Raw genomic sequence first — 72089 nt, 5'->3', positions numbered from 1 at the left:
AAATAAAGTAGGAAGAAACACAAATACAGTAAAAACAGATTAATAAATTGCAATTTTTTTTACTATAACAATAGAAAACGAGCAAACTGATTTAAACAAATTACCCAATTAACCAGTAAAAAAGCTCAAAACTGAGCCCGGTTCCAGCAGTCTTCAATCAGACAAGTTCTAACTGCACACTTTTGATGCTAGGGTGCTGGGGAACCTTCTCCAAAAGAGATGGCTTGGATTAGTGCTCAAATTACGCAAACAAAATTAGATTCAGGATACCTGAATCTAGTCTATGCTACAGCAACCAAAGTGCACCAATTACAGAAAGAAACAGTTCAAATAAGCAGGCACAATAAGCCTTTAACCAGAAATTTCCAGCTCAGAAGGGCAGAATCTAGTCTCTCCTCCCACAAGAGTGCAGACCACAAACCTTAATGAAAAATAACTCACTTGAAGCCCAACTGCTTTAACCAGAACTAATACACTTTTAGAATAACAGGCACTGAGCCTTCGGTCAGCAATTCCCAACTTAGAAGGATGTAAGCTACCTGTCCTGCCATAACAGTGTAGACCACAAACATTCTTATTGTAAAACAACTGGTCTGGAGCCCAAGTGCTTAAACCAAAATGCTTAGAATAACAGTTACAATTTAATCAGGCTATTAGCAAGCAGTAATAAATGGAGCAGAATAAATACAATTAAGTACTTTTAAGACAAGGCAAAAGCAAAATAAAGTGCAATTTTTTTTTAGTAAAATGCAAGGAGAGAGGAAGACCGAGCAGAAGAAAAAAATCAAGGTTAAGAACCTAAGTGGGTTGGCCTTCTCACATGTTCTCTCTGTATTAAGTAGAGTGAACACCAGACTGGGAGGGGTGTCCCAGATCAAATTTATAGTAGGGGCGGGCAACTGCAAAGGCACCAACTATAACACCACCACAAAAATAGGGTGGGGGGGTACAGTTTCAGGACAGATGAGAAACAGAAAACAATGCCAGAAAATATATAAAATAATTCAGTCAGGCAAAATTAAGACAATACAGAACTCTGAAAGGTTAAAATGCCAAGAAATATAGTTATCAGTCAGTGATATATTTCCAGATTGTTCAAGAATCACACTGCAGTCAGAACACTGGGAGTTTCCAAAAAAATTGCTTGAAATAAAAATGAAATCCAGGGATCCAGTGAAACCAAAAACCTTTACAAACTATACCAAGGTTAACCTATCTCTACTAAGTGAAACCTTGGCTAAATTTAAAGCCAACCCAGTAAACACCATAGCATATGCTGAGCTATTTATGAAATATCTGTACAGGCATATTGATAGCCATATTGGGTAAGCCCACTCAAATTAAGAATAAGACAAACTCAAAAAACAAGCCACTGTGGTGGACTCACAATTTCAATCAGTTTATTTTATTATTTTATTTGTATTTGTTTACTGGGAATGGTTGACTGGACTGTTGGCCCATTTTAGCAGAGTCCCAGGGAGAAATGCTCCACCACATACATACATACATACATACAAAAAATAAATAAATAATAATAAGACATATTACAATGTCAACAGTATAGTAGTGCACTTATATGAGGATTACAGTGATAGAAAAACTATATAATCTTTAAATATTAAACAACTGTGGCATAAACAAAAAGTTAAGTAACATGCGTTGTACAGAAACAGAGAAAGTGTACATCAGTTTGGTAGCATGTCATTTGGCGAACAAATTCAGAGCATCAGAGTGTTGCGTTTCTACAATATAGTATGTGTAGAGGTTGTTTAGTGATAGTCATATGGTATATTATGAAGTACAGCAGCAGGAATGAAGAAGAAAGGAAACCACTCAGAGGCTTGGGGAGAAAGGCAGGAAGGTTGGTGAAAGTAGGTAGCTTTAGAATGCAAAAATAGAAAGGAGTAGTTGGGAGAAAGTGCATGGATTTAGAGTACAGAGGTAGTTGGGATGCTGATGATATGGCAGGTATTGCTTGCTAAAGAGATAATGAGGGCTAGTGTGTTTATCCAGGTTTGGTGCAAGAGCAGAACCAGGTGATGGTTAAGTGTTCCCTAAGTAGTTGTTTGAATTTGGATATATTGGAGCTATTGAGTATATTCTGAGGCATAGAGTTCCAGGACATATATATTTTGCTGGAGTATAGAGAATCACCATAACTATTATTGAATTTAGTTACTTTCAGTATGGGTTTTTTGGAAGATCTTAGTGATTTGCAATTGGAGTGGGGCTGAATTGAGTCCCTGAGAGCTGGGGAATTGGCAGGATGGGTGGATTAGGGACTTCCAACCATTTTAGTTGCTGTAGTGCTGTGCAGTGGTGGGATCTAAAGGGGAGATTCAAGGCAAATCTGGATGTTTTATTATAGCAGGACTCCAGTTTCTTTAGGTCCATTTTTCTTAAATTTGTCAGTATTGGTGAGGCATATAGGAGGATTGAAAGTAGGTGTGTTCTAAAAATGGATTGCCTGGTAGTATCTGATAGATAGGGCTTAATTATAGAGAGTGAACCTAACTTGATTGATAGCTACTGCTAAGTGTTTGCCAAATTTAAGATTGTTGTCAATTGTGACCCCAAGGAGTTTAATGAATTGGACTGGCTCTATTACTGTTTTGTTTGATAAGTAGATGGTGACGGGGGGAAAGTGATCAGGTTTTTTGCCAGTGGTGAAGAGTATAAGCCTTGTTTTGTTTGGGGTGAGTACAAATTGGTAGTCTAAGAGGTATTGGAAGGATTGTTGTTTTTTTTGTTTGCAGGAGTTCTGGTAGAGAGGGAGCAGAGCAGATGAGGGAGGAGTCATATGCATAATAAACTATGGTTGCACATTGTGTAGCTGTGCAGAGTTTATTTGTAAAATTAGGGAAGAGAGTTCATTTTGCCACATAACTGCCTGATGATGGTTGGATAAGTAGCTGGTAAACCAGAAGTGGGCAGATAGGGATAGTTTTAGGTAGGCCAGCTTATTGAGAATTTTTTGATGGGATACTATGTCAAAAGCCTTTGACATATCAAGGAAAATGGAAGAGAGAAGTCAGCCATTGTTTCTGAGCTGGTTAACTGAATTAATGAAACTGACCAGAGCTGCAGTTTTACTATGTTTTGGCTGAAAACCATGTTGGGATGTGAATAGGAAGTTGTTGGTTAGCAGATGGTCAAGTAGTTGTGTATGTATGCATTTTTCAAGAATCTTAGCTGTGGGTGGGATGATAGCAATTGGCCTGTAATTTGTGAATTCAGTGGAACTGCCACCTTTGTTCAAATGGATGATGTAGGAGACTTTCCAGAGTTTAGGAATTTATTGTTCTGTTATGGTCCTTTTGATTAGGAAGGATATAGTGTAGCAGATGGTGTCTGCAGCTAGTTGGAGGAATTAATTTAGAAGTTGGTCAGCAGTGAGGGAAGAGAGTTTGAGTTTGGACAGAAGATTTTTAATGGTGCAAGTTTGCATTGGTTTTACTGAGAAGGATTTTTAGATAGGTTTCTAGTCCAGTAGGTGCAGATAGGGGAGTATTGTTGTATTTAACTAGGAATAGTGTAGAGTTGATAAAGTGTGTGTTAAACTGTGAGGCTATGCTTTCAGTGGAGTTTGTTGTGGTTGGAGATGGGTTTGTAGAATGTCTGGGTTTTAGCAATAGATTGATGGCTCCATTGCCTTTTGTCTAGTTGAATTAACTTTTTGGCTTGGTAGGCAGTTATGCAACAAAAAGAAAAAAGTCTTGGCTAAGCATATAAGGAACAAAGTCATACATACTGAAAGCCCCTAGATGCATCTAAAAAGGCAGCTAAGACGGTAAATTAATACTTCAAATGCTAAATTTGAAGAGAAAATTGCTTCTCTTGCAAAAGATAACCAGTAAGCTTTCTAAAACTATGTCTGTAACCTCAGGGGAAATACACAAAAATGTGCAGAACTTATTATAAACGGCAACACTAAACCGGAGACCATTTCCAACCTTTTGGCTGTCAGGTTCAGTTCAAATACCACCCCTCCGATAATCCAAAGGAAATACCATAAACCACAATCCCCCAGCCATTACTAGGAAGAGGTCATCAATGTACTTTCTAAAACCAAAAACACTGCATTGATGGACCCTGATAACATCTAGGGATGCTTAATAAATAGCATGGAACTTGACCTTTCTGATCCACTCAAATCCCTTTTCAACTGCAGGCTACCTTCAGGTTTTATGCCCATAGAATGGAAAATGGCTACAGCCATTCCCCTGCACAAAGGAAGTCCAACCACTGATCAGGGTAACTACAGACCCATAAGTCTGACCAGCCTCATATATAAGGCCATGGATAGAATCATCATGGACATGGTAAGTCAGAACATAGGTGACCAACAAATGATAGACCCATCACAGTTCATCTTTATTAAAGGAAGATAATGCTTATTAAATCTGGTGAACTTTTTTGAGAGGTTCACCAAAGCTTTAGATAAAAGCAAGACTGTACACACAGCTTACTTTGATCTGACCAAGGCTTTTGATACAATACCCCACTCATGCATTATAGTCAAGCTCACTAAATTAAGTATAAACCCTTTTATCACCCACTGGAGAGTGAACTGTCTCACTGATAAAACCCAGAAGGTCAACATAGTAGGTGAGGCCATCTCCACCAACAGGCCAGTCATTACTGGAGTCACACAGGGCTTGGTATTGGGCCCTCTCCTTTTTGGCATATATTTCTCTGAAATGGAACAAATGCTAAAGGTTTATGGCTAACTGAGTTTACAGGTGATTGCAAGCTTGGGATTATTATCAATTCCCTTGCAGAAACTAGCATTCTTCAAGAAGACCTATCTGTGACTAACGAATGGTGCAAAAGCCATGGTTTTAAACTCAGTGCTAAGAAATGCTTAACTGTACCCTTTGGGAAGTCAACCACCCTAGTTAATTATCATGTTGATAATATGCTCCTAATAATTGACCCCAGTGGTCAGAGATCTGGGTACACACATAGACAGTAGCCTTAGCTTTGATCACCACATGGCCACAGTGGTGAGAAAATCCTTTTATAGTGCACATCTTATAAGTAATGGCATTGCATCTAGGTCCAAAAAGGTCATTATCCCACTGTACTCCGCCCTTATCAGGCCAAACATAGAGTACAATGCTCCCCTTGGAATGTACCTGACCAGGTATATGCAGCAACTAGAATGACCTCAGAAGTTGCCTGCAAAAAGAATACAAGGTGTAACAAACCTGCCTTATGCAGAGTGCCTTAAAGCCCTTTCCCTTTACTCAGTTTCCTATAGATTGCTGAGGGGTGATCTATGCCTGGCTTACAAGGCATCCACAAACACCACACTTATGAATCTCCTGCATGTTCATAAATCAAGCAGTACAAAAGTGCAAGGTTTAGGAACCTGAGTTTTGTCTGTGACTTAAATAGAACTTGCTGGAGAGACAAATATGTGTCCCAGAGATTGTCCTTCCTATTGAACAAGCTTCCCATCCATGTGAAACAGAAATTGTCTCTTACCCTTTTTAAATGCAACTTAGACAAGTTTGGTACCCATGTCCCTTATGGACAGAGGTAGCTCATAAATACCTGGCCCTCAGTGTTCTGTTTGGACACAGGACATCATTATTCCTTTGGGAAAATGTAGCTAGGCTTTGAAAGGTACCCTGTAAAAGGTGCGGTACTTTGTTTCTGAGTCTTAGGATACACTGAACAAAACTGAAATTTCATGTTTTCAATAGCCATTGCTATTTTATTATCTGTAAGGAGCTGTAGTCTACTTTTTATAATATTCTGAAAATACAGTATGTCCCCTTTCTGAATTTTATTAGTTAAGACATTCAAGCAGTACTGTAAGTGATTTATTTATTGATCCCTATCTTACATTTTGTGATAATCTCCATATCTCATCTTAACATAAAAATAATAACTAATTAATTAAATAATGTGTCCCATATCATTTTATAGCTGAAGTCATTGTTCTAGTATGCATGTTCAAATTATGTGAGCTCTCCCATAAGCAAATGCACACAATCCTTTAGCAATACTTAGTATGACAATATTATCAGATGTCTGGTATATGGTTACACAATTTTAGCAAAAGCAAAAGAAAAAGATTACCAAACAGGTATAGACGTGTTAAGTTGATTAAGTTGGCATAATGACTGAGACATCTGCTAGTGCAATGCACTATCACTATTAACAGTGGCAGAATGCTAGTGCTCACTTTTTTGTGTACTTAATGCTGCTCCCCTGAGTTTCACACTGTTTAGACAAAGTTAAGAGCTTGACCTGTTTAACAATTGACAAGCCTTGTCTTCTTCAGATTTAAAGTTGAAGTCTATCAGTACTAATAGTTCCCGTTTTAAGTCTAATGTTTTGTTAAGTATGTGTCAAACTGCCTTTACCCCCTTGCACAGATATACATATTCACAATTGTTATTGTAGCAAACTTGTTATTGACCTGAATGTAGGAAGAAAAAAAGAAAAAAAATACTTCCAAGACTTATCTGTCTGGGTACAATTTCTGAAATTATAGCTTAACTTTTAATCAGCTTCACTTCACCTCTGTGTCTTCCAAAACCATATTATATCGGTAATGCTGACTTAAAGCCAGAACTGTTTAGATCAATGTACACCTTGACTAATATGCATTTCTTATTAGCATGCTATTTAAGCTTGGCATCTTTTAGATAAGTAAATAATCTTGATCACTTAACAGGTAAGTGCAAACAAATGACACAAAAAAGACTGGTTATGCTTTACAGATATATCAACAATCACTCTAATAAGTAATGAAATCTGGTATTCTTATAAAAAACAGTCAGTTATGTAAGACCATTTATTAGTGGTGGCTTTTATATTTTGCTATCATAAAAATGAAGGAATTCTGCAATTAATTTAAATCAAGACATAAAAAAGTATGCCTACATTGAAGATATCACAAGAGGTGCTAACTAAATAATGAATTATGTATAACGTTACTAGTTAAAAGTCATATCATAGTAAGTTATCTGTATGTGAAAATGTAATATTTTCTTAGGAGAACTAACTTCTGTTTTGCTCATAGATAAGTATAAGGCTAGATGCCCACATGGGCCATTTTAAGCCTTGTCAATTTCCATTTCACAGGTGAGAATCAAACCTTGTACATTCCCCTGGATTCTGCATGCCTTGCACGGCATGCAGGATTAATGCAGGAGCTCTAGCAGGCAATACATCTGCCGTGCGATCCAGGAGCAGCCTGCAGGGGCATGCACAAGTGCTCCTGCAGTAGTCCTGCATGGACTAAGCCCCTGTATGCAAATCACCCCATTTGCAGGAGAAATCAATGTGAATTAGTTGAATTTGCGATCCAGGAAGCTTGAAACCAGCCATGCAGGACTAGTGCAATCTGCAGAAATGTACTCTGTTAGTAACCAAGTACATTTCTGCAAAATCCAAAACGGAGCTGTGACATCTCCAAATAAAGGTTGAATATCAGTCAGAAAACATGCCGATGGCCAAGTATAAGGCCATTGGCATTGCAAACAGCCTAAAAAAGTAAAAAAAAACAACTTTTTTTTTTTTTTTTGCCGGTCTCGGCTGTTTAAGCGTAGGGCAGTGGCATGCAAATAGGATCTGGGGCAAAATAATAAAAATAAACCTAAAATAAGCATTCTAACAAAAATCACTATTCTGCCATGAAAGTCAATGGCAGGCAGAATACAACATGGCCAGTGGGTGAGGCTCAGTGTGAGACATGTAACTATGCATTAGCAGGCAATAATATGCAAATGAGGGGCATGTAGGTGAATCTCATTTTTCCCCAGCATGCTAGTCAGGTCCCAACAGTGTAAGAGTAGTAATAGCTTGGTGCAAGCCTAGGAGTTAGCTGACATCATGGGGGAGGGTGTTTGTCAAGCATACTATAAGCAGATTGGAATCCTGTGGCTCACGTTTGCTCCTAGCTAAGCACAGCTAAGCTAGGGGGTGTGTAAGAATCTGCCTAGCACTCTTTACATTGCCTAAGGGGTGTGCACGCCACGCACCAGGTTTTAAAGGAAGAAAAAAAAGTTAAGCCAGGAAATAGCAGCACTGTGCACATTTGAGCACTCTGTTTGTGCGGCACGTCCCTGGGCTTAAATAGGAAGACAATGGGAAGGGAAAACAGCAGTAGGAAGGTAATCAAGGAGAACTAGTATAGCTGGCAGGTAAAACGTATCATAATCAGCCAATTACACAGGCAGCAGACCAGCCCAGCCCAGAACATTACTATAAACTATGCAAAGACCTTCCCTTCTGGTTTTCCCATACTCTACATCACCGGTATATACAAGCAGGTACCTTTTAACAAACAAAACTACAAAATGAGAGGGGCTGCAGCAGGCAACATAGAACAACATGTGCAAGAGGCTGAGGGTGGTGAGGACGTGAATGCTGCTGATCAACTCACAGTGAGGAGACAGAGAAGAGTGTACAGACCCATGGTAATCTACCAGGGGCTACATGAGCTGGAAATATTGGAGCGCTACAGGGTGGACATGTACCTCCTACAGCATATTTTTGAGCTGTGCTGGCCATGCCTGACACACCAAACTGACCAAGGGGAACCCATCCCAGTGGATATCAAGGTATGTGTAGGCCTAGGAATACTAGCCATAGGTACCTCCCAAAGCTCAACTGGGGATATCATGGGGATCTCACAGGCATCAGCATCCAGAGTATTCCACCAGTTCCTGGATGCCATGTCAGCACATGCCAGTAAGCACATATATTTCCTCAACACCTGTGAGGTGTTGGCCAGCAATATGTGTCTCTTCCACCAAATAGCAGAATACCCTGCAGTAGTGGGTGCTATAGACTGCACACACATATGCATCAAAGGACCACCCAGCGATCAGGGTAGGGTGTACATCAACCGCAAAAGCTTCCCCTCCAACTGCCAGGTCGTGTGCGATGTCCAGGACATTATAATGAATGTGTGTGCTGGCTGCCCTGGAAGCTATCACGATTCCCACATTTGGCATCTGACATAGCTGTACCAGAGATTTGCCAATGGGGACATCCCCTATGGTCACCTAGTGGAGGATGCTGGTTGCACACTGGAGCCGTGGCTGATGACACCCATCAGAAACGCGCACGCACCTGAACAAGAACGCCATAATGAGGCACACACACAACCCAGACTTATACTAGACTGTGTGTTTGGGATGTTCAAGTCATGGTTCTGTTGTCTGGACACATCTGGTGGAGCCTTGCAGTACTCACCAGCTACATGTACCCTAATTGTTATGGTATGTGCCATGCTACACAATATGATCCTGCGGAAACAGCTGCAGCAGAAACAGCACGGGGCAAGGCCACACAGCCCCCCACCAATGCCAAGGCCTGCACAGGCACAGAGTGACTCGGAGGAGGGACAACCTGAGCCTGTCCCAGTAGGCAGATGGAGGTGTGTCCAGTATGCCCAGGCCATGGCAAAGAGACAATGAATAGCACATACACTGACAGAGTAGGGACCCAGGGAATGACACCTCTCTCTGACTTGCACATAACAGTAAAAGGGATGCCAAACATGACACTACCTGTGCTCAACCATGTATCAGGAGTGTACTATGTGCATCTGACACAGGCAGCCCTCCAGCACCATCCTCAATCCTGGCACACCCACAAGGTAAGTCAATCAACCTACCAATTGCCAAATGGAGTAGAATGTGTTGTTACTTGTATCTATGGTATGGCTGTGAGCATGCAATGGAATTGGGTGGCTGAATGTTATGGCAGCAGATAGTAGACACCCATAGTGGCACCATGACATCTGTAGCACATACTGGAGTCACCATGGTAGCCAGTACTACACAGGGTGACAAAACCCACTGCAGGAAATTTGCTGGGCGACATGTGTGTCCATATGACTCACACATGCCAGTCAGAGAGGTTCACATACCCAACAACAGTCTCAGCCAGCAGGACAGGTGTAGACAAACCCAAACAGAGCCTGTGCTGTGGCCTCTGAATGATGCCTATGGGTAACCTCCCCCCAGGACTATGCAGCCAGACTACAGCAGATCTGGCAGTGTGATGTTAGTTCTGAAGGGTAGGAAGTCAGACACTAATATGTAGGGCAACTAAAGCTAAGACCTCCAGTGCACTGGTATGCCTCTAGTCAGTATGATAGGTTAGAATACAGAATGAAATGAAGTACCTGACATACCAGTACAGTCATAGCAAATGTGCACATGTGCCAAGTGTGCCCCCCATCCTATGTAGATATGTTGAAACAGTAAGGTGTACCCCCCCAATCATGTGTAGAAATGTAGAAACAGTCAGGTGTGCCCCCCCCACTCCTGTGTAGAAATGTAGTAACAGTCAGGTGTGCCCCCTCAATCCTGTGTAGAAATGTAAAAACAGTCAGGTGTGTGTCCCCACAACCCTATGTAGAAATGTAGTAACAGTCAGGTGTGCCCCCCACTCCCATATAGACATGTAGAAACAGTCAAGTGTGTCACCCCCCCAGTCCTGTGTAGAAATGTAGTAACAGTCAGGTGTGTCTCTCCAATCCTGTGTAGACATGTAAAAACAGTCAGGTGTCCCCCTCTACAATTCTATGTAGAAATATAGTAACTGTTAGGAGTGCCCCCCCACACCTATGTAGACATGTGGAAACAGACAGGTCTGCCCCCTCCCCAATCCAGTGTAGAAATGTAGTGACACTCATGTGTGCCCCCCGCAATCCTCTGTAGAAATGTAGTAACAAGTATGAGTAGGTATAATACGAGTGGAGCACACATGGCCAGAGGTGGCCAAGGTAGCAGGATAGGCTTTAGCATTTGCACAATATGCAGGTCTGTGTGTGTGTGTTAGGATGGTGTGTGTTTCATAATGTGTGAGAGTGGTCAGTATGTATGCATGTTGAGGTAAGATCTGGTGGCCATTGCCCACTACTGCTGATAACAGGGACAAGCCCTCATGACTGCAGTACCAAAGACAATCCCCAATAGTATAACACATGCTAGCAGTAATCCATTGTAAATGCATGATGGTAATATGTGTCACCATGTGAAAGACTGACATGGCATGGCTGTTGGGCTAGATATACAAGTAGTACACAGGGGAAAGTACCCCAGACATACAGTATATATGGTGTCACTGTGAAATGGTGACACCCTAGTATTTGTACATATAGGTATACATCACAGTAACAGGAGCTGTAGGGGAGGGGTACCAGTGATCTCTGCCTGAACACCTGCAGATCACAAAGTAGGTAGGACTGATGTATTGGGAATCAGCTGATGTACCTGCACATGCCAGCATAACTGTAATGCCCCATGAATATCTGTGTGTCAGATGCAAGTAGTGTCCATAGCACACATGCACCCAGCCACACAAACACCACCCACAGGCACCTCTCTGGCAATATCCCTGCTGTGGGGAATGGATGCAGTATGACCCCACCTGTATATGGCAATAGCAGAAGACTGCAGCATGCAGTGCAGGTGTCCCATGCAGGTGTGTCCCTAGCTGTAGGTAGCACCCTGACAGCATCCACACCACCTGATCAAGACTGATATAAGGTATTGGCATGAGCAACTATCACATCTACCCTGTCACCCCAGGGGAATATACTGTATGGTGGTCTGGGACTGTAAAACTGACAGAATGCAACAGGCTGCCACATCTGGCCTGCATCAACACCTAACGCCCCACAGGCACCTGCCAAAGGCCAGTGTCTCACACATACTGCCAATGCATGGTATGTCATGGACATCCAAAGAAGAACATAACACACTCCACATACGCCATATGCAAGGCCATGTGGACAAACCACAGTATGTCCCACTGCATGAACTGTAGACTAACACTAACACACACCTGTGATGGGGTGATACCCTTAGGGAAAGTATCAGAGAATGTATGCATAATGTATGGTAGATGTTAGAATAACAGAGGAGGTGTGGGAGCATGGGCAGCATGGAATGTGCAGGGTCCAACACCAAGCTGTGTGCACACTATCCCTGGCTGCAAACACATAAATGGGTAGCTACACACCTGCCCGTACACCACAATAGGGTAAATGTTCTGAGCCATGGCCCCTGCCTCTAGCTAACATGTGCAAATCTGTACAGCTGTGAGGCATTGCCACAGCATACTGCCCTGTTGATGGGTGGGCAAGTATGGGATCTTCTGCCAGCACTGTACCAAGGTGCTGAACTAGATATTAAAACCCAGCACCAAGTGTCTACAGCTCCTCCTCCAGAATGGCATAACTTACCATGAATACGTAGGTGTCTGCCCACAATACCAGACACAGCTGCAGTCACCTTTGTCCCCCAAGTCATCACTGTGAGCAAGAATGTCCACCTGACAATACACGAGGACAGAAAACATCACTGTGTATAACAGTACACATGTCTGAATATCTCTGCTAACAGCAGTACCATGCAGCTGAAGCAGCACAGACAGAATCACCTGCAGTACACACTATCCCCTGCACCGTTTGTCCCCATATTGCCAAATGATTGATGGATACCCTGCAGAAATAGTATGCTAACTGTAGGTGTACAACACAAAGGTCTGCACTGCAGTACAAACTTCCTGAAATCAATCCACACATTCAATACAGAAGGGTATATTGGGCATGCTCACACACTTACAGAAATGAAGGCAATCTCATCCAATAACATACCGAAAGATCATACTGGGCATGCTCACACACACAAACAAATGAAGGCCATGTCTGCAAACAGCAGTGGACCAGACATATCTGGCATTTCCAGATGTTAGTGCAGACACTCCTCAGTATGCAGCATTCATGCTTTGCACACACACTGGATAGGAATACAGGCATATATCCAAGGACAACACACTATAATAAGCCAAAAGTAGATGTACACAGATGTGTGGAAGAGAGTGACTTTCACAAGGGGCCATCCATTATGAGGCCTGTTCCAGAAAGCACATGGCCAAATGGCTAAAACCACATGAGGTTTGGATGTCACTCACTGTAGAACTTAGCCACTGGTATCTGTCAGCATGACGGACTATGTGACACAAGTGCTAGCTGTGCAGCATGACTGTACAAGGAAGTAGTCATCGAGCAGCTGTATACATGTGCCTGTGGAATATAACCCTGCATGTGCCCGCATGTGGTCTGTCAACCTCTAGATGAATGGGTTATGGCCCATGCACACACACTGCTCTCCCCATAGCCATACTATGACAAGCCTGCTGAGGTCATCCACTTTGAAATACACCCTTGTGAAAAGTGTAGACCAGTAATCTCTGTGGTGCTTCCTATAATTGCGTATTGCTGTAGTGTGATAAACTAATTAGTTAGGAGTTCTAATCCCAGAGATGGCAACTGTTTGTGTGTGTGTGTGTGTGTGTGTGTGTGTGTGTGTCTCTGTCTGTGTAGAGAGCAATGTTTTTAGGCTAGTCACACTCACTACAATTGAAATGCCCTACTTTGTCAAGGCTGCTGATGCCATACACTGTGAAATACACATTTTGGAAAGCTGTAGCCCTGTAATCTCCGTGACGCATCCTATGCCTTCGTACTGCTTAAGTGTAATAAACTAACTGGGTAGGTGTTCTAATCCCAGACATGACAACTGTGTGTGTGTGTGTGTGTGTGTGTGTGTGTGTGTGTGTGTGTGTGTGTGTGTGTGTGTGTGTGTGTGTGTCAGTCACTGTCTTATAGAGAGCAATACTTTGTAGGCTAGTCACACTCACTACAATTCAAATGCCCTACTTTGTCAAGGCTGCTGATGTCATACACTGTGAAATACACCTTTTGGAAAACTGCAGCACAGTAATCTCTGTGGTGTGTCCTATACCTGTGTACTGCTGTAATTTAATAAGCTAGTTAAATAGGAGTTCTAATCCCAGACATGTTAAGTGTGTGTGTGTGTGTGTGTGTGTGTGTGTGTGTGTGTGTGTGTGTGTGTGTGTGTGTGTGTGTGTGTGTGTGTGTGTGTGTGTGTGTAGAGAGAGAGAGAGCAATGCTTTTTAGGCTAGTCACACTCATTACAATCCAAATACCCTACTTTGTCAAGGCGGCTGATGCCATACACAGCAAAATACACCTTTCAGAAAGCTGTGACCCAGTAATCTCTGTGGTGTGTTCTATAACTGGGTGCTGTTGTAGTGTGATAAATTAGTTAGGGAGGAGTTCTAATCCCAGACATGGCAAGTGTGTGTGTGTGTGTGTGTGTGTGTGTGTGTGTGTGTGTGTGTGTGTGTGTGTGTGTGTCATCATATGTGTAGAAAGCAATGCTTTTTAGGCTAGTCACACTCACTGCAATTCAATTACTTTACTTTGTCAAGGCTGCTGATGTCATACACTGTGAAATACACCTTTCAGAAAGGTGTAACCCAGTAATCTCTGTGGCATGTCCTATAACTGCGTATTACTGTAGTATGATTAACTAGTTAGGTAGGAGTTCTAATCCCAGACATGGCAAGTGTGTGTGTATTTCAATGTCAGTGTAAGATGCAATGCATTTTAACCTAGCCACACTCATTACAATTCAAATGCTCTACTTTGGCAGTTTTGCTGATGTCATTCATTGTGAAATACACCATTGGGGAAGGAGTACTCCAGTAATCCCCATGGTGTGTCCTATAACAACTTCATGCTGTAGTGTTATATAGAACTCTGGTAGGGGGGCCTATTCCCACACATGTTGGTTGTGGATGTTTTGTGTGTGTTTCAATGTCTGTGTAGGGAGCAATGCATTTTAGCCTAGCCACACTCACTACAATTCAAATGCCCTACTTTGGCAATCCTGCTGATGTCATTCATTGTGAAATACAGCTTTGGAGAAGGAGTACTCCAGTAATCCCCATGGTGTGTCCTATAACAGCTTCATGCAGTAGTGTGATATAAAACTCTGGTGGGGGTTCTTTTCCCCACATGTTGGTTGTGGATGTTGTGTGTGTGTTTCAATATCTGTTTAGGAAGCAATGCGTTTTAGCCTAGCCACACATACTACAATTCAAATGCCCTACTTTGGCAATCCTGCTGATGTCATCCAATGTGAAATACACCTTTGGGGAAAGAGTACTCCAGTAATCACTGTGGCACATCCTATAACTGTGTTGTGCTGTAGTGTAATAAACTAGTTAGGTAGGAGTTTGAATCCCAGACATGACATGTGTGTGTCTGTGTTTGTATCGTGTATTCTGTGTGGAGGTGGGTGTGAGTGGGTAACAACTGGACTCAATGTGGAGCGGGTTTTGCAAAGTTCTTAGATGGTGGCCCTAGTATGTATCACAATGTCCACCGGACAGGGATAACAGATGTGAAATAGCCAATAGTCTGGGGTGCAAATCCATATCTATACATGTGACATCAAGGCCAGGCAAACAAAGTTAGCAACCATAGTATTACCCAGTGAACACTCTCAACCCATGTCTCATACACACGCACACTTGCCTAGGCAACAGCCGCTATGTTGGTAGTACCCTGCATATTGCCCACTGGTAGAAACTATGGTGTGATTGCAGTAGGCTACAGAGGGCATGGTACCCTGTCCATCTGTCCAATAGGCACATACATGCTGACAGTGCACCTTCCCCATGTTCCCCACAGGACGCCTGCAACATCTGAGGTGCCATCAAATGTGACCCACAAAGGACATACCATGCCTGAAACATGACATGTATGGGCAGATGCCACTGACACCAGGGAATGCCAGTATCATGCTATCAATGTAGGTGCAGGGTAAACCTGCTGTCCATTACCAGTTCCCACCACATGAGGCCAGGACTGGCACATCTGATGATAATTTGTGTACACAATATAGACCAGACACCCCAGGTACAGTTCCACATGTCACTGTATATGCATGTGGGATGTGTGCACATACCAGACACCGTCCATGTCATGGACTAAGGAACACATACATGACAAGAAATGCACAGCATTGGCCACACACAATAGTCACCCAGGTGACTGGATGGTGATTACAATACCCACCTGTGTGGGAAACTCCAAAAACTACACCCCTGAGCCACAATGCAGTCCATTGTCATGTGGGCTGATGCCAAGGTATATTCATTACCTAGCCTTGTATAAATGCCTGGCACAGTCGACCACTACACAACTGTGAAGCAATGCACCCATGCATGTCAATACTGGCACAGTGTGTGTGTGTGTGTGTGTGTGTGTGTGTGTGTGTGTGTGTGTGTTGTATGATCACATTCACACTCACTACAACCCTCATTGGCATACTGAAGTATGCTGTCCAATATCAGACACCTCCACACACCCTTTGCCCATATAACCTCTATATGACCCCTGTAGTGTATGTGATACCTGCACAGTAATGTGTTGTGGCAATCTCACTAGTGATGAGTTGTATTCCTGCCTCTGCCATGTGTGTCAATGTGTGTGCGTCCCTTTGAGAGTGTTGCTGTGTTGATACTGGCACCTGTTCATGTGGACAGGCACGTGTACTACACCTACCGTATAGCTACCATATCCCTGTTGCAGATGACACTCACCATAACATATATGTTTTGAGGGCTCCTCAACATGTCACCTATGTGGTGCATCCAATAACTGCATAGAAATGTGATAGCACTACATAGTCATCAGGAGTTTGATACCCTGTGCTGGTAGGTGTGTGACACAGTCATGCTTAAGTTTTACTCTCCCACCCCTCCTGACTTTACTTTGCCTCAGTCTGCCTTTCTCACTCCCTCTCTGATGGATGTCGAGACCTACACCTGCTTTGCGTAGGCAGCAGCATGTGTATTGTAAGTGATGCTTATGATCAGCTGATGGCCTCTGCATGAATTGCAGCCCTCCTCTAGCTGATTGCATGTGGAACAGCTGTGCTAACATTCCCATAGCCAATTGCATGGAAACACACTCCAATAGCTAGGAACATCATGTTGGTGTTGGGCCTATTCATGCACTGTGAGCAGGAACTCAATCTGTTGTTTGACAAACAGCATCACAGATGGATTGGGAATTTACCTCTAACAACACACACTGTGGAAACAGGCCAACACACAGGAGGGGGATGTGCCTGATTTGACTACAGATTGTAAGTGCTGGTATACTGCAATTGGAGTAATGTTGGTTTAACAGTGTGTGTGTAGATATGGTTGTCCTACATGTTTTAATACCTCTCAGGTCATTGCTATGTTTATGAGGAAACCCCCATCTGTAGGGTCATCTGCAGACTGGGCAGTGTGTGGTGCCTTTTGTTTTTTGTCTTACCCACAGAGCACCTGTCTGTAAACTGCATAAGGTAGAGTGAGGATTGCAGTCTGTAGATAGTGACAGCCATGAGAGTTACTGACTTCATATCCCCTCATAGGACATATGTTGCAACAGACCCTGTTACAACAGTAAATGTATGAGGTTATCACAACAACATGTCAATATTGGCCCTGTGTTTGTTTCTCCAGCCATAGCTGTGTCAACCATTGTACATATGTCATGCAGTAAGAGGTGCATATGTGCTGTACACCATATTTATTGACATTATATCTGATAAGCCAGTGAGATATCAGACTGCTACACGTTATGTATAGTAAGGGTTATATTTGATGACATAACCTGGACATTCTGTGGTTGTGTGTACAGTACTGAGGTCTGTGTACTTATGGTGATTGTTGACAGTGTGTGTATTGTTAATATGTACCTTGGTCTGTGTACAGACTGTGGTAGATGTCATTGCTCTTTTTCCTGTTCTATCAGATGTTACATGCTGCTCCACTGTATGTTACCATATCGGCTTACATGTTTGTAGGGCCAAACACACACATGTCCTATACCACAGACAGGAATCGGACCACACTGTGTAGTGGCCCAGAATATGTAGGGATAGGGTGTGAGTGGCACATATGAGGATGGTGTTGAACAGATAGTTCATATACGGTAATATTACTCTAGCTTACCATATGTGGCTGTAGCTGTGTTCACATTGGTTGTGGTTATGCATAACCTATGGGGTTATGCATAGCCTATGGGGCAAATGTATATCAGTAGTTACGTGTTATACCCATCTACAAGGCTGTTTACATCCACATCATCAGGCTTGGTCCACATGTCTTGCACTAAGGGGTTCTGTGTATACCTCTGGACTGTCCAGAGTGTGTCAGACTGTCCACATATACTGGCCATATCTCTGCTGTAGTCCACAGGAGCATTACTGTGCTAGAAGTGGTACTGTATTATGATATCCTTAGGATGTCTGTCAGTAGCTAATGGTGCACATGGTTAAAGCAGATGTGACCTCTCACACACACTATGTCTGTGAAGACAATCCTTATTACGGTAGCAATAGTCTACAAATATACCTGAAATACATACCTGACATTCCCTTGCACTATGAAGTTGAGACTATTGGGGCTGAGGTTGGGCTCCACTCCATGTTCAGGACATATGGTGAACATATATGTATATCTAATTAGCCATTTATATATATAGATATATACACATATACATATCGACAAACATGGATGGATATGTATATGTACATATATATACATATAAACACTCAGATATATACATATACAGAGCAATATATGTCTACACATATACAGATAGAGATACATATGCACATATATGTATGCATATCTACATATATATTGACAGCAGTAGGTATAGCAGAATAGATATGTATGCCCATATAGTTGTACATATCTACATATATACCAACATAACTAGGCATAACTGTACACATAGAATGTGCATACATATATAGCTACATATACATATATCTATATATATATATATATATATATACATATATATATATATATATATATATATATATATATATATATATACATATATCTATATATCTATATATACATATATGTATATACATGTGTGTATATATATATAGATATATATATATATATATATATATATATATATGTATATATCTATATATATATATATATATATATATATATATATATATATATGTACATACAAAGAGATGTACACATGGCCATATATAAGCTGCACTATACAGATGTGCATACAGACATATATATGAGTATACATGTGTATTTATATGTAGACATATTTATATATATATATATATATATATATATATATAGCTAATCTATACATATTCTACCAATTATATTACTCAAATGTAAAGCATCCCTACAACTTAACATAGTAACCCTCCCACCATACCTATTACCCACAGAGAACAATCATAAAATTTCCCTTATAAACAAACATATTCAAAAACTGAGAAAACTAATAATCTCATGCATATCAAAACTACCCCTAAGTGGAGACATCCACCCCAACCCTGGCCCTATCATCTCCAACCCCAATCCTCATAATCAGACTAGAAATCACAACTTCTCCCATATTACAGCCAATAGAAAGCCAAGTGACTTCCTTCTACTAAGCCTAAATATTAGAAGTATATCCAACAAAGTCCATGAACTCCATGCCACCATAGACTTATACTCCCCAGATATAGTCGTCCTGACAGAAACCTGGCTAAAACCTCACATTACCAGTGAGCAAATACTCCTACAGGTTCTGGCATACTAAGAGTAGACCGGCTAAACAAAAGGAGGTGGTGTAGCTATAATATTTAAACAACATCTAAACATCCAGATCTTAAAATCATCAGCTCTACAAATAGGCAATGAAGAAATAATATATACCAACCTCAAAATTAACCGAAACAAAACCATCAACATAATTGGATGCTACTTCCCACCTGGCCAAAACATCCCTCCACTAGAAAACCTCCTCAGCTGGTCTACCCACCATCTCCCCCAAGAAACTATCATCTTAGGTGATTTCAATATTGACTGGCAATCCTGTTCTGGCAACAATCCAACCCATCATGTACACCTTCATGGCTTCACCCAACTAGTCCAGTCACCAACAAGGATAAATAAAAACTCCAGCAAGCACTCTACCCTGGATTGGATACTAGTCAGTAAGAACCTCCTGTCATATATAACAGGCTGCTTATCAGATAGCCTCAGTGATCACTCCCCAACATTCCTACTCAAAAAATACCTGTACCAAGCTAAACCTGTCATCTATCGTCAAATACGTAAAAAAATAAACTTTAACCCACTCACATTCATCTCATCCCTCAAAGAATGTAACTGGCATGCTCTAAAGTACCTCAGTCCAGATGATGCAGTTGAATCTTTTAATACTACCTTCCTGAACATCCTTAATTACCATGCCCCCATAAGATTTTCCAGAACCAAAGCACACCCTCCCCATGGCTACAGAAAACCACTAAGTCAGAAATGAAAAACAGGGATAAAGCCTGGGAGCACTGGCAAAACCAAAACCCAGCAAGACAGAAATTCCTAGAACTATGCAATAGAGTCAAAAAGCTAATAAAATGGGACAAATTCCAATACTACCAGTCTGCCCTAGACTCCTCACAACACAGCCCCAAACAATTCTGGTCCTCCATAAACTCCATCCTCCACCCAGGTAAAGTCAGTACCCCTCCTCCTAACATCCCTCACTCCTCAGAAAATATTGCTACCTCATTCAACACACACTTCACCCAAACCATACTATCACTAGCTAAACAACACAAGCCCCCTCCCCTCCAACCCACACCTTCAACTAGTAATCTCCCCACTGCCTTCTCTTTTTCTCCTGTACCTACCTCCAACATAAAAAAAATCTTAACTAAACTTAAACCCACCAAATTAGCAGCAGACAACCTCCCAAGTGAATACCTACAAATCGCAGCTGATGCTCTGGCCTACCCAGTATCCATCTTGATTAACCGATCTCTGTCAGAAAGTTCGTTCCTATATTGTGGAAAGTCTCACATATAATTCCCCTCCACAAAGGCGGACCCTCCACAGAACTAACCAATTACCGCCCCATAGCTATTCTCTCCACTCTCCAAAATACTAGAGAGATGCATACACTCAGGTCTCACACTACCTCCTTACTAACAACCTCCTTTCCAGTACTCAGCATGGTTTCCGACCAAACCATAGCACCACCACTGCCTTACTCTCCTTTACAAACACTATCCTTCAGCATAAAAACAATGGCTATCTCTCCTCTGCTACTTTCTTAGACCTATCTAAAGCATTTGACATGGTCCCACACAAGCAACTTATCTCTGTCCTCAATAACCTATCCTTCTCACAATCAGTCACCAACTGGTTTCAGAGTTACCTGCCTGACCGCCAACAATCCGTTGTATGGCAGAATGACATATCTCCCCAAGTGCCTGGCTCCATAGGGTTCCCCAAGGATCCATCCTTGGACCCTACTTTTCTCTGTTTACACCAATAATCTAGCCTCTGCCACCAAACATGGCACACTCATCAATACAGATGACTCTACCATCATCTGCTCAGCCCAGTCCCTACCCAAACTGCAAAAAGTCACACAGGAAGCCTTTTCCTCTGTTGAAACATGGTTATCCGATGCCCAGTTAATACTCAACCCAAACAAAACTAAACTACTCATCTTCCAACCCACCAAACATACTCAAAACAACTCTCACTTTAACATCACAGCAAAAGACAACACCACTATATACCCAACTGAACACACCAAATTGCTAGGAGTGGAAATAGACAATAAACTAAAATTTGACATTCACATATCCATGACCATAGCAAAAGTTCACAAAACCTAGGAGCATTATACAGAAATAAACAATTTCTCACCAAAGCAGCAAAGATTTCAATAGCAAATTCCCACCTTATCTCCACCCTACTTTATGCCTCTCCAGTATATACCAACCTAAAAGGCAATGTGATCTAAACAAGCTAGAGACCTGCTACAACAAAATCGCAAAATTCGCCACAGGGGCATCCTACCGTAGTCACCACTGTCTCTCACTTGCTGAACTCGGCTGGCTTGAACTCCCTCACCTCCTTCAGTGGTATCAACTCTCACTCACCCACAAACTAGTAAACCATCCACTAAATGTCCCATCCCTCCAGAATCTACTCCAACCCTATCGCACCACCAGACCACTAAGATCCAGCAACAAAAATCACTTGCAGATCACTAAAGCCAATAGCTCTGCTGGTGAAGCACTATTCTCTTGTGCCATAGCCAAATTATGGAACTCACTCCCACCCAAAATTGCCTCCGTACCATCATGCACCAACTTCAAAACGTTATTAAAAGCGCACCTAAAAACATGCTGGCTATGCCCTTGCAACTCCCACTCTAATATCATCCACCCCATCCAACTACTACCTTTCTTTCACCTCTACTAACTACCTTGATGATAGCAAGCTCAGATGCTCATAAGCCTAGTACTTATTATACAGCAGGAACTTCTCATTGTTACATTTGTTAATGCCTGTTATGTACTTCACAAATAAAGATTCTAGTTGTCCACTGATGTACTATGTTCTTCATCTGTAAATATGTTGTAAGTAATGTCTATGTTAAATTGTTAATCACTATGTAATCCAATGTAACTACTGTCTGTTTATTTTACTGTGGAGCTTTTCTCCCCGGGCCTCCGCTGAAAATGGACCCACGCCCAGTACACTCCCGTCAACAAATTTAAATAAATAAAATAAAATAAATAAATAAATAAATATAATATATATATATATATATATATATATATATATATATATATATATATATATATATATATATATATATATGTACATGCGAAGAGATGTACTCATGGCCATATATATGTTGCACTATGCAGATGCATATATAGACATATGTATGAGTATACATGTGTATTTACATGTAGACATATATAGACCTATTAAATGTATATAACATTATTCCTTTCATGTGCAAACCTCACGGTTGTGTATACCCTCGCAGATGTATCTCACCGTATGTATGTGCTATGTGTACATTATGATAAAACAACATACATGATGCAACAGTCATATTAATATCAATGACTGCACAATTTTGGAAGTAAAGGCAATTGTTCAGTACTACTCAATATGTGTATTGACAGCTATATTGGTAAAAGAAGAGTTGCCTTCACAGTGGTCATGGCGTAGTGTGTCAGTGTTGTAACCTTTGTTCAAGGCCTGCAAGGGCTGTTCATTTTGTTGCTGGGCAGAACAAGGGCTGTCAGATACAGAATGGTTAAGGCAGTTTTGAGCAGCTTTAAGTGCGTTTGTGTGGGTTTGCGTGAAGCTAAGCAGTGCTAAGCTATGGGTAAACGTACGGGCATTTACACAGTGTAGGCTTCGCTTACCAGTGCGCATATCAGCTCAGCTATTCTATTGCAGTAATGTTGATACTTGCTAAGCATGGCTTAGCTCTGGTAACCAGGTCACACCACCCAGTCTGATAATCTGTAATAAGTGTATGTAATGCCATGTACAATACATGCGCCTATGTGCTGTCATTACAGTAGCAAGGGGTGTGAGTGTCATGTGTGGGACACAGATGTATATGAGGCCTGTACAGCACTGTTATCCTTGTGAATGTGTTACATACATGGGTAGTAGCCCAGGGTCATTTTGTCACACTGGTATGTAGTGTATCATGGCAGAACTACTGTTGACATTGCTTACCCAGGCAAGAACAGAGTGCTAAATGTAGTACTGGCAACAGGCACACCTGCAGGCATAGCTGGACTCTGAGGCCTCCCTGTTGTATCCCTGGTGTGTGAGCTGTGTCACAGTATATACCCCTTACTGGGTAATGATCCGTAATGTGGAATGTAACTGTAGACTACCGTCTGTACAGCACATGTTACTGAGGGCTTCTGACATGTAGTTATGGCATACATATTGTTTTCCGACATCTATCTGTCAACACACTCATGCTACTGCATAGCTACTTGCCAGGCTGGTGACTGTCGGTCCCTGTACAGATGTGCAGATGGCAGGTATCCAGCTGGGATATGTACAGGCAACCTAAGCTTGATTGATACTGACATGTCTGCCTAGCTGAGTAAGAAGTGGCACATATAGGAAATGTCACCCTGTATGTACCACATGCCACAGGTACCTCCACTACACTACCACAGTCAACTGAACATGCTTGGGTACAGGTCACCATCACAGACAATAAACGTGTTGTAATGCATGTTGCATAAATGTCAACTTGATCACCTCAGTGGCCATGTGCAGAAGGCACTTGGAGAATTGGCTGATGCATGTCATTCACACCCTGAGAGTCACAACAGTAGTGTCTGTCGATAGATGCCCGCTGCCACCTGGCAGATGGCAGGATAACACTGTACACACAACCCCTACACAACCCATCTCCCTTGGACAATAGCTTGGTACACAGCTATGACCACCTACAGGGATGCACCCCTGAATTGATGCATGTGTATGTTTGCATGACTGAGTATACCAGTGTCTGCATGTTAGCACACCTGTACTTTGGAATTCCATGAGGGCCTTCACAACCAACTCAACACCCATTGCCATAGTCAGTTGTGGCTGCTGCTGTTTGGGACATTACATGTACCCTGTTAAGCTCCCCCTCATACAGGCTACACAAGCCTTGCAGTACCAGTACAACAGTGTTTTACAAATGGGATGATAGGCATGGGATACCCATTGTGTTCTGGCATGTTTGTGTAGGTGTGCATATCCATATATATGTAGGGGACAGCATTCTGAGGCCACATACTCCTATTACAATACCCATTGCCACACAGTAGTGAAGATAGTGTTGTTGCTGCCCATAGGTGAGGCATGACAATGCAACACCCTACTATGGGTGTGGCATGTGCATGAGATACATATCCCTGTAGTACCACTATTGGGGTATACTATGGGTTGTATCGCAGTTGCGGCCAGTGTGTGATGGTGGGTATGGCAGAGTGTCATCATGGGTTTCAGGGAGTACAATATCTACTGGGCAATGTGATGAGTGCTGTGTACACTGTCATTACACCAAGGTACACCCAGTATATGTCCCATGTACCACATTATGGTTACCACTGTCACCATCAACCATACAGGTAACTGTTTCCATAATCCAAGCCAGTTATGCATGTGATGTGTGCAGCCTACCTGTAACACATTGGACACATGGTCTGGATAGTTAGCAGCGATAGGCCCTGGTATCTCGTATGTGTGTCTGGCTGTTATGTGCCTGTAAATGTGTATATAACAGTATGTCACACTATGTATTGTCCAAATACACCCATCCCATCCCCCATTAGCATAGTGTACATGTCTGGGGGACCCTAAATGCTGTGTGGTGTGTGCAATGTAAGCCACACACTTCAGTATCACTACATAGCTAGGTAGGAGTCTACTCCCAGTGTTGCCAAGTAACAGTGTGCGTGTATGTGGATGTGTCTACATCAGGTTGCAGGGTATACACACCTCAGTGGGCCACCCATCCATATGGCACAGGCAATAACCAGTTTAGTAACCTGTGACATGTGTTCAGCTGTACCTCAGATATGTCACAGCCATGGTGTCACCACAGTGACATACTCCATTGTGAAATATGACTGCAGACTACCCTCGTGCTGACACATGTACACCTACAACACAAATGGATAACATTATAGTGACCGCATCCAACCAGTGTTACTATCAGCTATAAGGCATCATTGCTGGATGGCTACACTACCAGCCATATATGCATTACACTCTACTCCCTATAACATGTTACACTGCAGTACTGTGGTACACTGTTGTACAGTCACCGTGTACATCAGAACCATATCAGCCTGTCCCTGCATTGATGGTATGGATGACAGGGATGTGGCAAAGGCATCATCATATGCACAGGGTGTGATGTTGGTTTGCCAGAAGCTGAGGGTGGGCCATATATTTGACACCATGTGTGTGGGTGAGGGGTGTACTGTGGAGAGCTGGGCAAGGTGATTTGGTGTGTGTAGGTATGGTGTTTCCCTAGGTGTGTTTGCATAGTGTGTTGGTATGCATGCACACAGTTCTGCCATGTGGCTGCTCTACACAGGGGTTTATGGACAGCTGCAGACCATACCTGGCAGGATGTGCAGTTTACTGCCTTCAGCCATGGACACATTGTGTGTGCCTGCCAGGGGTTCCACGGGCATGTCCAGGTAAAGGCCTTAATATGCTAATCTCACCTGCTGATGACAATTGTCCTCTGGTACCAGGTCCCTCCTGGGACTGGCTATTACCACATGCATGTGGCCTGCTGTGGTGAAGTGTGGACAGCACACCCCCTGCACTGCCGAGGTTGCTACTGCCACTATGGGAGCCTCTTGGTGTGCTAGCACATCCACGTTGACCCTGCTATTGGTGCTGCTGGCCCACATCTATGTGGGTGTCGCTGCATCCCCACCACATGTTGAAGCATGGACACACTACGCCCGATGAGGGCCATTATCTCATCATGCCATCTATCTGTGAGCTCGGTATAAGCACAGATGGCACCCGACAGTTCATGGAGGTTGCCACTTACAGGTGCTAGAGCAGCCCTCTGCAGCTTCAGGCCCTGTCTGCTGTAACTTTCCATATGTGCCTGCACCACCATGACAGCCTGAAACATGCACCTCTGTTACCAGCTAGGTTGCCTATGCCAGGGGCATGATGTCCAGCAACCCTACCATGAGCACCCTGGGACATCTGACTATGTGGTGCCCTGCTGGACATCCAGCTATGCCTGCTGGGACCAGACACAGTAGGCATGGTTACCACACTTCTCCGTGCACTGCCACCAAATGCCAGCTGTTCTTCCACTATGGCTACTGGTGATGGGGTATGTGTAGTCACTGAAACTGTGTGTGGGGTTGGGGTGGCTAAAAGGGGGATGTCAAATGGTGCAGTGTCATCCCCTGACAACCCCACCTGTGCATCAACAGTACTATCATAGGTTAGAATCTATCATTATCTTTGGTGTCTGTATGGACACCAACATCAGATTGCATGCAGGAGGGACCCTGACCCACCTCGCCACCTGTGGGGGAAAACAATAAATGCACTTTAAAACCTGGACAGCATTGCCTAACAGTACATACACACACACACACACACACACACACACACACACACACACACACACACACACACACACACACACGCACACACATACAGGTGAGGTTGCACAATGATAGTACACACAGTCCTCCTATTACCCATCTGTCAACATGCAGAACATATAGTACAGAACAGCATGCAGTTCAGCTATAGTCAATCCATGCTCACAACAGTATATATGTGTGTGATGCATGTGCTGTGTCACTAGGTGATGCCCCTTCCCCTGGATACCACTGCACCTCTGTACACAGGATTGCTGTGCACCTGTTCTGCACCCTGCCATGTACTGCACACTACAACTCACAGGTGTACAACTCATTGCGGAATGTGTAGCACTGTGTCAGTTATGTCAGCTTTACTTCTCACAGCTCCTATGTTTTTTAGCAACACATACCTAGGATGATATGTGGAAAGTTGTCATTGGTGAATGCCTGATTCCTGATGTACAGCTGTCAACAAACATCAACAGACCATGTATGACTATTCCAATACTCTTACACTGACAACCATCAGAGCATACTGTGGCTATGGGGGGTGGACACACCTTTATTGATTTGACACACACATCCTTGATCTGCCATGGGACCACATCACCACATATCTTAGTAGTACATGAGCCTGATATGTGACATATGTCCTGTACTTTCACATGCAGTGTCTTCAGATTGTGTTAGGTGTGCGGCTGCTGACTGCAATGCATACACACCATGTGGGCATATGTGCACACCCTTATCATGACAGTTTATTGCACCTCTTGTTGTTTGTATTACAGCAGTCATTACTCCTGGAAGTGGTATAACAGCATGGGCCATCTGCATTTGCCAGTTTATGTTCAGTCTACCCTACACATGTCCCCCTATTCTGCATGATTGCAAGGTCTACTCACGTGCGCATCCCATGGTGTTCACACACTGCCATCACTATTGCTGTGTGGGTAGGGTTAGAGCTGCCACAGATCCTGAACCTGACTATGTGCAGATAGAGCCATTACTGGCATCCTTAGGATCCCTGCTGCAGTGCACTGGTGTGTCATGTTGAAACCTCCCTCCTTCAGCCTTAGGATCCCTGCTGCAGTGCACTGGTGTGTCATGTTGAAACCTCCCTCCTTCAGCCTTTATGCAGATGCATGACAAGTAAGCCCTGCACATGTATGTCACTTTGCAGTGTCCCATACACTGAACACCACATGCTGCAGCCTAGACCCAGCTGATAATGTGGCCTACTGTAATGCCTTATGCCATAGGGTATCTCTGCAAAAGTTGCCATTGTCCTACAGGTATGTACACTGGTGTTGCACTGTATATGGGTGTTGTTCTGAACATGTCTCTACTGTAGGCAATGTCTACCACCAATATGTTACTCCCTGTGGACACATTCCAGAATGACAGGATATTAGTTATCATGCAGGTGTTTGACATACCCTTCCAATACCCCATCATGGTCACCCCTGTGAGACCGTGCATTTCACATCAACAATACATGCACATGTACAGCATGCATTCAGGGTAGGTGTGTTAGATGTGTGCATGGAATATACCATTGCCATTATATGCCCGGTGTGTTGGCAAGCATCTACATAAAACATACTCACCGGCTACATGCGACTGCCTTCATGATATCCCAAAGGGACCTACATAAGATGATGAGAGATGCAATGTCAGTGGCCACACTTGTGGCAGGCTACAGAGTGGGTGCAGTATTATAATACATTGATGGTACATTCCCACAATACTACCACATCTGGACATCTGTTTATCAATACAATGCAGCAACACAATATATCTATGACATGTCAGATATGCATGATCTACCTGTACCAATGCGGATGTATACACAACAGTGGTCTACTGATGTGCCCTTTGCCCTTACCTGCACACTCCTCAGTCTATGTGTGGGTGACTCCCACCTCCATGAAGGTGTCCAGCAGTTGACAGCTGGCCAGATGGGCAGGTGCCACGAGGCTGGCCAGGAGTTCCTCCACATGTTTCAGGGAAAGATGGATGGCATGGCCCTCCTGCGATGAGGTGATCCCCCCGGACTGCAGCAGTACTCTGACAGGCATTGCGAAGCAGGTCAGTGCAATGATGCTGGACCTGCTCATAAATGCGGTTGTGCAGTCCGACATCATTGACCCTGTGGATTAGGTCATTCCACAGGGCAGTCCACTCCTGATGCTCATGTACAGCCCAACCAAACAGCACTGGATAGTGCTGGAGCAAGTGTGATATCACCACATCATTCTCTGCTTGTGAGTAGGTGGGCAACCGTGCATGTGACATCTTGGCTGAAAGACATAAAGATGGAAACAGGTCTGAGCAACTCATACAGCAAGGTTACCACAGTTTGTAATGCACATCTCTGTCACCCCCCCCACCATATCAGCTTCAACAAACTGTACACACAACTCATTAGGTATGGCTACAGCTTACTTACTAGTGGGACAGATATTGTATTGTACCACACTTTATGCTATGTGATTGTAGCCATAACCCCTGTGTGGACACTATCATTGCTGGCCTGTTACAGACTATTCACATAAACGCCATTGTCAGGGCCACAATGTTTCCATATATGCCAGTGGTATGGCTGCTTTGGTATTGCTGCACATCTGACATTCTGTGTCATTGGGGATATGTATGCATGCTGTTGGACATGTACTGGGATTGTGTAGACTATTACTACAAATGTATGTTCTATACCAGTGACACAATAACATGTATATGTTCTATTGGCCAGTAGAACCACGTCTCAAAACCAATCTGCCCATGATACCTGGCCACATCACATGTGTGTCCCAACCTGGGGCCTCCTCATGTACTGGTCCAGCAATACCATCAGGTGGAACCACCAAGGGGATGTTGTCCCCCCCCTCGGGGCACACACAGGCATGTTCCTGTCCCCTGAGGTCAGGTTAGGGTCTGTTCCACACTGGGCTTCACAGACACATATGGGAGAGGCTACATCAGTCTGAGGCACCCAGTACACATTCACAGGGCCAACATTCTCCTCCTGCTCAGCCTCCAGACCAGGCACTTTCAGGACGTGGACTGCTGTTGTGAGTAGCAGCAGGTGGGAGGCTTGTTCCCATTGTGCCCATATTGAGGCTAATGGGGCATCCACATCACAGACCACACACAGTATCCAGGGTGTTTACCCACCACATGTCTCACATACCATCCCTGTAGACTGTCCTCTATATCTACCAACCCTAACCACCTCCACGAGTGTACCTGCCATACTTCCCCATATCCCCATTGCATACTTAACAGACAGGGGCAATGTGGTCCCAACAAGGGACTAACATGTGACATAACTGTCCATGTTGCACACACTGCCAGCTGTGGAAATCTGTGTGTATTGCTATGTTTGCTGGTGCCTTGTACATAGTATGCATCACTGTGGTAGTAAAATAGGGGACATGTCTTTACATATATATATGTTTGTGTGTGTGTTTGTATATATGTAGACATGTACATATAGGTATATATATATGTGTAGATATATGTGATGTATATATGCACATATGTATGTCTACACATGGGTATCTGTATATTTGTGGACATACATGCTGATATACATATATATCTTTATATATTATATATGTGACAAATTTTGACTTATGCATATCTATATGTAGGGTAAATTCAGACATCAGCTCCACAATTTCACAACACCTTCCTGCACAGCTGCACTGTTCTGCCTTGCTACAACACAGACAGGTGCAACATATGGACACAACCTAACATTGGGGGAGTATATGTAGGACCCAATTGCAGGTAACCCTATTACATACATATGGCATTCCAGCATGCTACATTACAGATTAACCTGAGTATTCTGCCTGTGGTGGGCCATGGGTCCCAAGTGTCCATCATAATGGCATTACTTCCACCACCAGCTATTGGCTACATAATATACTTACTTCCCATTACACAACACACACTATAATGGCATACATCTTGTCAGTCAGTGCTGACCTGCACAGTTGACGGCTATGGCCCACTACCCACATGGACAGACACTATTGTCCATAGCAGTTGCTCAATTGAACATCATCACAACAACCCCTGATGGCACATATAAATCATTCCACATCATCTATCCCATTATTATGGACCAGGTACTACATTCTATTACATGTATATATACTTCACATACCTGTTGTGGGAATGATGTCTTGATGAATGAATGCTGAATAAATGCCTTTGCCTTAGGCTTTTTCTCTCTCTCTCTCTTGTTTGTAGGAGGTTCCAGAACTACAGACAGAGAGTGAGGAGAGTTGTGATATGATTTGTATAGTACTGGTGTTACAGGGTTTGTGTGTACATACTAGCTTACCTTGGAATGCAGTATGTCTGCATAGCTCTCAACTGTGGGCCTATCCTCTTGATGACCAGAGGTGTGTCTATCATGTTTTGTCTGGCCACCACACAGGTCCTGTGTCAAATATTTCACTGGCAGTGTGTGTGTTGAGTGCTATCAGTACATGGCTACATCCATTTACGTTTCTAAAATCAAATCCCTGACTAAGGGTATGTTGCAGACTATCCTGTAACACCAGTGACTTGTTTAGTGTATAGCAACAGTTTTCCACATATGGGCCTGTGTTCCAGCCTCTGTCCTCCACCTACATACCAAGCTTTCACATATGACATGCTGTCAGGGGTTGTTCTGTAGTGGGCTGTGAGTATATCATGCTGCCATTCCTGACATCAGTCCACTGCTGTTGTATCCCCCACACATACGGTGGGGCTGGGGCCATATATGTGGCCTTCAACTACACAATACATGTGTGCCCTTATGAATTTCAGAGGCCAGTGTATGTAATAGTGGTATATGGCCCTGTATTATTGAGTCTGGGGGGATGCCCCATAAATAACCTAGGCTGTTACACAATGTGGGGGTATCAGGAGTGAGCTGCCTTAATGAATCTGGATGTACATTACCATACAATTCACTTATATTTAACTTAGTTACATAAATTGGATTAATGCAGGCCTACTGCCACCTGCCATGCAGATTGTTCTGTTTGTCAGTGTGCTTTTGATGGTGTCAGATATGCCATATTATGTAACAGTTGCATCCCATTGTGTCAACTGAAGTCTTTACCACCTAGTGATTGTGTACAGAGTGTAGATAGAGGCTGCTGAACTATACACCTGCATTAATTACTGTTGATTTGGTATCCTGTGGGCCCGTCTGTCTTTACTATTGTACTATTTGAAGGGTTTGGCCTGGACAGCAACATTTATGAAACTTACCAGACTACTGTATTAGTATAACTGTTTCAAAGTTGCATTACTTTCTCTATATGGATGTCAGAGTATGAACAGCTATATGACTTGGCATATAAAACTATAATAGTACACAAATAAAGGTTTTTCCATTTATGCAAACCTGTGTGTGGTGTTACATCCTATGACCTCTCTGTGGCTCATACAGTGTCCAGTTGTTAAGGTGTTAATTGTAGGCATAGTGGCTGTTCCATATTGTGTGCACCTTCTACATATGTATTTTACTGTACATATCTCTGCGTGTATATGTGTAGTCACCTATATATCTATAAATATACATATATATATATATATATATATATATATATATATATATATATATATATATGGATTCCATACACTAGATCGAAGGTTCACTACTTCGAAATAGTGTATGGAATGCACACTGCAGCGAAAGTGCACTTAATCGAAAGTTCACTTACGCGAAGTTCAGTACAACGAACGGGCATTGTACTGAACTTCCGTGCAGTACTCATGGACCTTATGGTTAGGGTATGGGTCATGGTGACATGTCCCCTAACCCTAAGGTCCATGACGACTGCAGCACAATGAAAGACATAGCAATGTCCTCCACTATGGTGTGATAGTCACGAACCTTAGGGTTAGGGCATGGGTTAGGGTAAGGAGATAGCTTTACTAACTATCCCCTTATCCTAACCCATGCCCTAACCCTAAGGTCCATGAGTATCACACAATAGTGGAGGACAAAGCTTGTTTTTTGATATCCTCCACTGTGCTGCAGTATTTTCGGTGAAGTGCACTTTTGCGGAACTTAACTTTCGTTAAAGTGAACTTTCGCATAACTGAGGCTTCCTATTACAACTTCGAAGTTGTGAACTTTTGTTCTTGTAATAGGAATCCATATATATCTATATATATATATATATATATATATATATATATATATATATATATATATATGTGTGTGTGTATATCTGTATCTGCATATATATGTGTCTATGTATATGTATCCTAGGGATTTTGATAGCTTCCACATTGTACATTTCCCATGTGAGCCAGACTGTACTGCATGATATGTTACCAATACCAGCCTGACATCATACAGGTCGGATGTAGTACTGTTAAAATCCTGTGCCCATGTCATGTCAGGTTTTGGTTATGGGATCTGCAATACTTGATAGTGTATTGCAGGGCGGACATGTTTGGCTGTGGGGGGTATACCTATTCGTACAAGACATATATTGTTTGGGGCCGCTCAACCTCATTAATGGTGCATGTGGAATTATATGTTTTAGTTATTTTCCCATTGTTATCTACAGATTTATGCCCATATATACCTCTCTCTCTCTCTCTCTCTCTCTCTATATATATATATATATATATATATATACTTACATAAATATAACTATGTCCATATACACCTACATAGATATATATATCTGCTCACATATATGTAACTTGCTGTATATATTTAGACATATAGATGTAGACATATATATCTATAGATGTAGGCATTTGCATGTATATATGTTTATATATATATATATATATATATATATATATATATATATATATATATACATATATATAGATATGTTGTATCTGTTTAAATATTAATATATTTACACACACATACATCTAAATGCTGGAATACATTGTCTGTACTGTTGACTGACTGGGCTGGATGATATGTTTGTGAATACATCATGGTTATGTATATCTGACATGGCTTAGTGGTAAATCAATTTGTCTATAGTGTACAGGGTTTCTCTTGCAGAGGCTGTTTATTTTGTTGCTGGGCAGAACAAGGGCCATTGGATACAGAGTAATTAAGGCACTTTTAAGAAGCTGTAAGTGGGTTTGCATGGGTTTACGTGGAGGTAAGCACTGCTAACTTCCGGTTACAGTTTCTTACACTGATTTAGCTGTTAAGTTGCTTAAATAGTGTAGGCATTGCTTAACCCACGCAAACAAGCTTAAAACTGCTTACTGCTGCTTAAAAGTGCTTACTTCTGCTTACGCCCACGTTAATTTCTTTAAAAGAAAAGAAAAGAAAAAGGGGTTAATAGGAAAGTGGTGAAAAAAGGGGCGCAAAGAGGGAAAGACAATAGGGAAACTAGCCAGGGATGTGCATGAAGGGTGTAGGGAAGGACAATAGCTGCCCATTTCATCTACAGCAAGAGCTGTGCGTATACATTGAATTTGGAGGTAGATTAGGACACTCACACCCCTGGGAGGGGGTGAGGATAACAATAAGAAGTTGTGATGCCAATTAGACCGGATTACATGTGCCCAGTGAACACATGTGCAAAATGCATAGCTATGTATGTGGTGAGATTTTTTTTGTGGCAAAAGATTGCCTTTTTTTTTTTTCAGGTGAAAGTGGGATGTTGGGGATGGGTAGTAGGTATAGTTGGGGAGGTAGGTTGGGTAGGTTAACAGACAAGACAAACAAGAAGCATACAGGGGTGGTATTTGACACATGTGGGGGTAAACACCTTGATGGGGAGGGGTGTGGGAAATCGGAAGCCCATGAGCCCCCTAGTGGAAACAGTGGGACTGAGGTACCCACCCATGGGCAGTCACCACTGCACCTTCACAGCCCCATAGGTGACTGTGCTGGGGACTGAGTTGCAGAGCCAAGCTGACCATCTAGTTGTGACACACAGCCCTTGACCTGGCATAACAGATCACCAAACTGCTGGTTGATCTCTCTACGCACCACGACCCTGACCTAGTGACGGGTGGCAGGTGCCTGTTTGCTCCTGCTCCCGGGGGAGTGAGCCCCATCCCCTGAGGTGGTTCCACCTGAAGGTGGTGCAGGATCAATGGACAGGGAGGTCCTAGGTTTGGCCCCAGACATGCTGGTGCCCGGTGCCACAGCCAGCTGAAGTAGGATAGGTGGGTCAGCTGGCACCGGCCTTTCCAAGCATGCTATAGTGTTTAGATGTCATCATATGTGAGTTAGTAATAGTCAACACATTCCAGGGTTAGGTTTAGCAGCCTGCATAGATATTCCCATTAACGCAGACATCAGATACAGAACAGTTGCATAGCAAACAGAACACATGCATATGTGGGATTACAGTGGTAATAAGAACAGCATGCAGGTACATTGATGGCACCATGTCACCAATGTTGGAATAGTTCAATATAGCATGCATGGGAACCATTAAAATATTTATCAAACAATTGGACATTATCAGAACATAGGTGTCATTACATGCCAGTTGGGGTGGGTATGTTGATTATTGTTAGAGATATGGTGGTGGGGGGAGAAAGATGTCAATTAACAACTAGTATATTCCTGTAGTCCACATTACTTTCCCAGTCAGGGCTGTTATCTGTACCTTACAAGTCTTACTACACTACCCTATAGCCTTAGTTTGGACAGTGATATGGCTGTCATCATCTTTACACATGAACTGGTTTTACCTGCAGTATACACCTCTTACCTGCTAGACCTGTGGAGGGAATGTTTGTTAACACTAACTGTTTCTACACATACTCCCAGATTTTGAGTTGATGTTGTGCACATAGCTATCCAACTCTTTCTGCACAGACTCTGGCCATGTGTTGACCACATGCTGGTGTGCCGGGACATATCTAGAATGTTGCCCTCTTCCACCTTTAGTGACCTGACACACACATATACATGCTTTCCTACACAGTTATAGTATGTAGCACAGTGTGGGTGACAGTGATCAGTGATACTTTTTTACTCAGAGAAACTGCAACACTCACAGTTCCCTTCAATACCAGAGTGAACAGTTCAAGTACAGGTTATAATGGTGTGAATTTCTCTGCACAGTGTTCATATCCGATGTACCTGTGGGAGCAATGTTTATTAGCACTACCTGACTGTTGCCACACAAATGTCCAGATTACTCATTAGTATTATGCACATACATCTCACTCTGTTACTGTACACACTCTGGTCACAGCTTGACAACATGGGAGTGTAGAGAGGACGTACATGAAATATTACTCTCCTAACAGTTTCGAGGGTTGCTACAGTGACAGGTTTGTTCTCATAGGTGTTTGACAATCACTTGTATTCCCTGTTTGCTGGCTAAACATCTGGGATCATCCCACAGACTTACTAGGGGGGCAGGGGGACAGGCAGCAGATATGAGCCCATATACTGGACATTCTGGCCTCATCTGAACAGTTGTGGGGTATGATTCTGTATGCAGCCTACATCCACTCCCAGGATTCAGACCATGGCTGTGTCTGCTACAGCTTAAACACTGTCCATCACAGTTGTGTCTGCTATATTGATATTGCTGTATATCTCCTATTTTCTTTCTGTCTTATTAATCCCCTGTGCTTTTGCATTCTGACCTTGTATTACAACACTCTTATACAGATTTCCTAGACAGTTATATTTTGTAGGACAGTGTGGGTGATAGTTATGAGTAATACCTCATTATTCAGAGCAACTGCATCAGTCGCACTGCCATGCAATACCAATGTAAACAGTACCAGTTCAGGGTATCATTCTTGTATTTCTGAGCACAGTGTTGGTATCTGGCAGACCTGTGGGAGAAATGTTTATTAGCACTACCTTAATGTTCACACACACAGTACCAGATTCCACATTACTATTATGCACATACATCTCACTCTGTTACTGTACACACTCTGACCACAGCTTTGCAAGTTAGGGTGTAAATGGGACATACATGGCTTCTTAGTCTCATAAGGTATTGGGGACTTGCTAGTGTGCCAGCTTTGTTCTCATAGATGTGTGTCAATCAGTTGTATTTCCTGTTTACTGCCTATATGTCTGGGATCATCCCACTGATTTCTCAGGGGAACAGATTGGTATGCAACAGACATGGGCAACTTTACTGGACATTCTGGACATATCTGTACAATTGTGGGGTATCATTTTGTATGCAGAGTACTACCACTGGCAGGATTTGAACCTTGGCGGTGTGTGCTAAAAAACAACAGTTCACATCTCAGTTGCATGTGTTATTCGGGTTTTGTTGTCTGCATTTTCCCTGTTTACTATCTATGTGTCTCTCAGTTGTACTACATGGCCTCTGGGGATTACACCTGTCATATACAGGCATTCCTACACATTCAATTTATGCTGCATGGTGTGGGTAACAGTTCTTAATACAACAGTACTATTACATGATTGTGAATCTACATTACCATATGATACCAGAGTATACACATGCTGTCCAGCAGTTAGAACTTTATTGTCAGTCTATTACACTTTTATTGACATACAAACGATATGAGACTCTTCCAGACATATTCTCTAGTGTATGCAGTACTTGCTTTGAACAATACAGGTTTATATAGACAATTAATTTACTACTACTTTTAGTTTTATTTCCTATGACAGTAAATGCATGAGTATTTCTGACCTGCCTCTCATCACAACCTCACCAGGTGACTGACGTGGGCCTTCTGGTTTGCGGCCCGCTCCATGGCAGCTGTGGGGGACATAAGAGGAATATTTAGCCAAACCTATTCATGATATACCTGAGCTGGCAATTATTACACACATAGTGGGGTGATACTTACATAAAACTCGAACATCCCCTGCTGCTCTAGCCTCTTAGATCCACTCCTCCAAGAGGTCCTGCTTACACTGCTTCAGGTCAGCATAGTGATGCCTGACCTGCTCACCAGTTCGGGGTATGCCAGTGGCACTGGTGAGGTCACGGGCGAGATGGTCCCAGGCCACCGCCTTATATTGGGAGCCCTGGTACTGGCCCTGCAGCAGTCTCTGATCATGGTCTTTGACAAGGTGTCCTGCCATGACTTTGGACTCCTGGATGCACCACCACTGCGCCCAAAAGCGCACACCTTCTCCCCTTACTGCCATTGTGCCTGCAAGGGGAAGCTACAACCAGTTATGAGATATATTCCCGCCTCTTTGGTTTAAGTAGGGCTATGGGCAAACCTGCCTACCTTAGTATGGCATTGTTTAAAGGGGTATAACACTGTGCACATTGAGTTAGCTGGCCTACACATTGCTTACACCTCCTAAGCTGGCCTGTGCAATGCTTAGCATCGCTTACATTAGACTTTGCATTATAATTCCTTTTTGGCATTGAGTTATTATTCATTACACCTTATATGTATGCCTTTTATCCATGATTCATGTGTAAGTACACTGTATGGGGTCCTTGTGTTTTATTGGGGACTTCAATACTCTATTACAATTACACCTGACTTCTGGCCTTACTGCTGTACTCCGGTTAACATATTTATGTTATGTAGTGGGTTAAGGCACATATGTCTGTATACTGTTTACTTTCACAGATTCAGTTTGGTTTTACTATGGTGAAGACTTGTTTGCTGATACCTCATTCTTCTGTACTTCTATGATGGCTTGGTGGTTAACTACTGTGACTATGGAGTACAGGGCCTTGGGTTGGAGACCTGTATGGCTGTTCATTTTGTTGATGGGCAGAACAAGGGCCATTGGATGCAGAGTGATTACTGCACTTTTGAGCATTTGTAAGCAGGTTTGCGTGGGTTTGCATGATGGTAAGCACTGCTAAGCTGCCAATACATCTGCTTACAGAGAGTTAATTTTAGAATTGCTTAACCAGTGTAGGCATTGCTTACCGCCACGCAAACAGGCTTCAGCTCACTTACTAGTGCTTAAATATGCTTACTACTGCTTATTGGTCCTTAAACCTTCTTACTAGTGCGTTACTCATTATGACACTGACATCTCACATGTGCATTTACTGCAGTACTCCAGTTCATAAAAATATGTTATTTAGTGGGTTATGCAACATAAATATTAGTCATAACATGCTTTGCCATGGAAAGTGCTACAGTGAGACCAGGAATGCCTCCTCATAAGGCGAATGCTCTTCCCACTACACTATTGCTATACTGCTTCATTTCCATATATCTTCCTTGTTATCCTCTTCAGCCATTTAAGCTGCATTAACCGTAGCTAAGTGATGGACACACCCGCACACCTATGGTTAGCTTTAACCGATTTTTAAAATAAAAATAAATACAGGGTTTGTTCATTTTATTTGTAATTACTTGCTGTTGTACATGAGGGGGAATGTTGGTGGGGATATGATGACACCTATGAGCGGTCTCACTCATTTCTTACCCCTTTCTACTGTTCATCATTGCAGGGGCATGTATATTCTGAGAGATCTGCTCTCAGACACACCCCCTGCACTCTTGCATGCTCTATGTAAGATTAGGAGCTCAGGCAATGCGCCGCATTTATATGCATGGTGTGCTTCCATCCTGCTCCTAAATGGCCACCTCTGTGCAGGACTAAGCTAGTCCTGCATGGAGGAATAGTAAATCCGGGGGATATTGTGTCTATGAAGTAAACACCTTAACTTTTAAACCAATAATGAAGAAGTTTTTTTAGAAAGATTTGATCTTCTAACCATATTGTGAAGACTGTGTGAAGGATACATGTAAACAACATTTACATACAGTTCTCAAACAACAGAATGTTTTTTAGACTTAGTGGATTCAATCCTTACATCTGTTCTGATCTTTTTTATTTGCCTGTTCTTTTTACTTGTTGCTGTACTTGAAAAACACTAGCATAGAGCTTAATATCTATTACTGTTTGTGACCTTTGGAGCTTCTGGTGAAATCTTTTGTCTAGATAGGCCTAGCTGTTTCTTCGTCGGAGGGGGAATTCAGTTGGGTCTGATCTAGCTAGTCCTGCATGGAGGAATAGTAAATCCGGGGGATATTGTGTCTATGAAGTAAACACCTTAACCTTTAAACCAATAATGAAGAAGTTTTTTAGAAATATTTGATCTTCTAACCATATTGTGAAGACTGTATGAAGGATACATGTAAACAACATTTACATACAGTTCTCAAACAAAAGAATGTTTTTTAGACTTAGTGAATTCAATCCTTACCTTTGTTTTGATCTTGTGTATCTCACCCATGTGCCCAGCTGCTGCTGTGGTGTTAAAGCTTGGTTGCTTTGAGCTGATTACCTCTAGTATAAATTTGATATTGGGCACTCTCCACAGTCCCATTACATCAGCTCACTCTACTGTGTACAGTGAGATAAGTTGTGAAGACCCACCCCTTTAGCTGCTCAACCTTGAATTATCTTCTGTCTCCTCACTTTCTAAAAAAAAAAAAAAAAAAAAAAAACTGTGCCTCTTCCTACTTCATTTTGCTCCTTGTGCTTAGGAGTTCCACTGCATTTAGTTTGCTGCATTTATTACTGCTTGTTGGCAGCCTTATTAAATTGATGACAGTATTCTACTGAATTGCTACTTTATTTGAGCTGTCTTTTACTGTTGTGATTGTGCGCTACTATTTTAAAGCAATTTACTGATTAACTAACTAAATTTCATTGCTATCTACTGCAATTAATTACTGTTTAACTGCATTTTACTGCATTTCATTACTGTTCAACTGTATTTTTCATACTGTGAGTTCAGTTCTTTTGACTGTAAGTGGTTAGTCTGTGCTTCTTTGTGAGTTTTTTACTTAGTTCTTAACCTTAAATTTAGTAGCATAGTCTGGATACAGGTTTGCTGCACCCAGAGCTTCAGCTGCACATTTGCTAACCCATTTAAAGGTATTCCAGCTACAAATTTCCCTTAGTAGCACTTGTGTGATCATCTAGTAGTACTGCTCTTAGACCTTCCTTCCTTTACCCCCTTAGCTCTCTCTGGCCTCTCCCCTTCAGTTTCTGACAGATACAGATGGACAATTTCCTATGTTTTATCCTGCCAATCTGGTAGATATGTGCATCCTGAGACAGTGTAGCAACTGCCTCCTATACAAGGACAACCATCTACTGCTACCACCTAGGAACACAATTTGTGAGAGATGCAATTACTTCAAGCACCTAGTGTCATTGCTCTCTCCCCTACAAGCCAGTATATCTGGCACTGAGAAGGTTTTCAACATGAACATCCCAACTCAAACACCACCCACACCTACAAAACACCCCCCCCCACTCATGCGGAGGTCCTCAACAAAAACATACCCGAACAAAAGAGACCTCCGAAGCAAAAACCACATGAACTCCACTTCCCACCACACCTCACACTACACACAGTCCACACACCTGTGTCTCACAGGCACTAAAGCCTAAACATAAACCCAGCATATTAGTCATAGGAGACTCCATTGTGAGACACACAGATCTGCCCCTCACCAGACTGGATAAGGAGAAAGTCACAGTTAGTTGTTTGTCAGGTGCCATAATATGCCATATCACCCATGCACTCAAGTCTCTCAACAGGTACTGTTATGACTTTGTCATAGTCCATGTTGGTGTGAATGACTTGAGACGTACTTCCCTGGAGTATATGAAGAGAGACATGATCATGCTTGCTGAATGTGTGTCCCAGTCAGGTATGTTCCTAGCCTTAAGCAGTATTCTACCATCACTCAGAATGATGTCTCAATACAACCAGAAAATGATTGACTTTAACAATTGGCTTAGTTTCTGGTGTCATTCCAAGGAGATCCAGTACCTGGCAGCCTGGGATGACATGATTGACAAACCACAATGCTTTGCCAGAGATGGCCTCCATCTGTCCCCCTTGAGCTTCAGGCTCCTGGCAAAGGCTCTTGCTTCCCCCATAATGCCTTTCTTAGGCAATGCCATGCGGTCAAATCTACCAACATGAAAATTTCATCAAAACATAAATTAAAGGTCATGCTGCTAAACACTAGGAGTCTAAACATAAAAATGAACTCATTGCAAGCATGCTTAACTCTGGAAGATGCTGACATGTGTGCAGTCACAGAAACCTATGTCAAAGCTGCAGAGAGCACCTCAACAATACCAGGTTACTCATCCTAGCATACATTCAGACCCCAAACCATGGGCAGGAAAGCAAAAGGAGTGAGGTTGCAATATATATAAAAGACATACACACCTCCAGGCTGGTCAAACAGTATGGCACACAGAAACCCTCCAGGTGCAGTTAACAGTTGACAAGACCCCTATTCAAATCATAGCTAGCTATAGGTCCCCAACTTTGCCTCAAGATGCCCACTCCACTTATCTGGACTCCTTTGAGTCTATCAAGATTCAACCCTTTACCCTGATCCTGGGCAACTTTAACTATCCAACTATAGACTGGAAGAAATACTCATGCCAAAACACAAATGCCCAGAGATTCCTTGATTTCATCAATGCAAATGCCTTGGACCAGTTGGTCGACACCCCCACAAGAGGTGAAAATATTTTGTTCTTGGTATTAACAACATTAGTAACCATTGCAGCATTCCTACAGTGTCATCATCCCTGGTAAGATCTAACAACAAAGAGGTCACTTCTGAAGTCACCCCCCCCCCCCGCTAGGGTCAAACAAAAAAAACTTCTCCAAAGCTGATTACAACCTTCTGAGAGAAGGTATAAACAGCTTCACAGCCCACTCCCCCTCCACATATGTCCAAACCTACACCAAAGTACTATATGAGCATTTATATAGCTGCATGGAATCAGGAATACCCAACAGGATGAAATCCTCGTCCTCAAGGAAGAGTAAACCTGTCTGGTGGACATCTGCAATAAATAAACTCTATAATAAAAAGGAAAATTGCTGTCCAGGAACAAGTAGGAGCAGGTGCCTAATTGGAAGTAATTGCTCCTTACCCTGCACAAGCAAATAAGAGCACTAGTGATATCCTCCAAAGCAAACTTTGAGTCCAAACTGGCCACATCTACAAAAGACAATCATAAGGCCTTCTTCACATATGTCTGGAATCTCAAGGGAAGCACCCAGATCTGCTCAGAACCGGTGGTCAAGGACACCACATATGCAAATGCTGTAGATATAACCAACCTGATGGCAGACAGGTTCAGTGAAAACTTCACCTGTCTGTCCCCCATCAGTAAAACAGGACATCCTGAGTACCTGCACCACTCCCCTTATCTCTAAAGAGCAATTCATCGCTGCCCTCTCAAAGGCAAAAAAATACAGCCTCCATGGGACCCGATGACATCCCAGGCTGCATCTTACATGAACTCAGGCAGAAACTTGCAGCAGCATTAGACACCCTATTCAACAAAAGCCTGAGTACCGGCTTCTCCCCAGCTGAGTGGAGGACAGCCACTGTCATCCCTTTGCACAAAGGTGGAGCATCCACCGATCCAGGAAATTATAGACCCATCAGCCTAACTATTCTAATCTGCAAGGCCATGCAGTGGATTATCGTGGATCTCATTAACAAGGAAATTGGCAACCACCAGACTCTCGATCTCACACAGTTTGGTTTCATCAAGGGGAGGTCATGCCTGTTAAATTTGGTTGACTTCTTTGAGACAGTCACCAAGACTGTGGACAAGGGGAAGACAGTACAAACCACCCACCTTGACTTGGCCAAAGCCTTTGATACTATTGCCAACTCAGGTATAATAAATAAACTCTCTCAACTAGGTATCAATCCATATGTTATCAGATGGGTAGCAGACTGGCTCACTGATAGAACCCACCTAGTCAAAATAGGGGAAGCCTCCTCAAGCAGTAGACCTATAAAGAGTGGTGTACCCCAGGGATTGGTCTTGGGGCCTCTGCTGTTTAGCATATACGTTTCTGAGGTGCAGGCCAAAACCAGTGGGCTATGACTGACCAAGTTTGTAGATGATTGCAAGCTGGGTGCTGTCATCAATTCCCCTATTGATGTGAACTTCCTCCAAGAGGGTCTCACACAAACAAATGACTAGTTCTAGAAATATGGCCTCAAACTGAATGGCAAAAAATGCATCATCATCGTCATAACCTTTGGGGAGAGTGACATGCCCACTAATTATCACATTGGTAATATAGTCCTAAGCACACAATCAGTCATGAGGGACTTGGGCACGCAGGTTGATAGCAAACTGACTTTTGACCACCATATTGCCTCCATTGTAAGGAAAGGTTTCTACATGGTCTACCTCATTAGTAAATTTATCTCATCCAGGAAAAGGTGGTCATAACATCCCTGCATTCTTCCCTTATAAGACCCATTATTGAGTACAATGCCCTTTTCGGCATGTACCTCACAAATCAAATGCAGCAGCTGGAGAGACCACAGAGGTTCCTCACCAGGAGAATCCAGGGCCTCAAACATCTACCCTACACAGATAGAATAAAGGCTCAGTCCCTCTACTCAGTCTCCTACAGACTCCTCAGAGGTGACTTCTGTCTGGCATACAATGCAATCTCAGACTCCACCCTAATAGGACTGCTGCATATCTGCAAGTCAAGCTCCACTCAAGTAACCCGCATGTGCAGCTTCAGCCTGGTCTGTGACATCAATGAACTTGTTGGCAGAACAGATTTGTGTCCCAAGACTCTCCCTTTTGTGGAATAGACTCCCTCTCCATGTCAAGCAGAGTACCTCATTAACCCTTTTTAAGTGCAGCCTGGATAACTGGATGGGGAAGAGAAAATACACCCCTGGGATTCTACCTGTGTCCCTGCTGGACAGTGGCATAGGGTGTTGACTTGTTGGAGCATGAGCTAAATTCTTAGGTAGGCTTGTAATGGCCTCAGGGCCAATAGCCTAGTAACTTCCTATGATCCTACGATCCTATTAAAGTATCGAATATATAAACGGAGACAGAGTTTGGCAACTGATGCAGAGGTTTAAGATTGTGAACTGCATTTCCAGTAGTACAGGGTTTGATTCCCTTAGTCCTTATTTACCTACTGTGTGACCTTAACCAACTCATTTAACCAGACATTACTCCCAGTTCACCCTTGAAAAGGGAATGTGTGTCCATGGGCTTACATGGTTAACAAATGGGTATTACTTTTATTAGAAAGAAGATTGAAGTGCCATATAAAAAAGGTTATAAAGGTAAGGAAAACACAACTAAGAAATAAAAATAAATAACAGAATGTTAGAGCATGATATAAAAGCAGATTTTTTATTATCTATTCATCTCCCACTGCCTCATGGTTTTCAGCCCCACTCACCGCTATTTTGCCCATTTATTTATTTCCCCTTCACTGGGTGACAGAGGCTGCAATATAGGCAGCCATTAAGTATTTTGTCTCCAAGCACTAACTTCCCATCCCTGGGTGGCTGATACTCCATGTAAGTGGACTACAGTGCTCACTTTCCAAGGACGAAAGTCTATATCCTCTGCAGGTTTTACTCCTTTCCACAGTGGAAGCTAACATTTCAGCAGACCAGACTGCCACTCTCCCCCATTAACAAGTGAGTGGGCATGGCCACTTTAGTCCTGCCACTGTTTGCCTGGCTCCTCCTGTGCCAAAATCATTAATCTAATTTGGGTCACTCATATCCTAATCAAGGCTCCATCCCTTTGCTGCATGCAGCCAGAACCTGAATTATTTCATAAGCCAAACAGATTATCAATATATCTTTAAATGTGAGCCCTCAATTATAATAGGTATTAATCTAATAGTGAGCTTAAGTATTAGGAATGTAAAGACTCGGTATATGATTAAAAGAGGAGCTACAGCATTCAGTAATTAGGAAGGTATTACTTAATAAAGTCCACCAGACACTGAATTACTATGAAGCAACATCTTACCTTAACCAGCATGGCCAGTGTAATCCAATTTAGTGCTGAGTGTTAAGACTCATATTAATATTTATTTATTTATCCTTTGTTGATCAAGTTAGGTCCACTAGGCTAGTGGCTTCTTTTCATGGGAGACCTGAGTTGGCATTTAAACTACTAGGAGGAATTTGACTATGGCACTGGAAATCTCCCCCTGCTTTTTGAAGCTGCTAGATTATGCCACATGGCTCCTACAGCAGCAAAGAAGAGGCTTAAGGGAAGGCATTCACATTTAGAAGGCAGAGGAGAGAAATGTATGGAGTCTGCATGTCCTCCCCATGGTCGAGTGATGTTAAAGACATTTAGGTAGGTGTGAGCATGAATGGGTGTTCCTTCCTTGAAGGCTGGGCTTTGGGCTGGCAACTTGGTACCATAAAAATCCACTGCCAATCATTAGTGGACCGAAGTTCTGCTGTGGCGAGCCCTAACAGGGAAAAACCGAAAGACATTACTAGGAGAGAAATGCTTTGGAGAGTTTGTAGGTAGAAAGTGAGAATTTGGAGAAAAAAATACTCAGTATGGAGCTTCAAAATGTAAACAAAGATTATTTTGTGATGGATGTTAAAAATGACAGTGTTTAGCTCTCCTTAGAGAAGGAAGTAAGTGAGTCTGTTGAAGTGGTGCAGATAACAGAAATGACACCAAGAGAGCTTGCAGATGATACTGTTAAAATAAATCAAGCAGAAATATCCAGATGACAATTCAGCTACTTCATGGGGTGAGATGGGAAATATTTTTTTCTTAAGTGCTGAGGATTATAATGGTGAAAAGAAATCAGGTGATGTGCAGCAAAAAATCCAGCAGTTAACACTTATGCAACACAGACAGAAAGTAGAAGAGGAAAGCAGCAACAAAGTGAGAAGGAGTCTGGTTCTGTGGCCGCAGGTAATGCAGTAACTAAAACAAATGCAACAGCGACAGCCGGAAGAAAAGAGGACCAGCAACAAACTGTAAGTAAACTATTTTTCTTTTTTAAAAGAGAAGATTGAGTACGAGAATAAGAACAAAAAATCACACCATAATAGATAGACATTACATATGTGAAAATTTGGTAACTGTTCTGGATTTTAACGGTCAAAAAATGTGTTTTTTTTATTGGAACAGAGATTTTTTTGTGACTTAACATTTGAAACTATTAGACTAATGATGAAATTTCTGGAACTGTGTAACAAAAAGAAGGACATTTATCCATGGAACAATTCTTTGTTTTTTGGTAGTTAAATGTTAAAAAAAGTTACTTTGCTGTTTAGTACTGATGAAATGGAAGAAGACGATGTTAAAAAATGGATGCAGGGTCTGTGTGAAACTGTTGATAATACTGTGAAAGTTAGAGATGAGAGAAACTAATGAAATGGAGGGTGAAGGTTGGAAGGTGTTTCGAAATGTGAAAAAAACACGGTGCAACAATTTTAAAGTACTTTCAGTAAATATAAACAGTATTATTAACACTGTAAGAAGGACAGGAATACTGGAATGCTATGCTAAATGTGATGTGAATATTAGGGTCTATATTATAACAGCGAATGCTTAAAATAGCGAACGCTGTATAATCAACCCCAAAAAAAATGAAAACACAAAATTCCGAACAAACAGAACAGCGATTTGTTTTTCCAGGGGAAAAAAATTGCTGCTCTGCAAAACAAAAATAAAAAATAAAAAAAAATAAAGTGGGGGGCTTGCCTCACACACCCACAACCCCCTACTTAAATATACCAACTCTGAGATCGTACCACAGTGGAGGAAATGGCAAAGTCCTGAAAATGGCACAGTGATTTTTTTCCCTGGGAAAAAATAAATCGCTGTTCCATGTCTTCGGGATTTTGCCGTTTAGACATTTAGCTGTCATTTAAACAACATTCGCTATGTTAAGCGTTCGCTTAGTTAATAGGGAACCTGAATATTATTCTGTTAGAGAATGTAAGATTCATGAGAACTGAAGACAGAGGCAAACAAAAAAAAAATTGTGAGGTGAAAATATAATATGGAACTTAGGAAGTCAACATTGTTCTGGAGTGGCTGCGTTGTGTAAAAACAGTGAAAATACTAGATGTAACATTAGTAAGGATGGAGAGGTTAATTGTTATGGATGTGAAGTGGAGAGAACATGTTTATAGAATTATAGCATTATATACATATATAAGTATCAAGGAAAGAGGGAATCTGTTCCTGTGGTGGTTAACATGAAAATTACAATTGCTGGTGACTTTTATTGTGATTTAAAGGAAAAGTGCAAAAAGAAAGGGAGAGATGTAAAACAAATTAACTGATAAAACATGGTAAATTAGCTGTGTGGAACAAAAGTCAATGGACTTATACAAGGAGGACACTTGGATCTGAAACTGATTATTTTGTATTATCGAAAGGCTTGGGGGTAGCAGATGATGATACAGTTGTGAGGGGGTTTTCAGACCATTTAGCACTACGAATGGAGATGATGGAAGTTAGGAAGTATACCAAAATAAGAAAGGGAATAAAAGAATAAATTGATAAATTATTAGATGAACTTGGAAAATGAGAAGTATTGTAGCTATGAAAGGATCATATAAACATGAAGGGCTTCTAAAAAACCTGTTCTGAATGGTGGAATAAATTTAAAGTCTTTTCAATGACATGATGATGAAAGAAAGGAAGAGAAAGTGAGTTATAGGAAAATGTAAAGATATGTTTTAGATAATTTACATAGTACTACAAGAGAGTATTATGATATGGAAAAGAAAAATATAAAATAAATCAATAAGGAGATACTATTTACAAAGGAGAAGGGATGAGATACCTATATATTTGGGCAAAAAAATGTAATGGAGGATATTCGTATAATGAAGGAAATGAAAAAATGTAAAAGGATAGGAAAAAGAACACAAGAGCAAATAATACGTATTGTAGTACATCATGTGGTAAATAAATATAAGAGTAAAAGAAAGAAAAATAAAAAAATCTGTTGCTTCATGTGTTCATTGGTAATTACTAGGTCAACTTCCCTTGCGGGTCATTTTAAGCCTAGACAATTTAACTTTTTGTGCTCAAATTAACCTATACCATTTGGTTAGAGACTGCCCTTCCCTGTCCTATGGTTGATAACTATATATTACCCCTAGTGAAAATAAGTGTGATCATACCATTGATAATTTGAGGAGACTCATGCATGGGATAAAGCACTTAGGAGCTGCCTCTGCCAATTAGCAGTACAGGAAATAGTAATTCCAGAATGAGGTAAGGAAGAATTAAAAAAATGTACTTTTAGAGAATTGGATAATGTACTCAGGAAAGTAAATATTGATTCAGTATCAAGCTCAGATAGTACAGAGTGCATGGAATGTGCAAGAAATTAATGGATTGGCAGAAAGACTATTTTGTAAATGTACTGAATGAATGGTTGAAGGAAGGGTTTGTTTATGAAGAGTTATGTAGTGGGGTATTAAAATTTATATGGAAGAAAGATGAGAATAATGAAATAAAAAATAGAGACCAATCATACTAAATAACACAGATTATAAACGTTTTTATGAGAATAATACAGAGGGAATTGGAAGGAAGGATGAAGGATATTATGGAAGAAAGTATATATGGTATAAAAGGGAATTGCTATTGGTTGTGAGAGAAATAATATTATAAGTAAAAGGGAGGATGTAGAATGTATGCAATGGTAGGTAACATTAGCGAGGCATTTGATACAGTAGGACATGATGCTTTATGGGATGTTACATAGAGGTATGAAATAGGTAACAGAATTAGGAAAGTGTGTTATGTCACCATATCAAAATACTGAGAGTTTTAGTGAATGGGTGGCTGAGTAAAGAAATATGCATGAGGTCTGGTCTAAGGCAAGAATGTCCCATGAGTGGAATATTGTTTGCAATAGTAATGACTGCAATAGTGAGTGAAGTAGCTTTTAAAATGAAGTATGCTAGATGTGCAATGCAAAAGGAGGTGGTGACTCCGGTAGTTTTGACACAAGCAAATGATGTAGATGCTAACAGCAAAGTATGGTTGAAGGAATATGTAGTTTGTCTTAATGTATTTTTAAAGTAAATGGGAATGACCTTGAATAAAGATAAAGGTAATGGTTTGGGTGAAGTGGAGAAAACTGGTAGTGGTGGTGGTGATGGGAGTATATTTCACTGAATGAAGTGTCTTTGCTAAGGATAACATTTGGAAAAATGATGTAGTTACAATACAATGTGAGGGTCTGATAAAAGAAATAAAATAAATATATTTTCTGTGTAGGATGTATGGATTACTACTCAGAAAAAGGTTAATCTGGTGATTTCTGTATTAATGATAAAATAGAATATATGAAAACTGTTTAACAGATTCCATAAAAATATTAAAAGGAAATCATGAAATTAGTGTTTTCTTTCATATGGGGTTCAGGATTAAACCCAGAGAAAACTGATGTGTTATATATGAGTGAAGATGAAGGAGGGATTGGGATTACTAAATCTAGTTGCTTATTCTGCTTCTGTATGTGTTATATCCTGCCAAGCATATAACAGCCAGCCATCTTACAGCTTCAGTGACGTACTCTGTGCTCAAACTCCTAGGCAGCTCGAGCTAGCCAAGCTGACTAAAGGACAAGTTTGGACATGAAGCCCTTCAATGTTTTTCTGCCAGCACAGAGAGGGAGGCTGAGCCCTGAAAGGACAATACTTAGGATAACAAAAAATAAATGTCCTTAGCCTCACATAAAAAACATACCAAAACAAGGGGGATGGAGGGAAGGAGCAGCTTCTGCCACAATGACCATTTGAACATCTACTGTCATGGGAAGTTCAACTTATACAACTGTACTATGTTCTTCATATTGATCACTGCTACAGTAGCCTTAGCTATATGGGTAGATTTTTATAGCTAACTATCTTTGAGAGGAGAAAAGAGAAGTGGCCCCCGGAGAATGGTGATAGCAAAGCTTGATCTAGACCTGTAGAAGGAATCAAGCTTATAGTGCTTTGTAAAAGTATGTACAGAGGACCAAGTAGGAGCTTCTAGAATACTTCTAGAATCCAAACATTTCCAAGAAGACATAGATGAAACCAAGGCACTGGTAGAGTGTGCCTTGAACCTGCCTGGAATAGATTTGTCATGGTGAGTATAACAAAATGTAATAGCCTTAGACAACCATTTGGAAACAGTATGTTTTGACACAGGTTGTCCATTCTTACATTCTGAAAGATTTAGTTCTGTCAAGATAGTACCTAAGTGTCTGCGGACATCCAAGGTATGGAGCATCCTTTCTCTCTCATTTTTAGGTTCAGGAAGGAAAACAGTGAGATGGATAGTTTGTCTTAAAGTAAACTCGGATACCACTTTAGGCATAAAAGAAAGATTAGTTCTCAAAGAAGCTCTGTCCCTGTAGAAAATGAGGTAGGTTTGACTCACTATAACAGCTTGCAACTCAGATACTCTCCTTGCAGAGGTCAGTGCAATCAGTAAAACTGTTTTCCATGTTAAAAACCTCAAGTCAGACAGATTAGTTTGTTCAAATGGAGCAAGTGATAGCTTTTCTAACACAAAAATAAGATCCCAAGGAGGGGCACCAGGTTACCTGGAGGCTTCTTATGCAAAGCCCCTATCAAGAACGTTATGATATGAGACTGCCTTGAAAGAGGAGGATCCATGGGTAGACATGCTGAAATGGCTGATAAATTAACCTTGATGGAAGAATAAAAAAAGCTGTAAGATAGTAACTCACATAAATCATATAAAACCAGAGGAAATATATCCCTGAATTAGTGCTGGTTATGTTGTTGGCACCAACTACAAAACATCTTTTCCATTTGCTAATATATGATTTTCTAGTAGCAGGCTTTCTTGCCTCCAGTAGTACCCCCTGCACATCCTCAGAAAACAGGTACCTAAAAGAATTAAGGCCCTATCATCCAGTCAATTGAAGATGATTGATGTCAGGGTGTATCAAACACCCTTGTTCTTGTGTGAATAAATTCATTCTTTGAGGAAGCTTGTGGTAATTGCTGATGGCTATTTCCAAAAGAAGATAGGACCATGGATACCTAGTCCAGAAAGGAGTCACCGCAATGATCTTGGGGGATTCCTTCCAAATCTTTAGTAGTACCCCAGATAGTAGTGGCAAGAGTGGGAAAGCATACAGAAGCATTCCTCTCCAAAGAAAAGAAAATACATCTGTCTTCCACACCTTCATGTATGGAGTCCTAGAACAGAATTTTACCAGTTTATTGTTCAGAGAGGAGGCAAAGAGGTCTACCTGAGGAACTCATACAGATGGAGCAAATCTTGGAAGACCCCTTGATCTAGTTTATTTTTCTGAGTGTCTGTTCTGGTCCTGCTCAGCTTGTCTGCCAGACAGTTTTGTTCTGATGGAATGTAGGATGCTTGGAGAATGAGATTGTACTGTGAAAGCTGTATCCCAAGCTAACACGGCTAGTCTGCAAAGTGGGTACAACCTGGTTCCTCCTTGCTTGTTAATGTACCACATGACTGTGTTATTGTCTGTAACTACTTGAAGAGGTCCCAGGGACCAAAGATGCTTCAGAAAGTTCAGTGCCTTGATCAGGGCAAGCATCTCTTGATTTTTATGTGTTTACATCTGTCCTTGGTGTTCCACACCTCCTGCATTTTTATCCCTCCCAGAACTGCTCCCCAAGCAATGTCCTAAGCATCTGTGCTGACTGACTGCTTTAGAGCTTGGAGGATGAAGGGAGAGGCCAGGATTTAAGGATATCCATTATATCCATCAATATATTTCTCTTCTGAAAAACTCCGGTTCTAGGATCTGAAAACATAAACAGTATTGATGCTGGGACCAGAGAGATTTCTGATACCACTGTATTTTCTTCATGTGGAGTCTTACAAGACATATCATAAGAATCAGAGATGCCATGAGACACAAAAATCCTGAGATATTCTCTTACAGTGACCAAAGTTTACGTTGAAAATCTTAGAAATAGATATAAATAAAGATCTATGTTTTCCTGTGGAAGAAAAGCTCTTTGAACTGAGGTGTCTAGTTGACATCCCAGGAACACACTTCTGTGTGAGGGAGTCAAGAAAGACTTTTGAATGTTCTCTTGGAATCCCAGCTTATGCAAGATATCTCTCATCCAAGATTCCTGGCATTTTTAAAAAGAGTCTGCAAAGATAAGCAAGTTATCAAATAAGGAAAAATGTGGATACCCTGCAGCCTGCAACAAGCTATAACTTGAGCTAGACACTTTCCCCCAGATTCTGCAAGCCTTGCACGGCATGCAGGATTAGTGAAGGAGCTCCAGCAGGCAATGTCTGCCGTGCGATCCAGGAATAACCTGTAGAAGCATGCATGAGTGCTCCTGCACTAATCCTGCATGGACTCAGCCCCTGTATGCAAATTACCCCATTTGTAAGATACATCCATGCAAATGAGGTGAATTTGCGATCCAGGAAGCTGGAAATCGGCCATGCGGAACTAGTGTAATTTACAGAAATGTACTCCATCAGTAACAGAGTACATTTCTGCAAATTACAAAATAAAGCCATGACAGCTCCAAATAAAGGGTGCATATCATTTAGAAAGCATGCCAATGGCCAGGTATAAGGCCATTGGCAAGGAAAACACTTGGAAAAAAAAAATCAACTTTTAGTTTTTTTAGCTGATCTCGTCTGTTAATGCGTAGGGCAGCTGCATGAAAACGGGATGGGGGAAAATAAGAAAATAAACCTACAATAAGCATTCTAACAAAAATCACTATTCTGCAATTATACCCAATGGCAGGCAGAAGACAACATGGCAAGTGAATAGTGATTGTTAATGGGGGAGGCTCGGTGTGGAACATGTAACTATGCACTAGCAGGCAATCCTATGCAAATGAGGGGAATGATAGTGAATCCCAGATTTCCCCTGCATGCTAGTCAGCTCCCATCAGTGTAAGAGCAGGAATAGATTGGTACAAGCCTAGGCATTAGCTGACATCATGGGGGGGGGGGTGTCAGGCATACTGTAAGCAGATCGGAGCCCTGTGGCTCAGGTTTGCTCCTAACTTAGCACAGCTAGGCAAGGGGGTGTGTCTGAAACTACCTAGCACTCTTTATATTGCCTAGGCAGGTGTGCTTGCCGCATACCGGGTTTTAAAGGAAAAAGAAAAGTAAACCAGGAAATAGCTCTGTGCACATTTGAGCACTGTGTTTGCGCGGTGCAACCCCGGTCTTAAACAGGAAGGCAAAAGGAAGGGAAAACAGCAGTAGGAAGGTAATCTAGGCGAACTAGCATAGCTTGCAGGTGAAATGTATCAGAATCAGCCAATTACACAGGGAGCAGACCAGCCCAGCCTAGAACACTACTATAAACTAATCAAACAACTTCCCCTCTGGTTTTTCCCATACTCTACACCACCGGTGTATACAAGCAGAGAACTTTTAACAAAGAAAACAACAAAATGATTGGGGCTGTAGCAGGCATCATACAACAACATGTGGAAGAGGCTGAGGGTGGTGTGGATGTGAATGCTGTCGACCAACCCACAGTGAGGAGACGGAGAAGAGTATACAGACCCAGGGTAACCTACCAGGGGCTACATGAGCTGGAGATAGTGGAGCGCTATAGGGTGGACAGGGACCTACTACTGCAAATTGTTGAGCTGTGCTGGCCATGCCTGACACACCGAATTAACAGAGAGGAACCCATCCCAGTGGATACCAAGCTATGTGTAGGCCTAGGAATACTAGCCACAGGTACCTCTCAAAGCTCAATTGGGGATATCATGGGGATCTCACAGGCATCAGCATCCAGAGTATTCCACCAGTTCCTGGATGCCATGTCAACACATGTCAATGAGCATGTATATTTCCTCAAAACCTTTGAGGTGTTGGCCAGCAGTATGTGTGTCTTCCACTAAATAGCAGAATACCCTGCAGTAGTGGGTGCTAGAGACTGCATGCACATATGCATCAAAGCACCACCCAGTGATCAGGGTAGGGCATACATCAACCGCAAAGGCTTCCCCTCCAACTGCCAGGTCGTGTGTGATGCCCAGGGCATTATAATGAATGTGTGTGCTGGCTGCCTGGAAGCTATCACGATTCCCACATCTGGCATCTGACACAGCTGTACCAGAGATTTGCCAATGGGGACATCCCTTATGGCCACCTAGTGGGGGATGCTGGTTACGCACTGGAGCCATGGCTGATGACACCCATCAGAAATGCACACACACCTGAACATGAACACCATAATGAGGCACACGCACAGACCAGACTTATAATAGAGTGTGTGTTTGGGATGCTCAAGTCACGGTTCCAGTGCCTGGACACATCCACACAATATGATCCTGCAGAAACAGCTGCAGCAGGAACAGCATGGGGCAGGGCCACACAGCCCCCCCCCCCACCATTACCAAGGCCTGCACAGGTACAGAGTGACTCAGAGGAGGAACAACCTGAGTCTGGCCCAATAGGCAGAAGGAGGTGTGCCCAGTATGCCCAGGCCTTGGCAAAGACACTACACATAGCACATACACTGACATGGTAGGAACCCAGGGAATGACACCTCACTCCAACTCGCAGATACATTAAAAGGGGTGCCAAACATGACACTACTTGTGCTTAACTATGTATAGGGAGTGTACTATGTGCATCCAACATAGTCAGCCCTCCAGCACCATCCTCAGTACTGGCACAGCCACAAAGTAAGTCATGCTCATGATCAATTGCTGAATGGAGTAGAATGTTCTGCTACCTGTATCTATGGTATGGATGTGAGCATGTTAGGGAATCTGTTGGCTGAATGGGATGCCAGCTGATAGTAGACACATATATCGGCAGCATAAAATCCTTAAAAATACTGGTGTCAGCATTGTAGGCAGTACTAGACAAAGTGAAAAAACTCACTGCAGGACATGTGGTGGGATAAATGTGTGCCCATAGGACACACAAATGCATGTCAGTCTCAGCCAGCAGGACAGGTGTAGACAAACACAAAGAAAAGCTGTGCTAAGGCCTCTGATTGATGGCTATGGAGAACAGCCCCCTCCAGACCTACACAGACAGACTACAACAGGTCAGGCAGTGGGATGTCAGTTCTGAAGGGAAATAAGTCTGAAACTTAAATGTAGGTCAATAAAACCTAACAACTGTAGTACACTGATATGCCTTTAGTCTGCATGATAGGTCAGAATACAGAATGAAATGGAGTACCTGACATACCAGTACAGTCATAGCAAATGTGTACAGTTGTTAGGTGCGCCCCCCACAAACCTATGTAGAAATGTAGTAACATGTATGTGTAGGTATAATAACAGTGGAGCACAGATTACCTGAGCTGGCCAAAGTAGCAGGATAGATTGTAGCACGTGTACAATATGCAGGGCTGTGTGTGTTAGGTTGGTGTGTGTTATATATTGTGTGAAAGTGGTCAGCATGTAGGCATGGTGGGTTGTGTCCTGATGGCTAATGGCCAGTACTGTTGATGACAGAGCCAAGTTCTTACAACTGCAGTGCCGAACACAATGCATCCCAGCAAGACACATTTCAGCAGTAATCAATACTAATTGTTAGGATATAATATCTGTCACCATCTGAAAGATGGACATGGCATGAATGTTGGCCCAGATATACAAACAGTACACAGGTGGAAGTACCATAGACAGAGAGTGTATAAAATGTTACTGTCAAATGGACACACCTTTGGATGTGTACATACAGGTTAGCAGCACAGTAGTTGGCTGTGTAGTATGGAATACTGATGTCGTCTGGCCAAACACTGGCAGACCACAAAAGTCACAGGTATGATGTAATGAGAAACTGCTGATGCCACTGCACAAGCCAGCATAAGTGGAATGCCCCACGTATATCTGTGAGTCAGCTGCAAGTAGCTTCCATAGCACACATGCACCCAGCTCATCCCACCATCACCCACAGGTACCTCACAGGTCTTATCCCTGCTGTTGGCAGTGAGTACAATATGACCCCCACCTCTGTATGGGAATAGCCACAGAATAGAGCATGCTGAAGAGGTGTCCTATGCAGGTATGTCCCTAGCTGAAAACAGCACCCTGACAGCATACACACCACTGGATCAATAAGGACAGAAACTATTGACATTAACACCTTGCACACCTATCCTGTCACCCCAGGAGAATATAGTGGCTTGCAGCCTGGGACTGTAGGAGTGACACAATGCACTGGCCTGCTACAGATGGCCTGCATCACTACCAAATGCCGATAGTCCTCTGTCAAAGGCCTGTGTCTCACCTGTACTGCCAATGTATGTTATCTCATGGACTCCCAAAAAACAACATAACATAGTCCACATAACCCAAATGCAAGGCCATGTTGACAAATCCCAGTAGAATGTCCATCATGTCCTCCTGCATGAACTGTGTACCAATCCCTAAATACTGCTGGGATTAAGTGATAACTATAGGGATACTTTTCAGATAACGTTTGCATAATGTTCGGAAGAGGATAGAATAACAGGGAGGGTAGAAGTATGGATGCCATGGAGTGTGTGAAGTCTGAAACTCAGCTGTGTGCACATACTATCCCTGCTTGCAAACACAGGAACGGGTGGCTAAAAACCTGCTCATAAACCACAATGTGAGGGGTAATGACCTGAAATATGAGCCCTGCCTCTGGGTAACCTGTGTAAATCTGTACAGCTGTGAGGTATGGCCACAGCAGGAGATGGCCATACTGTTACATCGATGGATGTACAAACATGGGATTTTCAGCCACCACAGTATCAAGGTGCTGAACCATTTACACAGACCCATCAGCAAGTGTCTGCAGCTTCCCCTCCAGAATGGCATGATTGTGCAAGAATATGTAGGATGTAGACCACAATACTGGACACAGCTTCATTCATCCTGTGTTCCCCAGGAAATTACTGTAAGCAAATATGTATACTTGACAGTAGTTGATGACATAAAACATCACAGTGTAAAACAGTACATATGTCTGAATATCTCTGCTAACACCAAAACCATGTAGCAGAAGCAGCACCGATACAATTACTTACAGTAACCCACTATCCTTTGCCCATTGTGACCCCATATTGTCAACCAATCTACAGATATCCTGCAGAAACAGGTTGCTAGCTGTAGGTGTAGAATACAAAAGCCTGCACTGGAGTACAACGTACCTGGAATGGATTCACACATTCAGTACAGAAGGCCATACTGGGCATACTCCACATTTAACAGAAATGAAGCCCATGTCTGGCAACCACAGTGGACTATATATATATATATCTATATATCTATATATATATATATCTATATATAGATCTATATATATATATATATATATCTATATATATATATATATATATATATATATAAAACAGTCACAGATGTTTCTGCACACACTCCACATTGCACACCAGTCATGCTTTGCACACACATCAGATAGGAATACACACATATATCCAAGGACAACACACTATAATAGGCCAAACTTACACATACATAGATGTGTGGAAGACAGTGACAAACAGTGACAAAGAGCTTCCCATCATGAGGCCTGCTGTCCCACCCTGCACACATCCAATTGACTAAAACCACATGATGTGCAAATGTCAATCACTGTAGACATTTGCTTCTGGTATCCCTCAGCACTATAGTGTCTGTGCTGCTTGTGATAACTATGTAATATGACTGTACAAGTCATTATTCATCTAGCAGTTGTATATGTGTTACTGTTAAATGTAAATATGTGTGTGACTGAGTGTTGTGTGTGTGCTTCCAGATGAATGGTTTATGACCCATTCACACACACTGCACTCCACATTGCCCTAGTTTGGCAAGCCTGCTGATGTCATTCACCTTGAAATACACCTTTGGAGAAGGAGTAGTTCTATAAGCTCTGTGGCATGTGTTATAACTGAGTAATGCTATAGTGTGATGTAGGAGTTCTAGTCCAAGACATGGCAACTGTTTGGCTGTGTCTTTGTCTGTGTGGAGATATCAATGCTTTTGTGGCCATCCACAGTCACTACACTTTCCATTGCCCAGCTTTGGCAAGCCTGCTGATGTCATTCACCTTGAAATACACCTTTGGCGAAGGTGAAGCTCTGTAAGCTCCATGGCATCTGCTATAACTGCATAGTGCTATAGTGTGATGTAAGAGTTCTAGTCCCAAGCATGGCAACTGTGAAATTGTATGTGTTTGTCAGTGTAGGGATCAATGCTTATGAGGCCATTCACAGTCACTACACTTTCCATTGCCCTACTTTATCAAGCCTGCTGATGTCATTCACCTTAAAATACACCTTTGGTGAAGAAGTAACCCTGTAAGCTCTATGGTGTGTGCTATAACTGAATAATACCATCATGTGATGTACTAGTTAGGTAGGAGTTCTAATCCCCCACATGGCAACTGTGAAACTATGTGTGTATGTGTGTAGGGATCAATGCTTTTGTGGCCATTCACAGTCACTAGGCACTCCTAAAAATGGAGAACATCGATATATGTGCAGTAACTGAGACCTGGTTCAAGGCTCCAGACAGCATGCCTGCAATACCAGGCTACAACTCTTACCACCTTTTACAGCCACCAAATAAGGACCAAAATGCTAAACGTGGTATTCACCAAGGATATTCACACCACCTGGCTAGTTGACCAACACAATGCATCTGAAATTTTCCAGGTGCAACTAGCACTAGGTAAGACTGCAATCCAAACTGTAGCTTGTTACAGATCCCCCACCATGCCCCAAGATTCTCACTACACCTTTCTAAACATATTGGAAAATATTAAGATACAACCAAACACCCTAATACTGGGTGATTTCAACTACCCTGCCATTGACTAGGAAAACTACTCATGTACCAACACCTTTGCCCAAGGGTCTTGGAATTAATAAATTCCAATGCCCCGGATCAACTAATCCATAGTCCCACCAGGGGCTCCAATATCCTAGACTTGGTTATTACCAACATGGGAAATAGATGCTCCACACCTATGGTCACCCCCTCGTTGGTCAGGTCTGACCATAAGCTAATCACCCTTGACATCCTCATCCCTCCCCCACCCCCCAGTAAGGAAACCTCGGTAAAAAACTTCTCCAAAGCCAACTTCAAGCTACTCAAGTCAGAAGTGACAAACATCATGACACCCATGCAGACAGGAACTGAAAGTTTGACTGCTGAATCCTACACTAAGGCACTGTATGAGCACATTCACTCATGCATGAATTGTGCCATCCCAAATAGAACCAAGATGCTCTACCCCAAAAAAAGGAAGCCAATCTTGAGGTCCACTGCCATAAACAAACCTTACAACAAAAGGAAGAAACTGTTGCAGAAAAGAGGAAAATCCCAGGATGCAAAAAATTCCCTTACTAGCTTCAGCAAGAAGCTGAGATCCCTCATAAAATCCTCCAAAGCTAGTTATGAAAATAAAATTGCCAAAGATTCCAAAGACAACCACAAGGCATTCTATTGCTATGTCGGGAATCTAAATGAAAATGCTCAAATCTGCTCTGAGCTACAACAGAATGGCATTAAATATACTGATCTCAGGGATATTGCTAATATCCTGACAGATTGATTCAGTGCCGACTTCACCCCCCTCTCACCCCTTAAAGGGCCTATCTCAATACTGAAAGATTGCCAAATTCTGGTAATAACAGCCACACAGGTAAAACCACACTCTCCAAAGCTAAGAATAGAGCATCCATGGAAGCAGACAACATCCCGGGCTGTGTACTATATGAACTACAAAATGAACTGGCAACTCACCTAAGTGCCATGTTTAATCATAGCCTCACCTCAGGCTTCATGCCCACTGAGTGGTGCACAGCTACAGTTATCCCAGTCTACAAGGGGGATCCAACTTAGATCCTGGGAACTACCGCCCCATCAGTCTGACAAGCCTGATCTGCAAGGCCATGGAATGTTTTACAATGGAACTTATAAACAAAGACATTGGCAACCTTCAAACACTAGACCACACCCAGTTTGGGTTTGTGAAGGGCCAATCATGTCTCCAGAACCTGATTGACTTCTTTGAATCAGTCTCCAGAGCTGTGGATGAGGGTAAGGCAGTCCATGCAGCCTATCCGGACCTCACCAAGGCCTTCAATACCATCCTCCAGTCTGAAATCATAGATAAACTTACTAAGCTGGGCATCAATCCCAACTCGATGGGTTGCCAACTGGCTTACTGACAGTGCCCACACTGTAAAAGTAGCCAACTCTAAATCCAGCTCCAGACAAGTGACAAGTGGAGTACCTCAGGGTTCCGTCCTGGGACCGGTCTTGTTTGCCATCTACTTCTCTGAAGTACAGGTCAACACAAAGATACTCTGGCTAACAAAGTTCGCAGATGACTGCAAACTGGGAGCCATTATTGAATCCCCAAATGATGTGGATATTCTACAAAAGGGCCTTACAGAAACAGATGCTTGGTGCCAGAGCCATTGGCTCAAGCTCAATGCCAAGAAATGTATAGTTATCCCCTTTCAAAAGAAACATGTACCCATGAATTACCATAGAGATGGCAGTACACTGAACACCAAAAATGTGATAAGAGACTTAGGGACACAGGTGGACAGTGGTCTCACCTTCAATAACCACATCACCACAACAGTCAGGAAATCCTTCTATGTGGCACACCTCATCACTAAGGGCTTTTCATCCAGGAAAAAGGAGGTCATTGTCCCACTGTACTCATCTCTCAGTAGACCCATTATAGAATACAACGCCCCATTTGGTATGTACCTCTTAAGATATCTGCAACAATTACAAAGGCTGCAGAAATACCTTACTAAAAGGATCACAGGTCTAAAGCAAATGCCCTATGCTGACTGTCTACAAAAACTACAGATATACCCTGTGGCATATCGTCTACTCAGAGGTGATCTCTGCTTAACATACAAGACCATGTCAAACCCAGAGCTGTTGGACATGCTACACTTAAAGAAATCCCAATCCCTCAGAGCCACACACTCCAGGGATCTAAACTTTGTCATCACAATGAACAAAACATGCTGGAGGTATAGGTTTCTGTCCCAGAGACTCCTCAGACTCTGGAATAGACTGCCCATACATGTCAAGCAGAGCTCATCTTTAGCCCTCTTCAAAAGGAACCTTGATGATTGGATGAAAGATAGGAAATTCACCCCGGGGATCATGTCAGTCATCCTGCTAGATAGCTGTCCAGGGAAGTAAATATTGTGGGAAGAAATAGCTAGGAAATTTTTATGGTTAGGCATGTATAGGCCCTAGGGCCAATAGCCAAGTACCAACCTATGAACCTATGAACTACACTTTCCATTGCCCTACTTTGGCAAGCCTGCTGATGTCATTCACCTTGAAATACATCTTTGGGAAAAAGTAGCCCTATAAGCTCTGCAGCGCATGCTGTAAGTGTGTAACGCTATAGTGTGATGTACCAGTTAGATAGGAATTCTAATCCCAGACATGGCAACTGTGAGCTTCATGTGTGTGTTTGCCTATCTGTGTAGGGATCAATGTTTTTTGGCTTTTCACAGTCACTACACTTGCCATTGCCCTACTTTGGCAAGCCTGCTGATGTCATTAACCTTGATATGCACCGTTGGTGAAACAGAAGCCCTATAATCTCTGTGGCACATGCTATAACTGTATAATGTTGTAGTGTGATGTACTCATTAGGTAAGAGTTCTAATCCCCAACATGGCAACTATGAGACTCTGTGTGTTTGTATGTCTGTGTAGGGATCTATACTTTTGTGGCCATTCACAGTCAAATCCCTTTCCATTGCCCTACTTTGGCAAGCCTGGTGATGTCATTCACTTTGAAATACACCTTTGGGGAATGAGTAGTCCTGTAAGCTCCATGGCGTGTGCTATAACTGCATAATGCTGTAGTGTGATGTACTAGTTAGGTAGGAGTTCTAATCCTAGACATAACTATTATGGAACTCTGTGTGTGTGTGTGTGTGTGTGTGTGTGTGTGTGTTTGTCATAAGTATCCTCTGTCAATGTAGCTGTGATTGTGTATTAACAGGGCTCATTGTGGGGCGGGTTTTACATATTTCTTATATGGATGACCTATTATATGTCACAATGTCCACCTTACAAGGACAACAGATGTCAAACAGCAGAGATGCTGGTGTAGACAATCCATATCCCTACATGTGACAACATGGATTGGGGGAACAATATAGGCAACCCTTGTTTTACCCAGAGAACACTCTCCACCCATGTCTCATACACAAAACACACTTGGCTAGGCAACAACAACTATGTTGGTAGTTCCCTGCATATTGCCCACAGATAGTAACCATGATGTGATTGCAGTGGACTACAAAGGACATGGCATCCTGTTCCATCCCTACAATAGGCAAATAATTGCATACAGCGGTCCTTTGCTATGTTCCCCCACGGAATGCCTGCAACAACTGTAGAGTCAGCAAATGTAACTCACAAAGGAAATACCATGCTTTATACATATGCCCTGTATGGACAGATGCCACAAACACCAGTGAGTATCTGTATCATGCTGTCAGTGTAGGTGCAGGATCAACCTGAGTTCCATTTCCAGTTTTCACCACATGAGGTCAGGAATGCCACATCAGATGATAACAATCTGTCCACACAACATGCCCCAGACACCCCAGGTACACTTCCATATGTCACAGAACATGCATGTGGGACATGTGCACATATCCCACATACATGTGGGACATGTGCACATACCAGACGCAGTCCATGTTATGGAATATAGAACACATACATGGCAAGCATTGCACAGCACTGGCCACCCACAATAGTAACCCAGATGACTGGATGGTGAATACAATACTCACTTGTGTGGGCCAATCCAGAGACAACACCCCTGAGCCACACTGCAGACCACTGTCATGTGGCTTAATGCAATGCCAAGGTATACCCTTTGTCGAGCCTTGTACAACCTTCTGGCACAGTCAACCACTACACACCTGTGAAGCAATGAACCCATGCATGTCAGTACTGGCAAACCTGTGTGTGTGTGTGTGTGTGTGTGTGTGTGTGTGTGTGTGTGTGTGTGTGTGTGTGTGGAGATTAATGATTTGGGAGCTATTCGCAGTCACTGCACCTCCCATTGCCCTACTGAAGCATGCCTTCTGACGTCAGTCACCTTGACGTACTCTTTGCCCATATACCAGCCTGATAACCACTGTGGTGCATGTGATTCCTGAGTAATACTGTAGTGTAGCAAACAAGTTATTTAGGAAGTCTAATCCTGACCCTACCAACTGTGATAATGTGTGTGAGTCCCTGAGAGAGTGTGGCTGTGTCGTCCTTGACACCTGTTTTTGTGGACAGGCACATTACTACACCTAACTTATCACTCACCTTCAAATATACCTTTGGACAGCTCTCCAGCATGTAAGTCCTGTGGCACATGCAATAACTGCATAAAAATGCAATAGCAATACATAGGCAGGCAGGGGTTTGAAACCCCATACTGGTAAGGGTGTGACACAAACATGCCTAGCTTTTACTCTCCTATCCCCTTTCTTACTTTGTCTCTGTCTGTCTCTCTCACTCCCTCTTTGGTGTATATGGAAAAGTGCACCTTCTATGCTTAGACAGCAGCTTGTGTTTTTTAAGTGATTCTCATCATCAGCTAATGGCCTGTGCATGGATTGCAGTCCCCACTAACTGATTGCATGTGGAACAGTTGTAGTAACATTCCCATAGCCAATTGCATGGAAACACACTCCTATAACTAGGTACATCATGTGGGTGTTGGCCCTTTTCATTCACTGTGAGCAGGACTTCATGTCGGTGTGTGGCAAACAGCAGTACAGAGTATAGTGGGATATACCTCTTACAACATACACTGTGGAGACAGGCCAACATGCAGGAGGGGGATGTTCCAGACATGAGTACAGAATGTAATTCTTGCTCTTCTACATTTGAAGTAATGTTGGTTTAACAGGGTTTGTGTGGATATGGCTGGTCTACATGATTTAATACCTGTCATGACAGTGTTATGTGGTTGAGGAAACCCTCACCTGTAGGGCTATCTGCAGACTGGCCAGTGTTTGGAGTCTTGCATGTGTTGTGTTATTCATAGATGACTTATCTTTAGAAATGCAGTAGCATAGTCTGAGAACTGCAGTCAGTACATGGTGACAGCCATGAGAGTTACTGACTTCATATCCCTAAGAAGACATATGTCACAACAAACCCTGTCACACCAGAAAATGTATGAGGTTACCACAACGACATGTCAATATTGGCCCTGTGTTTGTGCCTCCAGCCACAACTCCGTCAACCTTTGTACATATGTCATGTAGTAAGAGGTGCGTATGTTCAGTGCACCATTATTTATTGACATCATACCTGATAACAAGCTAGTGAGATATCAGACTGCTAGAGATGTTATGTATAGTAGGGGTTATATTTGAGGACAAAACCTGGACATTCTGTTGTAGTGTGTACAGTAGTGAAGTCTGTGTATTTATGGTGATTGTCGACAGTGTGTATTTATTTATTTATTTATTTTACATTTATTTTACATTTGTTAACAGGGTTAGTCCAGCTGAGCGTTCATTTCGTTTTCAGTGGAGACCCGAGGAGAAAAGCTATGCAGTGAGTTTTTATATAAATGTAATTACAGACAGTTAAGACACTACCATTTGGAACTAGTCAAACAGATACAGAGACAGCATTTACAATACATCATACTGAAAAAAACCCTAGGGTATTGCATATATGTACCTTGGCCTGTGTACAGACCTTGGTAGATGTCATTGTTCTTGGTCCTGTTCTATCTGATGTTGCATGCAACTCCAGTGTATGGTGCCCTATTGGCGTACATGTTTGTAGGGCCAAACCCACACATGTCTCCTACAACAGTAAGCATCGGAATACACTGTGTATTGGCCCAGTATATGTAGGGTTAGTGTGTGAGTGGCACATATGAGGATGGTGTTGATCAGACAGTCCATATACTGTAATAGTAAGCATTCTTACTATATGTAGCTGTGGCTGTGGTCAGATTGGTTGTGAGTATGCACTTCCACACAGGTGTCTGTTACTCCATGCTGTTACATGACTGTATAGCCTGCTATATATGCAGGTGCATTTGTATTCCCCCATAAGGCATGTAGGCCAGTGCTGTGACAGTCTGCCTGTAGTTCTCACAGTGCTTTGTGACATGCCTAGCAGCTCAGTGTACTTAACCAGTGTGATGTTATGTCCAGATATTTGTCAGATGTACTGCTGCCAGGCCACCATAACTGTTGTGTAATTCTGACAAAGCAGTGGGATGTTGTATAGATGTATGTCAATAAATAGTGGGTAGTATGTGGACTTGTGACCTCTGCTACTCTGGTTATTATGTGTCAGGACAGACAGGAGTGTGTGACTGGACAAACTGTGTGAGCATATGTATTCCAGTATTTACCAGATATACCCATTTACATGGCTGTTAACATCCACTTTGTCAGGCTTGGTCTACATATCTTGCACTAAGGGTTTCTGTGTATACCTCTAGACTGAACAGAGTGTGTCAGACTATCCACATTTATTGGTCATATCTCTGCTGTATTCCACAGGACCATTACTGTGATATCTGTGGTACTGTACTATGATGATCTATCAGTAACTGATGGCATACATGTCAATATCAGATGTGACTTCCCACACACAACATTTCTGTTAAAACAACCCCTGTTACAGTAGCAACAGTCTACACAGTCTACATTCATACACACACACACACACACACACACACACACACACACACACACACACACACACACATATATATATATATATATATATATATATATAGATATATAAAACTGCTGAATCCTACACAGATGCACTTTATAGACACTTACACGAGTGCATGGATCATGCTATCATAGGTTCATGGTTTATATGTAGGTACTAGACTATCTGCTTGAAGGCATTTATAAGCCTAGCTGGAATGTGTTGGCTTTCGCCGTCCCCTTAAATTAGTTCCCTGTGCCTCTGTCCAGCACAGCCACTGAAGTGATCCACAGGGTAAACTTTCTGTTTCCCATCCACTTGTCTTTTGAAGAGTGTTAGTGAGGAGCTCTGCCTAATGTAGATTGGAATCTTGTTCCAAAGCATGGGAAGTCTCTGGGACAGGAATCTATCCCTCCAGCACGTCCTATTTATTGTTGTGGTGAGGTTTAGATCCATAGAGCATGTGGCTCGAGGGGATAAGGTTTTCTTTAGGTGGAGCATGTCTATCAATTCTGGATTGGACATGGCCTTGTGTGTCAGGCAGAGATCACCTCTCAGTAGGCGATATGCAACCGAGTACAGCTGGAGCTTCTTCAGTTGAGCTGCATAGGGCATCTGTTTGAGGCCAACAATCCTCTTGGTGAGGTACTTCTGTGGTCTTTCCAGCTGTTGCAGGTGTCTTGTAAGGTACATTCCGAATAGGGCGTTGTACTCTATGATGGGTTTGATGAGTGATGAGTAGAGGGGCACAATGACCTCTTTTGATCTGGATGCGAACCCTTTTGTGATTAGGTTGGTCACGTAGAAGGATTTTCTATCCACTTTGGCAATGTGATTATCAAAGGTGAGATTACTATCTACTTGGGTCCCCAGATCCCTTATTACATCTTCTGTATTTAGGGGACTACCACCTATGTGGTAGTTTGTGGGCACTTTGTTTTTTCCAAAAGGGATGACTATGCACTTTTTGGCATTTAGCTTGAGGCCATGAGTTTGACACCAGGTATCTGTCTCAGTGAGACCCTTTTGGAAGATGTCTGTGTCAGCCAGAGAGTCAGTTATAGCCCCTAGTTTGCAGTCGTCTGCAGACTTGGTCAGCCATAGTCCTCCTGTGCTTGCCTGTACCTTTGAGAAGTATATGCTGAACAGAAGGGGTCCTAGGACTGAACCCTGGGAATGCCACTTGTAAGCGGTTTAGAGTTAGACCTAGCTCCCACAACTCTCACCATGCGGGTTCTGTCCGTGAGCCAGTTGGCAACCCATCTTGTGACACAGGGGTTTATGTCCAGGCTGATGAGCTTGTCTATAATACCAAAATGGGTAATGGTGTCAAAGGCCTTAGTGAGGCCTAGGTAGGCTGTGTGTACCAACTTTCCCTCATCTATAGCCTTGGTAACTATCTCAAAGAAGTCCACCAGGTTTAGGAGGCATGATCTGCCCTTAACAAAGCCGAACTGGGTAGGGTCCAGTGTCTGGAGGTTCCCAATGTCTCTGTTAATGAGTTCCATGATGATGCGCTCCATAGCCTTACAGACCAAGCTAGTAAGGCTTACAGGGTGATAGTTCCCGGGGTCTGTTGTGGCTCCTCTATTGTGGAGCCAAATAACCGTTGCTGTGTGCCACTCTATGGGTACATAGCCTGTGGAGAGGCTGAGTTTGAACACTGTGTTTAGGTGAGGGGTTAGTCCTTCTTTGAGCTCATGTAGGACACAGCCTGGGACACTGTCTGGTCCCATTGATGCTGTGTTTTTGGCTTTGGAGAATGCTGTTTTAACCTGAGTATGTTTTCATGTATTTATGTTTGTTTTTTGCCGGTACTGGTTTAATGGGTCTATGTGAGACTGGTGATGTAATGCAAGTATTTCCCATCTCCTCTTGACTGTCTGATCAAGTCTTGGGTTGAGAGAGCTTAGCCTCCAGTTTGGCTGTAAAATTGCATGTCTCACATGTATTAGTGTTTGGTGGTAGGAGAAGAGGGTTGTCTGTGTACATGAGGCAGTTGTAACATTGTCTCAATATGCCCAGATTCACCAGTTGGACTGGAGAGTACACCTGAAACTGCCCTTTGGACATGCCCGGATAGGTACAGTGAACTGTTTTACTGGATGGCTGGTAAGATCGAATAGAGAGCCTTGTCCTTCTGTACAATACAGTAGGGTCTAGTGCTAGGGTTTATAAGTGCTTGCTATAACTTTTGAGCAAGTGCCGGGCTGAGAAATGAATGGCTTGAGTGCTTCAGTTGAACGTTTGTCTAGTTCCAAGGGAAAAATTGAAGAGGAGACTTTGTGGAGCCGGGAATAGGTTTACCCTAGCTAACCGGCGCTGCCCGGCATGCAAAACCAGGCAAATGGGGTATTTATAGGAGGGAAATGAAAGAGATAGAAATTAGCCCAAAATGCCCAATAAACTACTAGCTTATGGGCTGAAACCACTCCTCCAGGGACAGATAGTCTGCTCAAAGCTCCCTTCTCTCACAGGTGAACAGAGAAACTTCCTTCTATCCAAGTAAGTTAAGGGTAAACACAGAGATTTGTAATTCAGCACTAACCTGAAAACTGGACTATACTAGCTTAGAAAGGCGGGAAACAAGTATGTATGGAGGGAGGGTGGCCTAATGGTTAAGGTGTGGGCCTTGCAAACACAAGATGCAGGGTTTGAGTCTCACAAGGGACAATTGGCTAGGCTTAATGGGGGCGCAAGGGCAGTACTAATCTATGAACCTATGAACCTATGTATATACATATATATATATATATATATATTTTTTTTTTTTTCAGAAAATAAAGCAGATGCAATCAAAAAACACTTTAAATGTACAGAAAAGGATACTTATTGTTATATATTGCAGATCACAGTTGTAGTCAATGCCCCTAGTAATAAAGTAGGAAGAAACACAAATGCAGTAAAAGCAAATGAATAAAGTGCAATTATATATATATATATATATATATATATATATATATATATATATATATATATATATATATATATATATATATATATATATATATATATACATATATATATATATATATATATATATATATATATATATATATATATATATATATATATATATATATATATATATATATATATAAAAAACAATAGAAAATGAACAAACTGATTTAAACAAGTTACCCAATTAACCAGGAAAAAAAAGCTCAAAACTGAGCCCTGTTGCAGCAGTCTTCAACCAGACAACTGCACACTCCTGCTAGCAGGGGGCAGGGGAACCTTTTCCAAAAAATATAGCCTGGATCAATGCTCAAGTTATACAAACAAAGCTAGATTCAGCAGGCCTAAATCTGGTCTATGCTACAGCAACAAGGCGCACCAATTTCTGAAAGAAACAGTTCAAATAAGCAGGCACAATAAGCCTGTGACCAGAAATTCCCAGCTCAGAAGGGCAGAATCCAATCTCTCTTCAAACAAGAGTGCAGACCACAAACCCTCTTAATGTAGAATAACTGGCCTGAAGCCCAAGTGCTTAAGCCAGAACTAATACACTTTTAGAATACCAGAAACTGAGCCTTCAATCAGCAATTTCCAGCTTAGAAGGATGTAAGCTACCTGTCCTGCCACAACAGTGCAGACCACAAACCTTCTTAATGTAAAACAGCCTGTATGAAGCCCAATTGCTTAAACCAAAAGACTTAGAATAACAGTTACAATTTAATCAGGCTACTACCAAGCAGTAATAAATGCAGCAGAATAAGTAAAATTGAGCGCTTTTAAGAAAAGCAAAATAAAGTAGGAGGAAACACAAATACAGTAAAAGCAGATGAATAAAGTGCAAACATTTTTTTTAAGTGCAAGGAGAGAGGAATGAAGAACTTAAGTGGGTTGGCCTTCTCAAATCTTCTCTCTGTATTAAGGAGAGTGAACACTAGACTCAGAATATGATCTCACTGTACTCGGTTAAGTGAGCAAATGAGATGGACCAAGGAGGAGTGTTCTAATACAGACTTACAGGAGGGGAGGGACATTCCAGAGCCACCAACACTAATACCAACACAAGAACAGAGTCCCTAACAAAACCACAATGCTATCCTCCAAAAAAAGGAAGTCAATCTGGTGGTCCCCTGCCATAAACAAACTCTACAACAGAAGAAAGAAACTGCTGAAAAAAAGAGTAAAATCCCATGATTGGAGGAACTCCCTGGTCAGCCCGAGTAAGAAGCTGAGATTCCTCATAAAATCCGCCAAAGCTAGTTACGAAAACAAAGTCACCACTGTTTCTAAAGATAACCACAAAGCATTCTATAGCTATGTCAAGAATCTCAGTGGCAACACTCAGATCTGCTCTGAGTTACAGTACAATGGCACTAAATATACAGAACCAACTGATATTGCCAACATCCTGTCGGATAGGTTCAGTGCTAATTTTACCCCCCTCTCACCTCCTAAAGGGTCCATCTCTATACCGGAAGAATGCAAAGTTCCTGTAATCATGGCTGCACAGGTAAAAACCACACTCTCCAAAGCCAAGAACACAGCATCCATGGGACCTGAAAACATGTCAGGCTGCGTTCTACACAAACTACAGAACAAACTGGCACCCCACTTAAGTACCATGTTCAATCATAGCCTCACCTCAGGCTTTGTGCCCACTGAATGGTGGACAGTGATGGTTATCCCACTCCACAAAGGGAGATCCACCACGGACGCCGGGAACTACCACCCCATTAGACTAACGAGCCTGGTCTGCAAGGCCATGGAATGTATCATCATGGAACTTATAAACAAAGACATTGTTAATCTCCAAACTCTGGACCCCACCAAGTTTGGGTTTGTAAAAGGCAGATCATGTGTCCTAAACCTGATAGACTTCTTTGAAGAAGTCACCAAAGCCATTAATGAGGGTAAGGTGGTTCACACAGCCTATCTAGATCTCGCCAAGGCTTTCGACACCATCCCCCACTCTAGAATTATAGATAAACTCACTAAGCTAGGTATAAATCCCTATGTCACAAGATGGGTTGCCAACTGGCTCAATGACAGAGCCCACATTGTGAAAGTAGCAGACTCACCATCCGACTTCAGACCAGTGACAAGTGAAGTATCACAGGGTTCAATCCTGCGTCCTCTCCTGTTTGGCATCTACTTCTCTGGAGTATAGGGTAACACAGAAGGTCTTTGGCTAACGAAGTTCACAGAAGACTACAAACTAGGAGCCATAATTGAAACTCCTAACAATGTGGCCATCCTACAAAAAGGGCCTCACTGAGACAGATGCCTGGTGTCAAACACATGGCCTCAAGCTCAACGCCAAAAAGTACATTGTCATCCCTTTTGGTAAAAATTCTGTAACCATGAATTACCACATAGGCAGAAGTCTACTTAACATTGAAAGTGTGATAAGAGACCTTGTGGCACAGGAGGACAGTAGTATCTCCTTTGATAATCACATCACTACAATAGTCAGGAAATCCTTCTACATGGCACACCTCATCACAAAAGGTTTCTCATCCAAGAAAAAAGAGGTCATTGTTCCTCTCTACTTGTCACTCATTAGACCCATTATAGAGTACAACGCCACTTTTGGTATATACCTCACAAGCCATCTACAACAACTGGAAAGGCCACAGAAATGCCTCACAAAGAGGATAACCGGCATCAAGCAGTTGCCTTATGCAGACTGTCTCAAAAAACTCGAGCTTTACTCCGTCACATATTGCCTACTCAGAGGCGATCTCTGCCTAACATACAAAGCTATGTCAAACCCAGAGTTGTTGGACATGCTCCACTTAAAGAAATCCCAATCCCTCTGAGCTAC

The sequence above is a fragment of the Protopterus annectens genome, chromosome 1.part1, assembly GCF_019279795.1.
Source record: "Protopterus annectens isolate FY-2018-M chromosome 1.part1, PAN1.0, whole genome shotgun sequence".
NCBI classification, from domain to species: Eukaryota; Metazoa; Chordata; order Ceratodontiformes; family Protopteridae; genus Protopterus; species Protopterus annectens.
This window is presented reverse-complemented; position numbering follows the sequence as displayed.